The 60,948-nt window shown below is 34.0% G+C and overlaps 7 protein-coding genes, 2 long non-coding RNA genes and 1 other non-coding gene across 13 annotated transcripts; 4 read left to right on the top strand and 6 right to left on the bottom strand.

Annotated features, from left to right (window-relative positions):
* Positions 1-14,408: 14,408 nt before the first annotated feature.
* On the bottom strand, positions 14,409-15,050 carry LOC140173597 (uncharacterized). Its single transcript, XM_072198083.1, has one exon. The coding sequence runs from the start codon at positions 15,048-15,050 to the stop codon at positions 14,409-14,411; it is 642 nt and encodes a 213-aa protein (XP_072054184.1).
* A 395-nt stretch (positions 15,051-15,445) lies between these two features.
* Positions 15,446-15,880, bottom strand: LOC140173596 (uncharacterized). Its single transcript, XM_072198082.1, has one exon. It carries the CDS (start codon positions 15,878-15,880, stop codon positions 15,446-15,448), a length of 435 nt encoding a protein of 144 aa, XP_072054183.1.
* A 1,975-nt stretch (positions 15,881-17,855) lies between these two features.
* LOC114924169 (uncharacterized) lies at positions 17,856-20,176 on the top strand. Its single transcript, XR_003810958.2, has 3 exons — positions 17,856-18,176; positions 19,484-19,600; positions 19,795-20,176. It is a non-coding gene; the product is annotated as an uncharacterized lncRNA (long non-coding RNA).
* A 603-nt stretch (positions 20,177-20,779) lies between these two features.
* On the top strand, positions 20,780-26,840 carry LOC112696056 (uncharacterized). Of its 2 annotated transcripts, none has more exons than XR_003150652.3 (16): positions 20,780-20,997; positions 21,369-21,473; positions 21,695-21,763; positions 22,085-22,174; positions 22,290-22,373; positions 22,798-22,962; positions 23,427-23,614; positions 23,831-23,903; positions 24,188-24,241; positions 24,496-24,753; positions 24,940-25,146; positions 25,228-25,331; positions 25,690-25,834; positions 25,938-26,072; positions 26,172-26,454; positions 26,567-26,840. XR_003150652.3 is itself a non-coding variant. In XM_025748641.3 (16 exons), exons 1-15 carry the CDS (start codon positions 20,908-20,910, stop codon positions 26,346-26,348), a joined length of 1,944 nt encoding a protein of 647 aa, XP_025604426.1. In that variant the 5' UTR covers positions 20,799-20,907; the 3' UTR covers positions 26,349-26,362; positions 26,567-26,840. The 2 variants fall into 2 exon arrangements, 1 of the variants encoding a protein (XP_025604426.1); XM_025748641.3 differs by having other exon boundaries at positions 20,799-20,997; positions 26,172-26,362.
* Positions 26,841-27,006: 166 nt separating this feature from the next.
* Positions 27,007-28,508, bottom strand: LOC112696057 (dehydration-responsive element-binding protein 2F-like). Its single transcript, XM_025748642.3, has one exon. It carries the CDS (start codon positions 28,176-28,178, stop codon positions 27,327-27,329), a length of 852 nt encoding a protein of 283 aa, XP_025604427.1. The 5' UTR covers positions 28,179-28,508; the 3' UTR covers positions 27,007-27,326.
* Positions 28,509-31,390: 2,882 nt separating this feature from the next.
* Positions 31,391-34,607, bottom strand: LOC112696055 (uncharacterized). Its single transcript, XR_011862168.1, has 6 exons — positions 34,431-34,607; positions 33,227-33,429; positions 32,448-33,108; positions 32,253-32,331; positions 31,930-32,134; positions 31,391-31,735 (listed from the first exon to the last, which is right to left on the bottom strand). It is a non-coding gene; the product is annotated as an uncharacterized lncRNA (long non-coding RNA).
* TRNAF-GAA (transfer RNA phenylalanine (anticodon GAA)) lies at positions 34,093-34,165 on the top strand. Its single transcript has one exon. It is a non-coding gene; the product is annotated as a tRNA-Phe (tRNA).
* A 745-nt stretch (positions 34,608-35,352) lies between the features above and the next one.
* LOC112696053 (diphthamide biosynthesis protein 3-like) lies at positions 35,353-38,275 on the top strand. The gene is made up of 3 exons (XM_025748639.2): positions 35,353-35,769; positions 36,698-37,075; positions 38,006-38,275. Exon 2 carries the CDS (start codon positions 36,816-36,818, stop codon positions 37,065-37,067), a length of 252 nt encoding a protein of 83 aa, XP_025604424.1. The 5' UTR covers positions 35,353-35,769; positions 36,698-36,815; the 3' UTR covers positions 37,068-37,075; positions 38,006-38,275.
* A 1,617-nt stretch (positions 38,276-39,892) lies between these two features.
* On the bottom strand, positions 39,893-43,265 carry LOC112696052 (uncharacterized). Of its 3 annotated transcripts, XM_025748637.3 has the most exons (7): positions 43,072-43,265; positions 42,740-42,833; positions 42,215-42,417; positions 41,992-42,096; positions 40,738-41,869; positions 40,416-40,620; positions 39,893-40,221 (listed from the first exon to the last, which is right to left on the bottom strand). In XM_025748637.3, exons 2-5 carry the CDS (start codon positions 42,825-42,827, stop codon positions 40,739-40,741), a joined length of 1,527 nt encoding a protein of 508 aa, XP_025604422.1. In that variant the 5' UTR covers positions 42,828-42,833; positions 43,072-43,265; the 3' UTR covers positions 39,893-40,221; positions 40,416-40,620; position 40,738. The 3 variants fall into 3 exon arrangements, with proteins under 3 accessions (XP_025604422.1, XP_072052829.1, XP_025604423.1); XM_072196728.1 differs by lacking the exon at positions 41,992-42,096; XM_025748638.3 differs by lacking the exon at positions 41,992-42,096 and having other exon boundaries at positions 40,416-41,869.
* Positions 43,266-54,746: 11,481 nt separating this feature from the next.
* Positions 54,747-56,860, bottom strand: LOC112696051 (proliferating cell nuclear antigen). Its single transcript, XM_025748635.2, has 4 exons — positions 56,307-56,860; positions 55,779-55,931; positions 55,571-55,668; positions 54,747-55,448 (listed from the first exon to the last, which is right to left on the bottom strand). The coding sequence occupies exons 1-4, from the start codon at positions 56,623-56,625 to the stop codon at positions 55,218-55,220; spliced, it is 801 nt and encodes a 266-aa protein (XP_025604420.1). The 5' UTR covers positions 56,626-56,860; the 3' UTR covers positions 54,747-55,217.
* Between the last annotated feature and the right edge of the window lie 4,088 nt (positions 56,861-60,948).

Below are 60,948 nucleotides of genomic sequence, written 5' to 3'. Positions count from 1 at the left end.
AGATTTGGTCTATATTACATACGGATTTTTGGTTACCGACGGAATTACCGACGGATTTTGTCCCTTTGTAAAAGCCTCGTCGGAAATTATTTACCGACGGATTTTTACCAGTTACCGACAGATTTTTCCCTATAAATTCTCCATCCAGAACTTTTCGACGGATTTTCAGACGGATTTTCTGTCTGTAATTACAGACAGATTTTTCGATAGATTTTCCTTCGGTAATTACAGACGAATTTTTTGACGGATTTTTCGTCGGTAATCACAGACAGATTTTTCGACAGATTTTTCGTCTGTAATTTTTTTAGTTTACAGACAAAAAATCCGTCTGTAAATCTGCCGGTAAGATGAAATGGAATTTTTTTTAGATTTTTTCATTGTAAAATAAATATGTTTTATATAAAATAATATAAATTTAATAATTACAATTTTTTATCTACTTAGTATTCAAATATTTATAATATTACAAAAAATAAACAAATTCATCATATTATAAAGCTAAAAGAAAAGTATTATAAACAAGCAAGTCAATATAATTCAAGACATAAACAAAGTGTATTATCAACTATAATCCTCAATATATTGTTTAACCATACTAAATTTATCAACTATAGTCCTCAGTATCATCTTCATCCCCATCATCATCATAGTTTTCATCCGAAGAGATTGAAGGTGGCGGTGGCGGTGGAGCAGTAGTGGAACTACTTGACGCTCTAACCTTCTTGTAATAGCTAACATAAGCCTCATTCCATCTCTTCTGTTTCAGCTTTTCCTTCTTGGCCTTTCCAATTGCCCGTTCTAACTTTTCTAACTTCTTTTGAGTTTTTTCCAAAGGAGCCAAACATGTATCTAACAACTTACTAATACGTTCATCTGTCTGTTGAGTAACACGTTGAAAAAGCTCTTCATTGAGATTATGAATCTGTTCTCGCAAATTAGGAACAGAATTTTGATTTGTAGATGCTCTTCTAGATACAGAGTTGGCAGAAGTGGTTCTAGACTTAATAAATCTAGAAAAGAATGCTCCTTTTCCATAAACTCGATTCTTCTTTTGCCCACCACACACTTCCTCCCAAATCAAATCTTCATCAATTGGTGGTAGCTCCATTCCTTGTGCTTGAGCCTTGACATGTTGGGCCTGAACTTCTGCTAACTTTTTTATAAACTTCTCCTGTTGCACAATGATTACAAAATACTAACAAATTTTCATCCTTTCCCAATAATTCAAATAGAATAAGCTCTAAAATATTCATGATTCTCATTACAAAATACAAAATAATATTCTCACAAGAAGCAACAGGAACAATTGGCGAAAGGAACAATGAACTAAAGTAGAAGAATAAATGACATAAATCAAGACATCAAACAGAGAATATCCCAATTAAGTGGCATGCATTATTAACAGCATTTGTTTGCCACACAAAAAAAAGGTTTTTAATAGCATTTGTTTGCCACACAAAAACTCAATTCATTAACATATCAAATACTCATTGATTAGAATCTCTATACATATATATAATAATCTATAATTAGGTGAGTCAATTCAATATTCTTATATTCATGCATAGTTCCACATTCTTCAATTTCTAATATACTATTTTGTTCAAAATAAACAATTATTTGAAAAAAATGAATTAGTATAATTATTAATCAAAGTCAAGCCAAAATGGCATCAATGACACAAGATTTTGCTTCGCTGAACCAATAAAATAAAGGTCATGAATTACTCCAACATCTCACTGAAAATGCAGCAAAAGGAACAGTAAATCCATCTTTTTCAGATATGTAAATTAAAACACATGTTGCTTTAATTCTTTATTTATCTATGAAAAAAGCTAATGATATCATTTAGTTTGGAATTTTCCAATGAAAGAAAGCACTTCGGTTATGCACATTTTTTGGTAGATAGTGCTACTTCTATTAAGTATAAATAAGCAGTTAGCTGAGGCTAAAAACATGTTACAGTAGTGCAGAATTTAAAATATTCTGAGGGAAACAAATAAATGAATTCAATCTCTCACTAATAACTTCAGCTTCCACCAAATTTATTTTAATGTAGCAAACTAAATATTAAGCTTGTGAATAATCTATCAGGATTTGCTTTTTACAAAAATACCTCTTTGATTGTGGCTTTCACAGGGACACCAAGAACGACAGTCTCATTCAACCGTCTATCTTTAAGGATCTAAAAACACAGCACAAGTGAGTAGTCTAAGTTAAATTGTAAATAGACATAATACCAAACTCAGGAGATCATATAATACAAGCATTTTTAGTAGAATTCTGACATAACAGTTAATCATTTAATTAAACAATCTAGCAATAAATTAATTAAGTACTATAGCAGCAGTAAAGCAGAAGTAAAATATAATATCATTACAGAAAATTATAATTAAAAATATCTCAGATTATTATTGAAATTAAAATAAAATTAAAGCAATTACCCACGCACCACGTTTATTAGTAAACCAAATGCACTTTTCGAACACTATTGTACTTTAGTTTGTACATCGGGTTCACGGGTTGGTAGTTCACGGGACCGAGCTATTTTCAAATTGGACTTGGCACACTCAATTTGTCTCTAACCTAAAATGAAAAGAAATAAAATTGAATAATTATTTTTATTTATTTTAAAAATAATTTTTTTAATTCGTTTTAGAAAATTTTCTTTTAAATTATGCCAATAAATTCTATGTTTTGTTTTCCTTGACAGCGTGAGAATGAGACTGGTGACTTCATTAAGTCAATTCAATGTTTGATGAACGAAAATGAAGTTTCTGAAACAGATGCACGTGAGTGCATAAAATTCATGGCACTATGCATGTACCAACATGGAGATGGCCATAGCATTCAATATTCTCAAATCAAGAATCGCATATTATCATTACTTATTCAACCCATTCAGGATAATATATATGTATGAAGGACATGCTGCATAATGGAAAAAAATGGAAAAAAATTCAACCCATTCAGCTAATTAAAGCAAGCATAATTAGCAATATGCTGCATTCATTTGAAAAAAATGAAAAAAAATTCCTTTAAATAAATTAAATTTTAAAAATAAATAAAATTTGAGGTGCATCCTACCCTGTATATTTTCAGAGAATGATAAAAATCAAATACTCCAGTACCTGGTGATCCAATCCAATGTCCCAACAAAGACCTTTTTGTTATCAACAGTTACTGCTGCACCAGAACCAGGTTCTTCAAGGAATGTTCCATCTGTAACCTGCAAATTTGTAGTACGCTAACAGGTGTGTCCTCATGAAACTAATTTTTATGACAATATATTTAACATGAATTATAGATTTCAGCCATTCACAAATTACCACCAAAAGGTTCTATTTTACAAAAATACATTAGTCAGTAAGTCTTACAGCCAATAAACATTGTCTATTAATAAGTCAATCTCATATAGATGGCATATACTAACAGTAAAAGGGGGCACAAAATAAAGTTAAGTACCCAGTCGTTTCTCCTCTACAAGAGAATAGCAACTCAATAGCAATTAGCCAACTGTTATTAGAGGCAGATTAGCTCATGGAAAGCCAAAAATCCACCAGTATTATAAACTATGATATCATTCCCTTTCTGACACATACACACTTAGACGCATAGATAAACCAGGTAATATAGTAAAGAGTAGGGTTGGCAAATATAACAATGTTATTATCTTTTTATTTTAATTTTCAAATAATTTTGTTTATTTATTTCCATTATTTAAGTAAAATACATTTTATTAATATGATAAACTAATCAATAATTTAAATAAATAAATAAGTAAAGTTCGTCACAGAATAAAGCAATGAGAACACTTGATGTCAGGATGGGGAAGTTGAATAGAGAAAGAAGAACCTTAGCGTTAGTACAATTAACTTTTTGAGCAGCATCCACATTTATTATAGCTTTCCCAACTGGATGTACTGAGAAGCTTCCGTACCTTGGATTCAGCTCCAACCCAGCTCAGAAAAACTCCAGGTTCTGTTTGTTCAAGGGACCTTCACAGAAAACCACTGTGTAGTTAGGAGAGCAAGTATGTTTTCTTATGAGAAAGCACATAACAAGATAGAAGAATGTTTCGGAGGCTTTTCAACAAACAACTTACATGCATCATTCGAAATGCTTTGATTAAATAAAAAATTCATCACAGCAACCAAATAAATCACAAAATCAAAAGCAAACCCTAGCTTAATCCCAAATCGAAAATGAAATCAAGCAGCAATTAAACTAACTGGAAGAAAATATAGTCACCATCGATGTTGGGTTTGAAGAAAAGAATAAGTCACTGAAGGAGGATTAAAATTTATACTCATAAAAGTAGAGTTAGGTTTATCGAGAGTGATGATTGACAACAACGAGAGTGATGGAAGTCCCAAAGGTGTTGATGATGGAAGAATGCGGTGGATGACTGTGGTTATGGAACAGCGGTGATGGAAGAATGTGGCACTGAGGAGCAAGATTTGGAGTGTGAATGGAGTCTGAAGCTGCTTGTGAAACTCGTTTGGAGTGTAATTGTGGAGCTCGAGGGTATAGAAGCAACATTTAGGTTTAAGTCAATATTACCGACGGAAATTTTTAAATTACAGATGAATTTTTTCGTCTGTAATAATTTAACAAAACGCACCTTTTTGTCCATTTAATTACAGACGGAAAATCTGTCTATAACCATTTCCCACGAAAAAAATTAATTTTTTCGACAGAATTATCGACGAATTTTTTTTCCGTCTGTAATTTATGCTAATTCATTTTTTTTTATTTTCTGACAAAAAATTCCTCTAAAATTTCGTCTGTATTTCCGTGGGATAAAATCCGTTGAAAATATCCATCTGTAATAACTAGTTTTCTAGTAGTGATATGTATGGTGGAATAAAAATGATATTGCACTGCAAGTAAGATTCGGAACAAACACAATAAACTTATGAATAATAAGAAATAAGCAAACTTATGGATAAAATGCAATATTGCATTGCAGTAAAATAAAATGTAAACTTATAAATAATAAGAAATGGAAGCATCAACCTCAATAAAAAAAACATAAGTTTTTCGATCAAAATATACAAAGCATATATATATATATAAATTGACAAGCCACCAAATAGTAAATTCAGCTTATCATGCAAAATTTAAACTATACTCCAAATATAGGTTTCAAAGCATATTCAATGGCAGAGAGTGTGAATAAAAGCATATTCAACTTCATACACATACAATGGTAGAGAGAGTGAGTAACGAAGCTTACCTCAACAGTCAGTTCTTCCATCACGGCGCCGTCAAAACGCTGTCAATAGCTCCGTCGGAACCAAAGTGAAGCGTCATCAACGAATTTTTGGAGGGAAAGAATTAGGGTTTTCTGTAATTCCAGAGAGTGAAAGAGGGTTTTTGTGTCATCAGGGTTGAATCTTCTCTTTTCAGTACAATTGTTAGGGACCGGGTTGGATGACCCATTAATCTTTCCATTTACGTTAGCATTTAACTGACACATCATTAACTTAACGTATCACGTATTTATGGTCAATTAGATCTAAAGAGAAATTATTAATAGAGGGGCTAACTTATCTAACGGAGTTAAAAAGACAGGAATCGGAAAGAGGTTTTTTATTTTTCTCTAAGAGCTTCGTTGTCTTTTGATGTTATCGTCAAGGACCGTTTAGAGTTTTTTATAAAAAAAAAAAAAAACAAAATATGAACACAGTTTTTTAAATCTAAGTGGAAGATCTCTACCGCTACTCAACCCTTCGACGAGGACGAGGATCCCATTAATACTCTTGTTGATAACGTGCAACTTCAACGCGGAAAACCACCACCCATATTCCTCTCGACAAAGCCTAATGAAAAATTAGTTGTCGAAAGTACAAGGCTCAACCTTTTCATACATGAGTATGAGTCACACCTGGAACCTAGTTATTCATCCACTTTTTTTAGATCTACTATTTCACTCTTTTTAGATCCATTATCTCCATTAATCGTTTTGAGAGAATTTTTATTTTCTTGAACCTTTTTTACTAATCTTTCTATTTTTGTATTTTGGAGTCACCAAATTTCTTTCAATTGATTTACTCATGTCTTGAGATGTTTAATTATTATAGTTTAATGATTGAAATATTTTACCTTCCTTCGTTAGAGTTACTGTTATTACAAAATCAAAGACTACATCCACTTTCTTTAAATATAACAATATCAATCTGGAATTGGTTTATTGAATTAGGTCACCATAGTCACCAAAATAATACAGCCACCAGAGACCCACCTATACAAAATTAAAAAAAATAATAATAAATAAAGCTTGACTCATATTTTTATAAGGTGTAACCCTCAATTAGAATGAAACCAAACTCTTTTGGAGTTACCTGAAACTGAATAGTAAGTGGGCTTGTTTATGAGGTTCAAGCATATAAGAAAGATGGTCTCCGACTTGTCCTGCGTCAGGGAGTCGCTGTTCGAGTTGTGTGTTTGAAAAGATGGGGGTGGTACCTATAAGATAATCCGATACTTAAGTCAGCAAAGGGTTAAGCAGACTTTTACTGTATTAGAACTTGAATATACATGAAAGGTGTCAGTGTATTTATAGGTGATGAGCCAATAACCGCCGTTGAAGTAGTTCTACTATTAGTGGTGGATAACTGTCCCCTTTTTCTAAGGGTTGTTGTGATCTCTCTTCTAGAGGTGGGTGAAAGATATTAGGAGAAGTTATAACTCCTTCAGAAGGAGTTATCACTTTGTAGCATTTTGTCCGACCTTTTGGGAGGTCGGTTATTCGGTAAGTATCTTGTGGGCTTTCTCTGCTTTGGACCTGACTTATGTTTTGGGCCAGGATATGAACACAAACCAAATCCAATAATTCAATATAAGGTTAACTACTAAAAATGCCACCGAATTATTCAAATGCTGATCAAAATGTATTCAAATTTTACTATCGACAAACACGCCTTCAAATAATTTAAAAACATGACAAAAATGTCCAATAATAAATATGTATTTTCAAAAAATGCCTTAGAGATTGAATTTTGATGCGATTTTTTACAAACATGATTAAAAAAATGAGATATTATTATTTTTAAAATTTGGTGAAATTTTTGCTAAATATATATTTTTTATTTTTTAAAAGTATTATTGGTTGTTAACAAAAAATTTAAAAAATATATATACTTAGCGAAAAATCACCAAATTTTAAAGATAATAATATCTTATTTTTAAAATCATACTTGAAAAAAATCACATCAAAATTCAATCTCTATTGTATTTTTTGAGAAATGTATATTTAATATTATTTTTTGAGAAATATATATTTAATGTAATATTAAATATATATTTCTCAAAAAATACAATAGAGATGAAATTTTGATGCGATTTTTTTCAAGTATGATTATAAAAATAAGATATTATTATCTTTAAAATTTGGTGATTTTTCGCTAAGTATATTATTATCTTGCAAAAAATCTAACATTAAATAATGGATACACAAAATTAAGAAAAATAATAAATAAAGCTGTTACGTTGGGTAACCGGAGGCTAATGGGTTGGACTCGTTAGGTTGACCCAATCGTATGGGGGAGGAAGCCTTTGAGCGGGTTAGCGCCTTTAGAGACTCCTTCCGACTTGTGAGCGTGGGAGAATAGGGGGTGGTACCTGCAAAGACATTCCGATGCCTAAGTTAGCAAGGGTGTGAGCATGTCTAGAGAGTATTGGGACTTAGAGATACCTGAGGGATGTCAGTGTATTTATAGTGGTGAACCAATAACCACCATTGGAGTAGTTCCACCTTTTAGGGTGGTTAATCGTCCCTTTATCTTAGGGAGGTTATGATATGGCTCCTGGAAGTGGGTTGAGAGATTTTAGGGGCAGTTATTATCTGCCAGGTAACCTTTGATCCCGACTTCCTTAGAGCAAGTCGTAGGGAGCACCGACCTCTTGAGAGGAGGTCAGTATATTGAGGAGTCCAAGTAGTGGGTTGGATCTTGCTACATGGACTTGGGCCTTAGCGTTGGGCCAGGGTATGAACAGTGCCCCTACTCGAACCCAATTCCTTTTAGGGTTTGGGATCGAGTATTATAACTCGGGATCGTAGCCGACTTGATAAGGATCCGACGTGATTTTTCAGAACCGACGTGTTTTAAAAGTTTTCAACAGTCGCGTTAAATCAAACGTCGTGTCTCTTAGGGGTCTGAGCATTTATACGCGGGGGCGGTTACCTTGGTAACGGTGCAACTTTTGAATGGTCTGCGTTGTTTTTACCTTTGTGCCCCTAACGTGTGTATAAATATTTTTCCTTCTTCTTACTTGTTTCGTTTCTGAAAAATTTTTCCATCTGCACCCTTTGAAAGAAGAAAGATCCTTCCTTTTCGAGTGTTGTTACTTCTATTTTCTTGCAAGAGAAAAAGGTAAGTTTCTTTTCTCATCCTTTCTCTGTAGAATTGCATGTTTTTTACTTGAGAGGAGAGTTGGTCGTAGATTTTGTTTTGTCAGGGATCTGACTTCAGGCCCCCTTAGAGACCTTATTTTTTATCCCTTTTTCTTTTCTTTGTAGGTTTTCTCTAGAAAAATAAAAAAATGTCTTCTGTTGAAATTCTTGCTCAATGGGTGGATGTCACGGTTTTGGGGGAAGAGCCCCTTGTTGATACGGACTTCATCACCAACTTCCGTACTCATCATAGGCTTTGTACCTCTGATGAGGACGAGCCGAAATATGAACTGGTTGTCTCGGGTCCCAAAGACCGGATTTGCTTTGGGAGGGCCTCTGAGGCAGCCCCTCATTTTTTCTATATGTATGAGAGTATGATTACCCGCCTGGGCGTTTTTCTCCCTTTTTCCGACTTTGAGATGGATGTTTTAGGCCACTGCCGTGTTGCTCCTACACAGCTTCACCCCAACTCTTGGGGTTTTTTGAAAATTTATCAATTCATTAGCCATGCCCTAGATTTCCTGACTTCTTTGAGGATTTTCTTTTTTCTTTTTCACATGACTAAGCCCTTCAGTGGGCAAAATAACAAACAACAATGGGTTTCTTTCCGGGTGATACAAGGCCGGAGAGTCTTTACCCTTTTTGATGAATCCTTCCATGACTTTAAAAATTTCTTTTTCAAAGTGCAAGCTGTAGAGGGTCACCACCCTTTTTTCCTGGATGAAAATTCTTTCCCTCGCTTTCCTCTATATTGGTTAGAGGCCTCTCCTTGCGAGAAATATAGTTTAGATGATTTGGACGAGGTGAAGGCCGCCATCGTTGGGTTCCTCCGAGAAGTTTGGGGGAGAGCCCCTTATTTGGATACCAAGAAATTCCTCCAGGGTTCCCCGACCTTTGTGCAGGCCCAATTAGGTAGTGTCGTATTGGTTTATTGGGTTTTCCGACTTTCTGAGTTGTTTTCTCCGATTTGTTTTATTGAATTTTTACCTAATGGTTTTTTGCAGAGATGGCGAAGAGGAATTCAAGGGAGTCTTACCAGAGGGTTCATGAGGCCAAGGCTAGATCCCGCGCCAGGGTTGGTGGTGCCAGGGCGATCGGTCCTTCTCCTTCCCCTTCTTCTCACAGCTTGGGGACCCCTGTCCGACCTATCGTTATTTCTTCCTCGGCTTCTTCTCTGCCACCTCCTTATTCCTGACCTTCTCCTGAGCCAGAAAAGAAAAAACGCAAGGCTCTAGAGTCTGGCTTTCCTTTCGAAGGTGAGGCCAAGGTGGATGCGCATCAATTCATCCTGGAGCATATCTATCCTTATACACGTATAAGTATGGATGATGCTTCTCTTCGGAACCACCTTACTATTCTGGCTCAGGAAAGTGTTAGGGTAGCGGGGGTGTGCAACAAATTTCTTGATATTTTTTAGAAGACTCCCCTTAACTCTTTGGGCTCATCTCAAAGGGTTGAGGAGCTAGAGGGGAGGATTCTTTTGTATCAAGAATCTGAGAGGAGTCTGAAGGAGGAGGTTATCAAGTTGAGGGAAGAAAGGGATAATCTCCGGAAGGAGGGGGAGAAGTTGATGGGCCAATGCTCTATGGCAGAAGGCCTACGAGAGAAGGCGGAGCAAAGCTATTCAAGTTTGTTCCAGGACCTTGTGGAGATAAAAAAAAATCTACTGAGCGCTTGGGATGCTGATGCGGAGCTGGAGGACTCTATTGCCGAGGGGTCCGAAGAGGCGTGGAGAGTTTTTAAGGAACAGGTCGGGGTTCTTACTCCCGACCTGGATCTTTCACCCTTGGATCCGGATAAGGTCGTAATTGATGGGGCCAATGTGTCTCCTCCCCGACCTGTATCTGAATCCGAGTTGAAAACTCGAGGTCAGAGAATCATAGAGTCCCCTCCCCGATCAGATGATGCTCCAAGTTCTTCCAAGGCTCCTGAGACTTCCCCTCCAAATCCTATGGATGTCTCTCTCCCTGACTCTGGTGGTGCTCCGACTGCTCTTCCAGGTGGTGATGGTGATGTCCTTTGAAAAATTATCTTTGGCTATATGGGGGCCCGGCCTGTGGTATGCTGTTGACACTTTTTTGGCCTTTTATGGCCGTAAACAAAATATTTAAATATTTAAAAATACCCTTTTTTGGACAAGGGTTTAGGTTATTTTTGTTGGTTGTGTGCATGCTCTTTCTGTTTTAGGTTTTCAAAACCTTTTTTGATCTTTTTTGTTCTGAAAAGACCCTTTTTTTTTGCTGGCTGTCCTTTTTTCTAAGTTTTTCTTTGAACTTTACTTGAAGGTTTGGGACAGTCTTTATTGCCTTACATGGATTTTCTGATCTCTTTTCGGTATTCCTTATGCTCAATTTTTTTATATATTGAGTTTTCATAACTTAGGTTATTTTTGCGATGCATTTCTTCTCGAAATTTCTAATTTGTTAATCAGTTAATTTTCGAGTTTATTCACGATCGACTTTTATAACCTCTTTACACTGACTTGTACCTCGTCGTTTTATCTTGACGACCATCTAGGTCGGTTCAAGGGATTTTCATGCTTTGTCGAGCTTAAGTCGGCGCGTTTCGTAGAAAACGAGAAGGAATTTATAAGAGATATTTGAAAAAGATCTTTATTTATTTGCAAAGGTACTTTATCGCTACTAAGGGTTTCAGGGTATCTATTACCTCTTAGTCTCTACTGTGATGCCTCGTTACAAACCCTTCTTCAGAAAAAACCCTTTTTACTTTGGGAAAAAATCATGAAGTTTGGGAAAAGAGTACATCAGAGAGTAGAGTTTGCTTTTAGCTGTAGTACCTTTTCATATTATAAGCATGCCACGACCTGGGTAACTCGGTGCCGTTTAAGTCGGTCACCTTATAATAACTTTTTCCTAAGACCTCATTAATCTTGTATGGTCCTTTCCAATTAGCGGCGAGCTTTCCTTCCCCAGACTTGTTGACTCCTATGTCATTTCTAATTAATACCAAGTCGTTTGAGGCAAAGCTCCTTCGAATGACTTTCTGGTTGTATCTGTTCATCATCCTTTGCTTCAATGCTGCTTCTCTAATATGGGCTCGTTCGCGGACTTCAGGGAGAAGTTCAAGTTCTTCTTTGTGCCCCTTTATGTTTCCCACCTCGTCGTAGAAGTTCACCCTTAGGCTTTGCTCGTTGATTTCAACCGGTATCATGGCTTCTACGCCATAAGCAAGTCGGAAGGGTGTTTCTCCTGTGGCAAACTGAGGTGTGGTCCAATAAGCCCAAAGCACCTGTGGGAGTTCCTCGGCCCATGCTCCTTTTGCGTCCTGCAATCTTTTCTTCAACCCTGCCAATATGACTTTGTTTGCAGCTTCGGCTTGTCCATTTGCTTGTGGATGTTCCACCGATGTGAATTGATGTTTGATTTTTATACTGGCTACCAGGTTTTTGAAGGTAGAGTCGGTGAATTGAGTGCCATTATCAGTGGTGATGGAGTGGGGTACCCCATACCTGGTGATAATGTTCTTGTAGAGGAACTTTCGACTCCTCTGAGCGGTGATGGTGGCCAATGGTTCTGCTTCTATCTACTTTGTGAAGTAATCCACTCCCACTATTAGATATTTTACTTGCCCCGGTGCTTGTGGGAATGGTCCTAGTAAGTCCAATCCCCATTTTGCGAAGGGCCATGGGGAAGTTATGCTAATGAGTTCCTCGAGAGGGGCTACATGGAAGTTTGCGTGTATTTGGCACGGCAGGCACTTTTTCATAAATTCTATGGAGTCTTTTTGTAAGGTCGGCCAGTAGAATCCAGCTCGGATTACCTTCTTAGTTAACGACCTTGCTCCAAGGTGATTTCCGCAGATCCCATTGTGTACCTCCTCTAGCACCTCGGTTGTCTTTGAGGTCGGGACGCACTTTAGTAATGGTGTTGATATCCCCCTTTTATAGAGGATATTTTTCACCAGCATGTAGTTCTGTGCTTCCCTCCGGATTTTCTTGGCCTCTTTTTCCTCTTTGGGGAGGATGTCGAATTTCAGGTATTCAACAAAAGGCTTCATCCATCCAAGGTCTAATTCGGTGATTTCAAAGACATCTTGAGCAACCTCCATTTTGTCCACGGAGGGTTTAGGGAGAGTTTCTTGGACCAGGCTTCTGTTGTTTCCTCCTGGTTTGGTACTTGCTAGCTTGGAGAGGGCGTCTGTCCTACTGTTGAGATCCCGAGTTATATGCTTTACCTCGGTCTCTTTGAAGTGCCAAAGGTGCTCCAAGGTTTTGTCCAAGTATTTTTTTTATGATGGGAACTTTGGCCTGATACTCTCCGTTTATTTGGGAGGTCACTACCTGAGAGTCGCTGAATATTATTACTTTGGTCGCACCGACTTCTTCTGCCAGTTTTAACCCTGCGATCAAGGCTTCATATTCTGCCTGGTTGTTGGAAGTTGGGAACTCGAACTTGAGGGAAACTTCAATTTGCATTCCCCCTTCGCTGACCAATATTATGCCTGCTCCGCTTCCAGCTTTATTGGAGGACTCATCTACATATAACTCCTATGCAGTGGATTTCTCTTCTTGATTCCCTGCGTACTCCGCTAGGAAGTCGGTGAGGCATTGAGCTTTTATTGCCATTCGGGCTTCGTATTTCAAGTCGAACTTGGAGAGCTCGATTGCCCACTGAACCATTCTTCCCGCAATGTCCGTCTTCTGGAGGACTTGCTTTATGGGCTGGTTCGTTCGGACTTTTATCGTGTGCACTTGGAAATACGGCCGTAATCGGCGTGAGGCCACAACTAAGGAGTATGCAAACTTTTCAAGTTTTTGATACTTTAGTTCTGGGCCCTGTAGAACTCTGCTAGTGAAGTATACAGGATGCTGCCCGGCTTCATCTTCCCGTACTAGAGCTGATGCTATAGCTTTGTCTGCTATTGACAGGTATAGGACGAGTTATTCCCCGACTAGGGGTCGGGTAAGGATTGGAGGCTGGCTTAAGAACTTTTTGAACTCCCGGAAAGCTTCTTCGCACTCCGGAGTCCATTCGAACTGGCATCCTTTTCTTAGTAGAGAGAATAGTGGGAGGGATCTTAGTGCCGATCCCGCCAGGAACCTGGAAAGGGCGGCAAGCCTTCCATTTAATTGCTGGACCTCCTTCAGGCAAGTCGGGCTTTTCATTTCCAAGATAGCTTTACACTTATCGGGGTTTGCTTCGATTCCCCTTTGTGTAAGCATAAACCCTAGAAACTTTCCCGCCTCCACCGCGAAGGTGCATTTTGTGGGATTTAGTCTCATCCCATGCGACCTTACAGTGTCTAAAACTTGCGAGAGGTCTGTCAGGAGGTCGGTTTCCTCCTTAGTTTTTACCAGCATATCATCTACATAGACCTCCATTAAGTTCCTAAGGTAGGGGGCGAACACTTTATTTATCAACCTTTGATATGTTGCCTCGGCATTTTTTAACCTAAATGGCATCACCACATAGCAGTAGTTTGCTCTAGGTGTGATGAATAAAGTTTTTTCCTCATGCGGCTGGTACATCGGGATTTGGTTGTATCCCGAGTAAGCATCCATAAACGACAAGTATTGATACCCTGAGCTTGCATCTACTAGGGTGTCAATACTGGGAAGTGGATACGGGTCTTTGGGGCATGCTTTATTCAGGTCGGTATAGTCGACGCACATCCTCCACTTGCCATTTTGCTTTTAGACTAGCACTACATTTGCTAGCCATGCCGGGTATTTGATCTCTCGGATGAAGTTAGCTTTCAAGAGGGCTTGTACTTGCTTTTCCACCACCTGAGCTTGTTCTGCACTGAGCTTACACCTGCGCTGCTGTATGGGTCGTGATCCGGGGTGTATCGAAAGCTTGTGGGACATGAGTCGAGGGTCTATCCCTGGCATGTCGGAAGCTTTCCAAGCGAAGATGTCAGAATTTTACTGTAGGAGCTTTATTAGCCTTTGTTTCAGACCTTCGTCTAGGCTGGCCCCTATCTTGGTTCTTTTTTCTTCCTCTTTTCCAATTTGAACCTCTTCGGTTCTTCCACCCGGTTGTGGTTGCAGCTATTCCCTTGCTTTGATTCCCCCGAGTTCTATAGTGTGGACTTCCTTGCTCTTTCCTCGAAGGTTTAAGCTTTCATTGTAACATTTTATTGCCAATTTTTGGTCTCCTCGTACCGTCGCTATTCCCTTAGGTGTTGGGAATTTCATGCAAAGGTGAGGGGTTGACACCACCGCTCCGAACCGATTTAACGTAGTCCTGCCGATTAAGGCGTTATACGCCGATCCGACATCAATGACGATGAAGTCAATGCTCAGAGTTTTGGAATTTTCCCCCTTTTCGAAGGTCGTGTGAAGGGGGATGTATCCCAGTGGCTTAATTGGCATGTCTCCTAATCCATATAGGGTGTCCGGGTAAGCTTTTAGCTCCCTTTCATCCAACCCTAACTTGTCGAATGCAGGCTTAAAAAGTATATTTGCTGAACTCCCTTGGTCCACCAAGGTCCTGTGGAGGTTGGCATTTGCCAAGATCATGGTTATCACCACCGGATCGTCATGCCCGGGTACGATCCCCTGCCCGTCCTCTTTGGTGAACGAGATGGTTGGGAGATCGGGAGAATCGTTTCTTACTTGATAAACTCGCTTCAGGTGTATTTTGCGAGATGATTTGGTAAGTCCACCTCCCGCGAATCCTCCAGAGATCATATGTATGTGTCTCTCGGGAGTTTGTGGCGGCGGGTCTCTTCTGTCTTCATCATCTCGCTTTCTTTTTCCATGATTGTCCGACCTATTCGTGAGATATCTATTAAGTCGGCCTTCCCTGGCCAACCTTTCTATCACATTTTTGAGGTCGTAGCAATCATTTGTTGGGTGGCCATATATCTTATGGTATTCGCAGTAGTCATTGCGACTCCCCCCTTTTTTATTTTTAATGGGTCTGGGAGGTGGCAATCTTTCAGTGTTGCAGATTTCTCTGTACACATCTACTAGGGAGACTTTTAGAGGAGTGTAGGAGTGATATCTCCTAGGTCTGTCGGGGCCGACCTCCTCTTTTTTCTTTGGCTCCCTTTATTTTCTTTTGCTGAGTGAGGGGGCCCCAATCACCAGCTGGGTTCCCGTAGTTTGGCATTTTCCTCCATGTTGATGTACTTTTTCGCTCTCTCCTGTACATCGCTCAAAGAGGTCGGGTGCTTTTTTGATATGGACTGAGAGAAGAGGTCTTCTCTAAGTCCATTTACTAATCCCATGATAACTGCCTCTGTGGGCAGATCTTGAATTTCCAAACACGCTTTGTTGAACCTTTCCATGTAATCATGCAGAGGTTCCCTGACCTCCTGTTTAACTCCCAGGAGGCTCGGCGCGTGTTTTACTTTATCCTTCTGGATGGAGAATTGCATTAGAAATTTTCTTGAGAGGTCCTCAAAGCTGGTAACCGACCTTGGAGGGAGACTATCAAACCACTTCATCGCCGCTTTCGACAGGGTGGTCGGAAAAGCCTTGCAGCGTGTTGCATCAAAAGCATCAGCCAGATACATCCGACTTTTGAAATTGCTTAAATGATGCTTCGGGTCTGTGGTTCCGTCATAGAGGTTCATATCAGGGCTTTTGAAGTTTCTTGGAACTTTCGCCCTCATTATGTCCTCGCTGAACGGGTCCTTTCCTCCCAGGGACGACTATTCTCGGTCACCGCGGGAGTTCCGGCTTTTAAGGGAGGATTCAAGTTTTAAGAGTTTTTCTTCCAACTCATTTCGTCGTTCTATTTCCTCCCGGAGGTTTCATTCCGCCTCTCGCTGTCGTTCTAGTTCCTGTTCCAGTTGCTCCAAACGACCTTGGTGGCCGTGGACCAGCCCCATTAGTTCGGTCGCATGGGGTGGCCCCTCCTTTCTGGATTCTCGTCCTTCCGAGGAGTTTGCCTTTGGGTTTTTGAGCTCAGAGGTGCCTTCTATATGTTGGTCGCTGGTTCCTTGATGAAGGGTCAGGTCTGCGTCATTGTTTCCGATATTTGGATTTTCTTGCTCGGAATCAGACGCTGTATGACCATCTTCTGGTGAGTTGTCCGCTATTATGGGTTGATCCCTCGGGTCCCCGGCAACGGCGCCAATGTTACGTTGGGTAACCGGAGGTTAATGGGCTGGACTTGTTAGGTTGGCCCAATCGTATGAGGGAGGAAGCCTTTGAGCGGGTTAGCGCCTTTAGAGACTCCTTCCGACTTGTGAGCGTGGGAGAATGGGGGGTGGTACCTGCAATGACACTCCGATGCCTAAGTTAGCAAGGGTGTGAGCAGGTCTATAGAGTATTGGGACTTAGAGATACTTGAGAAATGTCAGTGTATTTATAGTGGTGAATCAATAACCACCGTTGGAGTAGTTCCATCTTTTAGGGTGGATAACCGTCCCTTTATCTTAGGGAGGTTACGATATGGCTCCTGGAAGTGGGTTGAGAGATTTTAGGGGCAGTTATTATCTGTCAGGTAACCTTTGATCCCGACTTCCTTAGAGCAAGCCGTAGGGAGCACCGACCTCTTGAGAGGAGATCGGTATATTGAGGAGTCCAAGTAGTGGGTTGGATCTCGTTACATGGACTTGGGTCTTAGCGTTGGGTCAGGGTATGAACAAAAGTTTAAATCATTTTTTTTATAAGGTGTAACCCTCACTTACATTGTGTTTGTTTCAAAAGAATACGGGGGGAAAGAAAATATAGAAAAGGAAAATGGGTGAAAAATCAAATTTTCCATTGTTTGGTTTACCGAAAAAAATGAAGAGGAAAAGAAAAAAGTGGGGTGGGGTCCACCAAAAACTTTTCTCGTCAAGTGTGAGATGAAAACCAACAAAAGAGGAGGAAATAATAATGTAATTACGAATTTACCCTCTCTTTAATAAAAAATCAAAATTTTTCGTTTCATTTCCTTTTAAATTTGAAAATTATTTCTTGTATTTTTCCTAGTTTTACTGTCCCATCAAACTTCATCTTTTTCTTATAATTAAAGAGATTAATTGTGTAACTTATGAATAATTTTCATTAGTCTTTTATAAAATTATTTATTTGTATATATTTAAAAAATAATGATAATTTTTTGTTTATCATATTTAAAAGATAATAGAAGAGAATAATCTAAAAAAATGTTGTTATTAACAAAAATCATATGTTAAAATTTTAAAATTTAATTTGAATGATTTTTTTCTATTAAAAAATAACTTGAATATATTAATAAAATATAATTTATATATAATATAAATAAGGGTATTAATGTAATTTTTTACTATTATGATTTTCTTTCTTCTTACTTTTTTTTCAATCCAAACAAAAAAAAAATTTCTTTCTATTTTTTTTTCATCCATTTTCTGTTAATCTAAACAATATACAAATAACTCTACTCTTCTTTCTATTTTTTTTTTCTCTCATTTTCTTTCCTCTTATTTTCAAAATAATGGATACACAAAATTAAGAAAAATAATAAATAAATCTTGAATAATTTTTTTATAAGGTGTAAGCCTCACTTAGAATGAAACCAAACCAAATCCAATAATTCAATATATAATATGAGCAGAGGTATGAAATTAAAGTAGTTTTCCCCCATCCATCCCCCGTAATATAGAGTCTTAGTGTTCTGATCAGCACAAGACAAAGGAAGAGAAGAGTGAGAAGCATGCTTCAAGTTGTGTTTGCTGTAGCATTCTCAGCTGTGCCCTTAACCTTGTATATTCCACCAATAAGGAGCTTCAACCTCTTTGTCAACGCAATTCAACACTTCCTCAGAGATTGCACCCTTTTCTCTCTTCATCTTTATCCACGCATCACTCTTGCTCTCTCTCGCATCTTCCATCTTACCTGGTAGATCATACTCATTCATCCATCTTTATCTATATTTTTCTTGTAGCTTTACCTTTTCTGGGTTATGTTGTAACAATTCTGGAAAATTATAGTTTTTTTTTTTTTCAAATAAGAAAGTGGATTAAACTTTTATTGGATTATTTTCCAAGCACCATTCCAATTGTAAATAGTGGATGAATGTTAGTTGAATGATCCTCGATCCCTCTTTCAACAAAGTGGGCACATATCTTAGGAACAACATACGTACACACTTTTTATACCTTTAAATTTGATTATTCATTTCTTAACTCTACTTTGAAAAGGAATGAAGAAGATTTAATTACATTAGAGTGCTCATAAATAAGAACTCAATCACCCCGCTTATTGCAGCGTTGTGATGGAAGAAAAATGGTACCAGAAATATCTAAATCAAAGTCAACCTTATCAAATAATAAATAGGAGAAAACTAGCATGATCTACTTTTTTATTGTCGATTTCATTTTCTAAAATAGCGTTACTCAACTAAATAAATAAATAAATAAATACGTCTATGACTATTGGATTGCACACTTGTGGACGTGGCAGCATGTCCTCTTTACCAAAGTATTAAAACAAAAAAGAAATGGCTATGAAAGTGACCAAATGAATGGGACTTTTTTATTTAGATAAATATAAAAAATATTTTAATTTCTTAGATACATACAATACGTGGTATACAAGAGTTAATCTGAAAGTGAGTCAAATTAACTGATATGAAGTTCTTGCGAAGTAGATTTTGTCACCATTCAGATGCAACGTCTGCGAAACAGAGCCAGAGCCATTTTTAATGCGTCATCCGTGAGATGAGAGGCATTATTTTTGTTTCGTTGTCCGCGAAATGAAAGAGTGTTGTTTCCGTTTCATCACCCACAAATGGGTGAAACAGGAGAGGGTAGAGCAAGAACATGAGAAAGGAATAGAGTCAAAATAGAAAGAAAAAATAGAGCAGAGGAAAATTTTTTTTATAACAAACATATATAATGTGAATTTTAGCTTGAAAAAAAAGAAGATGCATCTAAAAGAAGACAAAAAGAACAAAACGGGCGTTAGAGGATGAAAAAGCCAAAAAAAGAAAAAATTAGAGTAACACTTAATAGAATTTGGATCTTCTAAAGTTGTGAATTTCACTTTAAACAATAAAGTGTGATCTTATATTCTTGAATAGTTTTTCTTTTATATTTATTATTGGTCTCACCTATGAAATCAATGGTGAAATATCACACTTTACTCTCTAAATTGAAAGAAAATTCAAATCTCACGTAATATATTGGGTTGTCATATTTTGTCAGATACTGTGCATGTCATGAATGATGCTATAACACAAAAGAAGAAGATTTTGGTTGAAGGAGGTCAAGCAACCATGTTGGACATTCCCTTCAGATCTCCGTCTTCTTGAGCAATTGGAGGTAAACTTCATCTATCGTCGTTCCTCTATGGCTGCACATTCCTTTCTTCTTTCGTTTCATGTTATTACTTATTACTTATAAACTAACACAACACTTAATGTGAAGTTGCAAGGTTCAAGAACAATAAACGTCTTACATTATTGCCTTGGAATTTGAATTGTATTTTCTTGTAATTATTTATCTTAATGTTGCAGGTGGAATATGAAACACTTCCTGGACATCTCTAAGATCAGAAAGGATAGAAGAACTAGTGTTTCCATTCACTACATTGGTGTTGTCAGTTGCGCTTTCATGCTTCTAAAGGCAAACTCAGGATATTCATAGTGACTAGTGAGTAGTGAGGAATTGATGTGTTATTCTGTAATCTATAAGCAGTGATTTATTAGATTTCTGCAGTAATTTGATATGGGGGATTTACCCTATAATTTGCATTGAAGTAGTATATGAATTTAGCTATATGGGAATAACATTTGTCCTTGCCTATGATTCATCTAGTAGAAAACTAGAAATATATTGTACTTTTAACAACTCCAGAGACTTTTCATTCTCAATAGTTTCAGTGTTGTGATTTTGTTCTATCTGATCTGTGTTTTCACTTTTCAGTTATCAGTTATCACTTACCATTTCAGTTTTAGGAGTGAGGAATGAAAAATTTAAATTTTTTAAAAATATAAGATGCAGTGTTATCAAGCAATTGTCCACGCAAATTTCTACCGTCAATGAGCAGCAAATGATCAATAATAACAAAATAAGGAGATAAAGTGGTGTGATAAATGTGTTGCAAAAGGAAGTTATTTATATAATTGAGGGGAAAATGTAGAAAAATTTGGGCAATACGATTCAAGTGATTAACATATTTTATTTCATCACAACTATTCTCATGTTATGTTTCACAACACCATATACAAGTCTCAAAACTATTTGATATTGTTTTTTTTTCCCAACACATTTTAGTAATTAAAACATAACTTATTTAATAGTTAGGTCATTCATTCACTTAGATAGACATTGGAATTGGACAAAAAATAATTTAACTGAAATTGAAATATTATTTGTTTCCTTAATCCAGATATTAGTACACAAAAATTGGAAAATTGAAATATTTTCTTAATGATTAATATATATATTTATTTTCTCCCTATTAATCAGATAAAAAAACTTATAAACTTCAAATTGGAAAAAAAATAAAAATAAAATTGAGTGCAAAATAAGATACCAACACATACCAGTGTTTAGCTGCGTTTAGCTCTCTCTCTCTCTCTCTCTCTGGTCTGCAGTCCTTTGATAGCAACAGTGATAGAGAAGCAATGGAGAAAGGAGCGACTAAGAAGAAATCATCACCTCTCTCTCTGCAACAATTCATCACTATCACCACCCCTCTTCTTGACTTGGAAAAGGTACCTACTACGTAGCTACATAACACATTATTCAAAAGCTTTCGCTTTTCTCGTTTAATCCATTGCCCATCTTTGCATACTCGTTTTTTGTGTGTGTAAAAATGGAATTAGAACTGAATAGTCTAATATGACTCAAACCCTGCAACTAAAGTTTCCAGCTTTCGGAGGCCTCTCCGTATCAATTTACGAATTCAAGACCAATTTTTACTGTCCCATGTAATAGCAAGTGTTCATGGGGTGATTAGAAAAGTGGAAAAGATTATAATTTTGCAAAGAATGGTTTATGTTGGGTGGTGACTTCAGAATGGATGAATGATGGGGCTTCCTTTCCAAAATTTCTCCTCTGTTTTTTTTTTTTTTTGGGCGCTTAGGAAGCTGAGATATCAAGCTCAATCGCCACAGGCGCATCAAGGAATTTGGATACTGCTCAAAAGAGAGGTTCCACAATCCTTAACTTGAAGTGTGTGGATGTCCAGGTTACTTGTTTTTCAGTTCATCACTTGTGATAATTTTATGTATGATCTCATATTCCATTTTGTTTTCTTTCCTTTTTCATGAGAATAAATGAGTAATTTGAATTTTTATGTTATGCCTTATTTTATAGTGTGCTATTTGAGTAATAAGTAATAATTGATGAGTGGAGTTTCAGTTGGTATTCTTATATGGTGCTTCTCTTCCTTCTTTTTCATGAATATAGACAGGGCTTATGGGAAAATCTCTGATTGAGTTCCAGTCTACAAAAGGAGATGTTCTTCCTGCACACAAGGTGAATGATTGACTTTCTTTTATCAATTACTTTGCATTACATAAATCTATATCATTCAACTCATATTTGAAGAAGTTATCTTTAGTACTCAGTTTTATATGAACTTATTCGATTGTTCACATTTCTCGGTCTTTAAGTAATTTTCTATGTGTTACATTCTCTTCCGCCATTTGTTATTAACAGTAGAAATACTTTCTTCAATTATTTTGAGACTTGTATGTGGCAAAAAAGCTTGCCACAAATTACTGATAAGACAGTTTTCTTATGTATTTGATAAATATTGTTATACTCTCAGGAGTTAATGAAGTCTTATTTTTGCAGTTTAGTACTCATGACGTCGTCGTTTTAAAACTCAACAAGGCTGATCTAGGTTCTCCTGCTCTTGGACAAGGTGTTGTTTATAGATTAAAGGTAATTCTTAAGTCTCTGATTGATTCAATTTATGGAAAGAGAATTGCCCATGCTGTTAGCTACAGGTGATCCTAGCATTGGACACAACTTTGACTTGCTGGTTTGATACTAACAGGATTCGTCAATAACTGTTGCTTTTGATGACATACCTGAAGATGGTTTAAACAGTCCCCTAAGGCTGGAAAAAGTTGCAAATGAGGTATGCTAATAAGTTCACAGTTGCTTGTTATCTCTTCTTATATAGAATGCATTTGCAGATTGGTTATAAATAATAGCATTGCTAGACTGACGTTTTGTTTTCCATGATGTGTTGTAACACTCAATTGGTGTCACTAATGTCAATCAGAAAAAAATAGTTATTCATCTATGTTTGTTAGTTTCCATGTGAATTATTAATATATTTTAGTTAAGGTTTCCATAAAATATATGAATGGGACAATATATGAAAATTTTGCTCTTCTTTTTTAGTTAATCATTATCTGGTGTAAGCACACACTTCATCACTTTGCTTAAAACTTTTAATACTTTTTTCTATTGAAAAATATTTTATCTGTTTTCGTCTTATTTTCTTGCTTCTGAGTTCTATGTATGCTGTAAATATTCATTACTCATGCCTCATGCAGGTGACATATCGCAGGATGAAAGATGCATTAGTACAGTTGAGTAAAGGAGTGCATAAGGGTCCAGCTGCTGATCTAATTCCGGTCTTATTTGGGGAGAGGTCGCCAACAATGTCCAAGAAGGATGTTTCCTTCACTCCTTTTAATACCAAACTTGATCACTCTCAGGTACATAACCTATTTTCTTGTATGGCTTTTTTTTAAATAACTTATTCATGACTCTTCTGCACTTTCTGTAAATTATTTTCATTCAATGTATTATTTAATTTTTGTTGGTGCATGCCTATGTAGTTATAATAAAGCACGTGTATTTACTAGTTATAGCTATTTAATGCCTATTGCTATCGATAGATCGATCCTCTTCCTCTTGAATGCCCAATGGATTAGGGACTTAGTTGCAAAAATGTTTTCAACTTAAGAACACTAACACTCAGTATTATAGTAGTATGTGTAAAACAAATACAATCAAGAACGACGTAATTGGATTTATTTTTCTAATTAATCATTTGAGTGAAGAAGCCTTCCCATTTAATAATAGTGGTTTTTCTGTGGTATTTCATCATTTTAGCTTTGCATATCCGCCTTGTGATCACAAACTTATGTATTTTAATTTCTGGTTTTTATCTGCAAAGAAAGGTGCAATTTCAAAAGCCCTATCATCGAAGAATGTGTTTTTGCTACATGGACCTCCTGGAACTGGGAAAACTACAACAGTGGTGGAAATTATATTACAAGAAGTTAAACGTGGATCAAAGATTCTTGCTTGTGCTGCCTCAAACATTGCTGTTGATAACATCGTTGAGCGGCTAGTTCCACATAGGTATAGTTATTTATCCTTTTGGCACTACAATAGTCAGTATCAATCTAATTGGAGTCTAGCACTAACAGCTTTTACATGACAACATTGATTGACGAAATTATGTACAAAACAGAATACTATAAAACACTGTAAAATCATATATATATATATATATATATATATATATATATATATATATATATATTACTTGTTCATAAAGTCGAATTTTTTGTTTAGGGTTAAGCTGGTGAGAGTAGGTCATCCTGCACGCTTATTGCCTCAAGTACTGGACAGTGCACTGGATGCTCAGGTACATTATGATGACTTGTTATCCCTCTTTCTTCTATAATACCACTCTACAAAAAGAAGAATTGATTATAAACAAGAAGAATTCACGAAGAGGAGAGATATACATAAGAACAATAATGGGTTCTTGTAGGGCTACAAAAATAGAAGCAAATAATCATCTTAGAGTCACTCTTCAAATCCTCCTCCTAAAATATTAACTGATGAATTGGTATCATGGTATTCTTTTGGTATTTATGCTTCAGTATAGTCGACTTTTATATCCTTTGTTCTTGAATTTCTTGTTAGGTACTACGAGGAGATAATAGTGGCCTTGCAAATGACATTCGTAAAGAAATGAAGGTAAAGTCTTAGAGTAGAAGTTAAAGAACTGATTTATTATCATTTGCCAAGGTTGATGGTGATCATCTAGCTGACACTCAGAAGAACCTTTTTTTTTTTTTTTTTCGTTCAGATTTCATAATTGATGACACTATCAACTTCGTGTATCATAACTAGATATAATTACAACAACCAACCCTGAAGAGAAAGCTATGAATGGAAAAAATAATATATATGAAATATAATTTTGCACTAAATATGATGTGTTTCTTCAGGCATTGAATGGAAAGCTATTGAAAACCAAAGACAAAAGTACAAGGAGAGACATACAAAGGGAACTTAGGACTCTATCCAAAGAGGAGCGCAAAAGGCAGCAGCTTGCTGTAACAGACGTACTTAAAACTGCAGATGTAATATTGACTACTCTGATTGGGGCCTATTCTAAGAAACTCGACAGTATGTCATTTGATTTGGTGATCATTGATGAAGCTGCTCAAGCACTTGAAATAGCATGCTGGATTCCTCTGTTGAAGGTAATATTCATTGGCATTTGAACTATATTTTGATGTTGTTCTTAACACTAAGTATTTCTTTGAACTGCAAAAAACTAATGCTTGTCTCTAAACATAGACCTGATCAGCATTAAAATACAGTTTTATAATCATACAAGCCTAATGTCATCTTGACTATACTGAATTAAATGGAGTTCAATGTTTTAGGGCTCAAGATGTATCCTTGCAGGGGACCATCTTCAACTTCCTCCAACCATTCAAAGTGTTGAAGCTGAGAAGAAAGGTTTAGGAAGAACCCTCTTTGAACGACTTGCAGAAATATATGGAGACGAGGTCACATCTATGCTTACAGTCCAGTACCGTATGAATGAACTCATCATGGATTGGTCTTCTAAAGAACTTTACAACAGCAAGGTGCTCCTTATCGTCTTCATATCGGATCACTATTCTAAATAAAATATTAACTCTTCATGCAATGTTATTCTGTGATGACAGATCGAGGCTCATGCTAGTGTTGCTGCACACATGCTATATGATCTTGACAATGTGAAGAAGACATCGTCAACTGAACCAACTCTTCTTCTCATAGACATTGCTGGGTATGTGGGACTACTTCATATATTGAAAAATTTATGTCCTTAGAACTGCTTGATTAGTCGAAATATGTGGAACAAAGACATGACATTCTCTTGTTAATGAAACTTTGCATACCAACATTCTAATTTTTTTTTTTTTTATTATTTTGAATGATCTATACTAAGTGATTGGTAGAAACAGTTTTCCCTAGCCAGTCAAGAATTTCAATATTTGAAAAAATTGCATCACTAAAGCATGGAACGATCATTATATTTCATAATTTACATAGATTTTTTGATATCCTGGGAATTTACATAAGCCTGCAAAGTTGTTGCAAATTCAAACGGTGTGTAATCAGTTCCTTGTATTGATGAAATTCAGATGTGATATGGAAGAAAAGAAAGATGAAGAAGATAGCACCCTTAATGAAGGTGAAGCTGAGGTTGCTATCGTTCATGCCAAGAGACTTGTTCAAAGTGGTGTGCTTCCTTCTGATATTGGAATTATTACCCCATATGCTGCCCAGGTATGAGATTTTTTTTTTTTTTTGCGTGAAACATTGATACAAATGTTCAACAGCGTGTTTCATTTGCTAGTGTTTTTCTAACTCGTAGTAACCATTATGGCAGGTTGTTTTGCTCAAGATGTTGAGAAACAATGAGAATCAGCTGAAGGATGTCGAAATCTCAACAGTTGATGGCTTTCAGGGAAGGGAGAAGGAGGCCATTATTATATCAATGGTCCGATCCAACTCAAAAAAGGAGGTATTTGTAACAAGGCTGCTATTTCCTTCTATATAGTATTTGGTTGACAGATTTCTTGGCATAAAGTATAAGAGAAGAAACTTGGGGTTTATGTTTCAGGTGGGCTTTCTGAGTGATCGCCGGCGAATGAATGTGGCTGTGACACGGGCACGAAGGCAATGCTGTCTTGTCTGTGACACTGAGACAGTCAGTAGTGATGCATTTCTGATGCGATTGATAGAGTATTTTGAAGAGCATGGCGAGTATCAGAGTGCCTCTGAATACCAGAACGAGTAGGCTGAATTCTCAAGGTTAATGTTGCTATTGCTGCTGTCTTCAGAACTATTGGTTGTTTTGATGATGTTGCTAGTAGATCTATGAAGGTTTTCTCAATCCAAGTCATGTATGAACTTTCCCAGAAACTCATACTTCCAGAATATTAAGTTTTGTTACAATAATTATTATGCTAAGCAAGGTCAAGTTGCTGATTTTGACTCAATTGGTAAATTTGACAGGGAGTGCAAGGCAAAAGCAAGGGTTAACATGAATGTCAAAGAGCTGCTAATTAATGTGTCTGATGAATGGAAAATGGGAGAAGTAAAGGTGCAATTTTTGGAGAAATCTTTCATCTCTACTTTTCATACACATTACATTGTGTTAATGCTTATATAGGTTGGTCATTTCCCAAAGCTTGAGCAATTATAGGAGATAAAACACTAGAGACTTGTCAGAATTCTTGCATATTATTTATTTTCATAAATCATTCATACCACTGTTATGCTTGTCTTATTTTATGTGATTTTGTTTTTGTTTTGTTTTTTCTTCTAACTTATAACCTATCTAGTGAGTTGTTGAACTTGATATACCAATAATCGTCGTTTTCCTCTGTGAACTACTTTGCCAGAGCAAAACATAAGATTGAAAGAACAATGTTAGAACTTAACACTCCCAAAAATGCTAAAAGTAAGTCAACTCATAATATTACTACTTGTAGACTGATATTATTATTTAGTTATCTCTATTATCATAAGCTTCTTAGTTCTTTCACACACTGGTAGTCTTCTATTCTAAGCTACTTCCTACTCTTACATTGCTACCAACAGATTGAAACTCAGCAAGCATAAGACAAAACAGGAATAGACTGGAGAGTAGCAGTAGAACCAAAACCATCCTATCTATGCTTAGGCCGATATGCTAAGTACTCGCTTATCTAACTAGATCTCGACGCTATAAAGGATAGAGTAGTTCTCTTTTCCGAAAAACCAGGTAAGTTTCTTAGAAGTTCCAGATGGAAGAATAGAAATCGAGCTCATAATTTGTTTCATATGCTTCCAACTGGGTGGATTCAGATTCTGGAAAATCTGCAATTCCATGCATCCCAATCAGTTCCTCCCAGTTAACACTTGTGTCAGAAAACAGGCCTAGTTGAGCATAGTCATCGCACGATGCAGCTTCAGGCACTGTCGAACTCCCCGAGCTATCGGTTCTTTCTTCCTGTATTTCTGCTTTCAGTATTCCCATCTGCTGAAGAAACTCGTGAAGGTCTATCTGTGGCTTCTCGTGAAGATCTCCAAGCATCGCCTCCGATGATGCTCGAGTGTTTTTCTCCTCTGGAGGATCTTCTTCTGCATCAACTTTGCTTTCTTTTACACTCTTAGTTTCACCCTTTGGATCATTGGATGAACTAGGAGATTGATTCACAACCCCATTCTGCTTAAACTGCTGAAGCCTCTGATGGATTAGATGAACACTAGGTTGAGCATTCACATTGAGTAGTCCACAAGAAGGGAACATTGAAATGAAGTTCTTGGATGGCATCCATTTGAATTTCCCAGATTTGATGGGAAAGTTGGAGCTCGGTTTCAGGTGGGGAAGGTTAAGATACGCGTCCGGTCCATAGAGCCTCCGCGCAGCCTCGTCATAAGCCATGGCGGCTTCTTCGGCCGTGGCAAAAGAACCAAGCCAGAGCCTGGTTCTCTTCTTTGGCTCTCTGATCTCAGCAACCCATTTCCCCCAAGTCCTTTGGCGAACACCTCGATACTCACACGAAGCGTTCTGGGGGCCGCCTTTCCCTCTTGTTGGACCCTTCTTCCATGGCTTCAAGGGGGATTTCTTGGTAGTATCCATGGTTGATGTTGAGAGAGTGTGATGAGTGTTAGAGTGAGTGGTTGGTTATGCATGTTGGTGCATGCAAGGCGCGGAATATGTAGGAGCAAGAATGGAGTTCGGTATAAATGTTTTCACGTTTGCAAAAAAAAAGAAAGAAAAGGTAGCATGTGACCGTTACCTAGTGAATTCTCATTGTTTCAAATCTCATTTTTTTGTTAATCTAACGAAAAAAAATCTTCACTTATCACGTATAATTAAATCATAACAAGTTAAATGGTTGAGAATTCGGTCAACACTGGTTACTATATTGTATGAGATTTTCTTTTATACTTAAAAAGAATTTGGTGACATATATATTATGCAGCGTTGACTTGAGTTATGGATTTTTGTCTGTCTTCAAAACACGGGTTATATAATTTATACTTTTTGTTTACTACGCTCAAGACACTTTGAATCTATGACAAGCGAAATATCGAAATGATAAGGCAAGACAAAGGATATAACGTGTAATTATGTTAAATTATTTAACGATTTTTAGTTATTATTTTTATATAAAAATATTTTTATCTGAAGTAGCAAGTCACCTTAAAGTAATAAAAAAAAGTTAAATAACATTTTTTTTGGAGTGTTCATGGTATTTTTTAGTTTAATAGACCGAAGACTATTTTATTGCAGAGTTTTATTTAAGGGTTTGTTGTTGACTAATGAATTGCTACATGTACAAAATAAAATTTGAATACCAACATTTACTTAAGCAGATTAGTGAATTAATTATTAGATCAATCTAATTTAATTTAAATAGCATATTTTAAAAATTCAAAAGGTAAACAGCATGAGGTAAATTAATATAGTAATTTTTTTAATTCCATGTTTAACATATATAGGAGAACTCTAAAAATGGGTGTAATGAAACAATGCCACGTTAGAAAAGATTAAGAATAAGATAAATTTTGTCTTTTATGATATCAAATTATCAATTTTTGTTTTGGCAGTCACGGGTCCAGCATTATGTGGAGCTTGGATAGCATTGCCACTTTGCCACGATGGCCCGTTCAATAAATAAAAAAGAGAAAAAAATAAATACATTGATGAAAATATCCTAAAATATTTTCCCTATTTTAAGAGTATTTCAGCAATTTTTTTTCTTTAAACCAAAGTGTTAGTTAAACTAGTAACGTCTCTTAGCAATTATGAAAATGGTGATATTAGAGAGCACAATAAGCATGCATGTCAATGGGTAAGTGAAGGTGGTAGTGTGTGATACAAGATCCAAGAGGAAGAATTGAATGATGTTGAGGTGGGTGATTGATTACAATATTATATCCAAAGAGAGTGGTTTGAATGAAGTGTCTTGACACTTTCTTGGATTCTATTTCCATAAATAAGAGTTGAATTTGATCCTCAAACAACTCACGAGCTATATATATTCACATGTTGTGTTCTCATACACAGCCTGATTCTCGAGACTCAACTTCACCTTTATCCCATTCCCATGTTCTGCTCTTCTTCCTTTTCATACATATCATGCATTAACTATCAGAATGTTGATCAACTCAGTCTCACAATGCATCCTAATTAACGGAAGGTGGAAACTCATGTGCAGTCGACTTCATGCATTAGATGATTTGACTAATTTGACTAAATTTTTATCTAACAGCTCTCAAATATCAACTTCACGTGAAGTGGATTGCATTTGAGTTTCCACCTTAACGGAATACTTGAGTTTGTGATATGGAGCAAGATACTTATTCTGTGGAAAGTTAATAAATTGTAGAAGAATAGATATCTGAATTGGTTTTTAAAGGATTTTAAATCGAACATTTTAGTCTCCAACAAATTTTTATTCTCTAGAAATCTTTAAGACTTACTCTGAAGTCTCAATGAAAATATTGGTCTCTCATCGCTTTAAATCAAAATTTTAATGTGTTGGCCAAATTCTAAATACTAACAAATTTTATTATAAGGCAATTAGGTTTCAAAAGAAATCACTTTTAAATAAATTATTCTCTCATTAAAACAAATAAAAAATCGGTCTATCTGACGAAATTAATTTTAAGGGATTTTCAGAGAATGAAAATTTATTTGATCTAGAATTTTTTTAATGACTAATTGGGTGTTTGTTTATTATGAGTATAGAACTTGCTTATAGAGAGATATAGTCTCTATGAATTCTATTGTACTTTAACCGATTAGGTTGATTATGAGAGTGTAAGTATAATTTTCACCAACTAATCTTTTTACTTACAATACTCCAATTCTTAATATTGTTTAAGAAAAATAAATATTTAATTATTTTAATGAACTCAATGTTGATAAGTTGTGTTAGGGGTGTGCATGGTCCGACCCAACCCGAAGATTCGGTTCGGTTTCGAACACTTTAGGGGCTTATTTGGTGTGATTTCACCGGGTCTAGGGTTGGGTAAAAGTCTAAAAAATAGACCCGGTCATTATTTTGGGTCGGATTCAGGCCATGGCTCGGATCACCTAAAATCGGCCCGGTGATTCGGTCATCATACACAATTAATATTTTGTGTTATTAGTGATGAATGATGGCTATTCTTATATAGAATTTAAGTATTGTAATGTAAACTTAAATATTTTGTATTATTAGTTATTATAAGACTATAAGTTAATGTTTTATGTTTAAAATGCATAAGATTTTAGACTAATTAATGCATAATATTGTGTTATTTATATTGATTTAAATATTTGGTATTATTAGACAATATTAGTATTGATTATGATTATGCTTTAATTTTAGAAAAGATTTGATTCTTGTTATATTTTTCTAAGTAAATTTTACCATGTTAAATAATGGTTGAAATCTTGAAAATTTGGATATTTTCACATGCTATCTCATATATAAAAATGTATCAAGGTAATGTAATGTTAACGACTCAGTTTTCCCCCGGTATAATCGTGGCCCGAAAGTGTATAGGTTTCATCGGATCTAGGGTCGGGTTCGGGTCTAATAAATAGGCTCGGTATATATTTCAGGCCGGGTCTGGATAACATCAAATCCGGTTTCACCCGACCCATGCACACCCCTAAGTTGTGTTAAGCACATTACATTTGCATATTTAATTAAGGAATAGATCAATAAAATATACCATCAGCAATCTTACAATAAAATGTACAAAATTAGAAGAACATAACCAAATAAGCAATGGAAGAAGGATATATTGGTTTCAGTTGGATCTAAAACTCAAAAACAAAAAGGACTATCAAAATACTAAAAATAGTGCTTAGGCTTGGACGTTACAATATATATATATATATAGTATTTAACTTTCAACTACAGGAAGAGTGCTACAAAAAATGAAAGAATTATACTTACAAAGATGAACAACTATACTAATATTAAAAAGATTAAGCCAATTCCATCAAAAAAATAAAAGCAGCCTGATCATTTCAACTTTGGGTGAGTTCTGTGCAGGCTTTTCCCTTTATCCTTCAGCTTGTCTAGTGTGTATTTCTGATTTCTTAATGATCATCCACAAATACATTAGAACAGAATGTAGAAGGTTTCTTCCAAGGAATTATTGGGTCACAGAACTAAACTTAAGCAATCCCTCCTGCATAGAGAAAGCAAGCAACTTAATAAACAGATAAACATATGTAATATAGAAATATTACATGCAACTGCAGGGCTCATGATGGAAATAATACAAATGAGGAATCAATTCGTTTAACCATCCAAATCTAATAAAGTATTTGAATGCTCTAAACACAGAACAATGGAAGCAAGGGACCAATGAACAATGCTCACCAAAGACAAGTGATTGTTCTTCTTGTCGCCCATAATATTCACTTTTCTACTAGAGGAACATTTTTAGCTTGTCATTCATTTAAGCCTTTCTTTCAATTGCGTGATGATCTGCACATGATGCATAGGCTTGTTGCTGATTTCTTCCAATTTTAAAACTATTGATGTGATGCTCGCATAGATGAGCTCCGTAATTTGTTTACTGAACCTGGTAACACAATTTCTACTCTTTTGATCACAGATATGCTCATATGTATGTTTTTTTTCCTAGAAGGACTATATTCTTTTCTATTAACTTCATGAAGTTGTATTATGGATTATGATACCTTATATCCTTATAAAAGATGCAAGTTCTTTTCTTGCCAAGGAAGCCTTTTTCTTTGCTTCAACACATCTTGAAAAAGCCTGATAACATACACAAAATGGGCACAAAAAGTTTCCTTCTGCATCAATCTGACTAGTCAGGCAGCTTTCATGAACCATAATTGGACAAGTAGTTGTTCTACAAACAAGCAATTTACCGGCTTCTTTACACTTCATACAAACATTACTTTCTGTCAGCCTAGTGCTTGTTGAGATATCACGTCCAGAAGTGCAGCGAGAGCTCAATAATTCGTGCTTTTCTGCAGCAAGACCAATTTTTTCATTCTGATATTCGTCACCATCAGTTAATATCTCTGCCCCACCAGCTTTATCATCTGCAGCATTAGGTTCCTTCCCCTGAGCACCTGTTTTTCTTTTAGATTGCAATTCATGAATTACATTGAGTGCCTTATGTGCAGTATTTGTCCCCGTTTTCAGGAAGAACTCCGTTTGTGAGCAGAACTTTTGTTTTAACTCGTTCATCTTTTTGTTGCTGACAGTATTCAATGTCAGATGTATGCTTCATACTGATTGAAGCTTGTGGCTCACCATGAGAGACTTCATTCTGGTTACTGGATTTACACCGAATGGAAGCAAGGTGCTGATCATGACTACCCTCTTCAGACACTACTCCCAGATTTTCCTGGACATCCTTGTCGGTATGATTTTCTATTACCTGTTTTCCATAGGGAGGGACTGACTTCTCTTTGTCGGAATCAACATTTAAAAGTGAATTACATCTACTCTTCTTTGCATTTACTTCATCACATTCCATTTCAAAAGCTTAGCTCCATCCATTTCTAAATTGGGTAATGGTATCTGATTTTGTTTTCCCAACAGAAGTAGTCCATTAATTAGCATAATGATAAAGCTATCATCATAAAACATATCCCACAAAATAATTAACTAGTAAACAAATTGCTTTACACAATTTTACCTCATCCAGTATTTTTTGGAGGACATCTTCACAACTGCTAGAAAAATCAAACCGAACTCTTGAATCCAGGCTAGCTGATGTAGCTTCATCACAACCAACTCTATGAGCAGAATTGAAAATTTCCTCCAAACATCCAAGAGCAATCAATTCCCTTGTCTTTCCACAAAAATCAGCTCGCACAACAGGGGTCGCACGAATCAAAGCTGGCGAACAAAAAGAAAAGAAACACAATCATGAATCATCAATTTTCAGAATCCAAAACAAAAAGAAGCTCCTAAAATAAGGGATGGCTAGCCAGGTCAAGTGAGCTGTTTCAGTTTACATTTTGAATTTATATTCATATCATTTCATAATCAAAAGTAGATCATCATTATCTTGACAAAATTCAAAAGCGGTAAATAAGATGAAAAAAAAAAAAGAAATCAGTAAAACTATTATTATACTGAAGAAACAGTTCAAGTGGAAACATAAACAAGAAAAACAAAACAAAATCAAAACTTTAAGAGAATAATAGTGGCATTATACCCTGTAAAATAGAAATGTTACAAATCGAGAGGAATCGCGGATATTGTATAAAAAGACTAAAAAACTTTCAAGACGGAATCATCCACTTTGGTATCTTATTGAAAAAAGATGGTGATATTGTTCTTCCATTGATCAAGAATTTCGATTTTCGGACCTCTTGTGGGAATGATTTGGAAGATCCAAAACAAAAAATAGTGGTATTTGCTAGCAACAACTCAATCACTTGCTGCCGTTACTCTTCAGTTTTCTGTTGAGGTCTATCCTGTGGAAGTACTCAAATTGGATCAGTGATCGATTTCTAGGTTTCGCCGTAATAAGATTAATATGATGCCTCAAAAGAGGTCGGGATAGCTCAGCTGGTAGAGCAGAGGACTGAAAATCCTCGTGTCACCAGTTCAAATCTGGTTCCTGGCACATGATGGATTTGTTTGCAGCTTGCAACAGATTGAATGGCCCAAAGCCATGGAAAGCAAAAAAATGGTACCAAATTCGAATAGCAGAAAAAAAAGCTAGCAAACAACAGTGTTACAATTAGTTACATCTTTTTTTTATACCAATTGCAGTAACTGTATCAAGAAACCCAGTCCTCAACGAAATTTAGTAGCGCAAGCAAAAAAAAAAGTGAATAAAATCGAGTAATTTAAAAAAAAAAATCTAGTGAGAAAGGAAAAGAACGTACTTGAGAATCGATAGATGCGGAGGTTTAAGTGGTGCTGAAATCTTCAAGAGAAGGAGAAGGAGAAGGAGAAGAAGCCATCGATGATTCCATCAACTAGTTTAACCCAATGTTCTGAAAACTGGTTCGAACTTAATGTTCTGAAAATTGGTTAAACCTTCCGATCGAAAAGGGGGAACCGCGAACCATGAGAATTACAGTTCGGTTATATTTTAAAACCGCAAAAAGTGAAAACTAAAGTTGAACTGTTGAATTGGCCAATAATCGATCGGTCGAACCGAATCAAAACTCGGTTGGTTTTTTTATTTTTCCCAAAAAAAGCCAAAATGCAGTCGTTTAACATTATGATCTACTAACCATTAACTTTCCCAATCCTTACCAACCTCGTCCCTCTCATCATCCTTGAGTTGGTCATTCCTCTCAATGCTGGTGAGATCAGTCCCTCTTTTTTGTTCAGCCGCCGGACTGGTCCTGACGACATCGTAAGTTGGGGCTTCGAAACTCACTCAGTCCCTCACTCCTGTTCGTACAGTTAACGTCTCAGACTCTCAGCAGTAGAAGTACAGTCGCTGGGCTCGCCTCCTGTTTCCATCGCGAAGCTCTTTTCCACAGTTGCTGGCGCCATCTCTATTCTTCCGTCACAAACTCTGTTTTTACCTCCGTCGTCAGCTCTATTCTATGCTTCATTGTTTCTAGCTAAGGTTCTGGAAATCAGATTAGACCGGTCAATTTAATCAAAAACCGATTATCTAATCAGTCCGGTTGAGACTCAAAACCGTCCTATAAAAAACCAATAAAAAATCCGGTTGAATTAGTAGTTAATCGATGAACTGGACAAATTGGTCGAGTTTTTATTGGCACCGATTTTTTATTGTTGGTCTGAAACAACGTCTTTTGACACGTAGGAAAAAAAAAGTCTGAACCCACATAGCCGCAGCCCCATTTGTTCAGTCCCTCACCTCACCAACCCTAATTCCTCTTCCAATCTTCCCCGGTTCCCCCAACTCCAACGAAGAGCAGCCACCATCACGGTTATCCACTCCTCATCGTGGGTCGTCGGTGCTTCTCCCCTCCTCGCCCTGCTCCTCATCGTTTCTGGCTGTCACTTCTTCTCTGCTTCCCGTCAGTCTTCCCATTGCTTCCTCTTCGCTCCGCACCGTGTCCCGTCATCGTTTCAGACATTGCTTCTCCTTGCCGTCGTCGTCTCTCAAAGATCTTCTTGGAGCTGTTGGCGTCGCAGTCTCCATCATCGTCGTCTTCGAGCCCTCTCACTCCTTCTCTTTCTGTCCGAGCTGAATTTCCTTCCTCCCTCGCCGTCACTTCCCTTCCTCCCTCATTGCCAGTAAGCGCTGCTACTTCAATTTATGGTGTTGCTGATTTTCTGAAATAATGGTTGATGGTTAATTTGAATGATTCTGTTAAATTTTTTTTGTTGTGTTAATTTTGCTGATGGAATTCTGAGTTGGGGTTGATGGTTGATTTCAAAAGTGGTTGTTAATTTTGTGTTCTGAGTTGGGGGTTGGTGGTGATGTGATTCTGAATTTAATTTGGATGCTGAGTATGAATTCTTTGTTTAGTTTTTCTATTTTTGGATTTTCTGATTTTGAATGCTGAGTTCTGTGTGTTTGGATTCGAGTTTTTATTGTTGAATACTTGATTAGAAGTTTTTGTTAAAATCTTTTGTGATTCTTAATTCTTTGTTGCTGGTGGGTTGAGTTTCGATGTAAGTTTGTTATTCTGAATTCTTTTTTGTGATTGTTGAATATGATCTTTTGGGTTCTGGCCTCCAAAAGCAAGAAGTGTATGTTGTTGGAGGTAAAGGAATTGCTCTGAGATGATGAACCTGGATAGGAGAATTATGTAGCACCAGTTTATTGTTGTGCAAGAAGTCAGAGAGAGTGAAAGAGAATTTGAGAATGAAAAAAGAAATTGACTTAATTATGATCTATAGGTCTCTTTTACACTGAAATATACAAATATTTATATTAAGTTGCTTTAGTTTCTATAATATCTACATGTATATTAAATTTTAATGTTTATTATATATTTAATTAAAATGGTTCAACTACGGTTTGACATCAGTTGAACCATTGAATCAGTCACTTGACCGGTTCAATGATCGGCTCGGTTTTCGCAACCTTGCTTCTAGCTTCTAGGTATTTTTTTTTTAGCAATCATTGTTGAATAATCTGTGAACTTGTTATGGGGGTAAATAATTGTTAATTAATCTGTGAATTACTAGGTTGAATAATCGTTGAATAATTATAAAGGAGAAGAGAAGAGAAGGGAAGAGAAGAAAACCAGATTCTCGACGGTGCTCTCTTATTCATCTTCTTCTTGTTCGTTGTTCCGAAAGTCCAAAGAAAGAAGAAGCGGCGAAACGAAAGGATGTCGTACGACGATGTTGAGATCGAGGATATGGAGTGGAACGAGGAGCTTCAGGCATACACGTACCCTTGCCCCTGCGGCGACCTCTTTCAGATCACCAAGGACGATTTGAAACTCGGCGAGGAAATCGCACGCTGCCCTAGCTGCTCCCTCTACATCACCGTCATCTACAACATCGAAGATTTCTCCGATCACAATCGCAACAACAAACCTCTCCAACCTTCAAATCCCCAATCCCTCACCGTTGCTTGAATTTCCAGGTTACCATCCCTGTTTCCTCATATCGATTTTCCTTTCTGTTGCCGCTTAACTTAATTGCACTGTTTTTTGCACTAATCTGTGTGTTTTACTTTATGTATAAACTTTTCTTTCTTTTTTTTTTTCTTTGTAATAATTTGTTGAGTAGTATATTAGAGATAGAAAGAGAATCTTTTGGCCAAAGTTATGTAACTTAGAGATGAAATTTATCACCTTTGTCTTTGTATCGTGTTTACTTTTAATCCCTAACCCTAAATCAACATATAGTGTGTCTTATATATACGTTTGTTGGAGTATTATTGGTATGTGATATAGCTGATAGGTATATTCACTCACTTTGCAATTTGCATATCATACCTCCCCCACCATTGGTTTGGTGTTGCCGGCCATGCTCACATGTAGGACTGCATATAGAACTTAGAAGAACTGAAGAAGTATGGGGGTATATGTGAGCTTTTCACAAAATAAGGGGGTGTTGAATTAGTGAATTACCGTTTAAGTTTTACCCACATTGATTTGAGAATAAATTTGTGACAATCTATTCTCATTAGTACTAGTTTGTCATATGCTAAATGCTGATGCACTGATCACTAATTCTATGCATAGAATAGATTATCACTTGCTAACAAATCTATGGTTCCCCCCTTTCTTTTTGGGTCTAATAATGCCTGTTCCCTGTTGTTGACTATGAATTGTGTTCATTACTATGACACTTCACTTCTTTTTAGTTCCCTTCTGCCATGTTCATGCCTGTTTCATTTGGTCTCGAGTTTACATTGGAATATAGATTTCAAGGAAGTGAAAGTCAAAGGAATACGCTTGATTTGAATGTATTGTATTTATACTGAGAATGTTGCATATTAGTGCTCTTGTGAATGACGGATCTTCTTTTGTATAAATGACTAAAATTGTATAAAACCACTATATTGCAGGTGTCCTGGAATGGAGGCCGGAACAAGTTTTGTCACAGCTTTTGACTTATTGTAGCATGCACAGCACAGGTCTTGTTTTGCATATCGGAATTCTTGTTATTTGAAATGAGAAGGGAGAGATAAGCGTCACCAGAGATTATATAGTACAGAAAGAGCGCTATTATTTCTGTATCATTGTTATGTGGGAAACTAGCTTAAGCTTTAGTTATTGAACTTGGTTGAACTTTTGATAGGACATTGATTCTTATAAAATAAATCATCATTGGTATATTTATGAACCTTTTATTTTATTTTGGAGCTTATTCATTATTCTATGCTATAGCTGCTGAGTAGTATAAATGGGCGAAAACTTTGGTGCAGCAGTTATTTGACCATGTGATTAGTCAATGTGTTTGTCCTATCAACTTGGTACCTTTTGGCAATGTTAGTAGTTAACTAGATTTATAACTCAATTATTTGGTAAACATGATCTACCTATTGTTTGTCCCATACGAACTCATAATCTAAGCAAGTGAAATAATATTCTGAATAGAGTGACGATGGTAAGGGCCAAATTAATAGGCTTTAGTTATACCCACTTCAATATCATTCTGCGCTTATCAAATTCTTCGGGTAAAGTAGTCTCTATGGTAGCGTTTGTTTTGCAGTACTGGGACAGAGACTGAGAGATTGAGATACAGTATCATGTTTGTTGGCTCAGAGATTGGTACTAAAATTTCTATCTCTGTTTCCAAAATTTCAGTATTTCAGTGTCTCCAAAATGTAGGGACACAGGAGACTGATATTTTTAGAAACAGAGACTGAAATTTTAATAACATTTTATACCTAAAATACTCTCATTTTAATTAATTAATTCCAATTTTATCTTTGTGTAAATTAAATTAGAGTTTTATTCTTATTTCAATTTTTATCTCTCATTTGGCACCAAACAGAATACTAAAACTTATTTCAGTTTCTGTCTCTTAGTCTCTGTCTCTCAGTCTCAGTCTTTCAGTATCTGTCTCTTCACCAAGGCTCCGTTTGGTTGATGTATTTGATGAGACATAAACACAGAGACACAGACATTAAAGACATAGACATAAAATATTTGTGTCTATGTATCGTGTTTGGCAAAAATAAAAAACAAGACACATATATTTGAAAAAGACTGAATTATCCTTCATTCAACCACAAGTTTTACCACTATTACAATACACCTATTATTCCAAACAATGCATGCCATCACCATTAAATTTTTATTTCTTCTAATAATTTTTTATTTCTTCTAATGCCATCTTAAATTATCATTTAAATATTAAATATATATTTGTTCTTGAAAAAAAAAATAGAAAATTAAAGTTCAGAATTTATCAAAGATTAATCAAAAATTAAATAAATAAAAAAAATTAAATGTACAAATTTTTTTTTGAAAAAATAGAAAAGTAAACTTAGTTGTAGAATCTAAAAGAGAAAGAGAAAAAAAAAAGATTTGGGAAGATAAGAGGACAAATTTTAAAAACTCAATAAGGATAAAAGAGTAAAAAATTAGTGTCTCACAAGTTGTGTCTCAGTGTCTCACCAAATTGGAGGTACACAAATTTAGTGTCTCCTTGTCCATCCGTGTCCTCCCGTGTCCTTCGAAAATCTGTGTCTCACCAAACCAAACAGCAGACATGTGTCACCGTGTACCACTGTGTCTATGTCTCAGTAACCAAACGCTACCTATGATTCCTGGAACTGCCATGTTGATTACCGGAAATAAAATTCACTGTTTGGAAAGAAAAATCAAATTAGATTGCATTTTTCTGCCAGAGGAATCAAATAGGGAATTTTATTTCCGGTAATCAACATGGCAGTTCCAGGAATCGTAGACTACTTTTCTTATATCATGCTTTCCGAAGATAGTGCTTGGGCTTGGACCTTACAATATATATATATATATAGTATTTAACTTTCAACTTTTGGAAGAGTGCTACAAAAAATGAAAGAATTATACTTACAAAGATGAACAACTATACTAATATTAAAAAGATTTAAGCCTATTCCATCAAAAAATAAAAGCAGCCTGGTCATTTCAATTATGGGCGAGTTCTATGCAGGCTTTTCCCCTTTATCCTTCAGCATGTGTAGTGTGTGTTTCTGATTTCTTAATGATCATTCTCAAATACCTTGGAACAGAATGTAGAAGGTTTCTTCCAAGGAATTATTGGGTCACAACCAAACTTAAGCAATCCCTCCTGCACAGAGAAAGCACGCAACTTAATAAACAGATGAACATATGTAATGTAGAAATATTACATGCAACTGCAGGGCTCATGATGGAAAGAATACAAATGAGGAATCAACTCGTTTAACCATCCAAATCTAATAAAGTATTTGAATGCTCTAAACACAGAACAATGGAAGCAAGGGACCAATGTACAATGCTCACCAAAGACAAGTGAACGTTCTTCTTGTTGCCCATAATATTCACTTTTCTACAAGTGGAACATTTTTAGCTTGTCATTTATTTAAGCCTTTCTTTCAATTGCATGATGATCTGCAAATGATGCATTGGCTTGTTGCTGATCTCTTCCAATTTTAAAACTATTGATGTGATGCTTGCATAGATGAGCTCCGTAATTTGTCTACTGAACCTGGTAGCACAATTTCTACTCTTTTGATCACAGATATGCTCATATGTATGATTTTTTTCTACAAGGACTATGTTATTTTCTATTAACTTCATGAAGTTGTATTATGGATTATGATACCTTATATCCTTATAAAAGATGCTAGTTCTTTTCTTGCCAAGGAAGCCTTTTTCTTTGCTTCAACACATCTTGAAATAGCCTGATAATATACACAAAATGGGCACAAAAAGTTTCCTTCTGCATCAATCTGACAAGTAGTCAGACAGCTTTCATGAACCATAATTGGACAAGTAGTTGTTCTACAAACAAGCAATTTACCGCCTTCTTTACACTTCATACAAACATTATTTTCTGTCAGCCTAGTACTTGTTGAGATATCATGTCCAGAAGTGCAGCGAGAGCTCAATAATTCGCGCTTTTGTGCAGCAAGACCAAGTTTTTCATTCTGATATTCGTCACCATCACTTAATATCACTGCCCCACCAGCTTTATCATCTGCAGCATTAGGTTCCTTCCCTTGAGCACCTGTTTTTCTTTTAGATTGCAATTCATGAATTACATTGAGTGCCTTATGTGCAGTATTGTCTCCGTTTTCAGGAAGAACTTCGTTTCTGAGCAGAACTTTTGTTTTAACTGGTTCATCATTTTGTTGCTGACAGTATTCAACGTCAGATGTATGCTTCATACTGATTGAAGCTTGTGGCTCACCATGAGAGACTTCATTCTGGTTACTAGATTTACACCGAATGGAAGCAAGGTGCTGATCATGACTACCCTCTTCAGACACTACTCCCAGATTTTCCCGGACAACCTTGTCGGTATGATTTTCTATTACCTGTTTTCCATGGGGAGGGACTGACTTCTCTTTGTCGGAATCAACATTTAAAAGTGAACTACATCTACTCTTCTTTGCATTTACTTCATCACATTCACTAATATCAACTTGCTTTCCGAGTTGGTATCCCATCACATGCTCATCAGCCGACTCAGCCCTGTTCCTCTTGCAGGGTATAATCTTATCAAGTAAAGACTCTTTCGATGATTCATTCACCTTCTCTAAAATTGCAAACATTGGGTTCTCTTTTGCTCCCATGTTTTCACAATAATTGTGATTCCCATGATCTCTTTTCCTAAGATCATCGCGTACGTTGTCATTGACATGCACTGTATTCTCATTCTGATGTAGCAATCCACTAATGTCTCTTAAATGATTGGCATATGGATGAGTACCTTCAACGATTGATTCTTTTAGCTATTTGACAAGAAAGAAGCGACACCAACCAATAAGAATGGTAAAAAAAGAAAAAATGTATTAAACTCATAAGCGAAAACAACAGAAACACATTCTTATTTTCTTAAGTAACTTTGAATCACCTGCTGTAAGTCACATTTGATAGTGCCTCTTTTATGCATAATAAATGGGAAAACATTCCATTTCAAAAGCTTAGCTCCATCCATTTCTAAATTGGGTAATGGTATCTGATTTTATTTTCCCAAAAGAAGTAGTCCATTAATTAGCATAATGATAAAGCTATCATCATAAAACATATCCGACAAAATAATTAACTAGTAAACAAATTGCTTTACACAATTTTACCTCATTCAGTATTTTTTGGAGGACATCTTCACAACTGCTAGAAAAATCAAACCGAACTCTTGAATCCAGGCTAGCTGATGTAGCTTCATCACAACCAACTCTATGAGCAGAATCGAAAATTTCCTCCAAACATCTAAGAGCAATCAATTCCCTTGTCTTTCCACAAAAATCAGCTCGCGCAACAGGGGCCACACGTATCAAAGCTGGCGAACAAAAAGAAAAGAAACACAATCACGAATCATCAATTTTCAGAATCCAAAACAAAAAGAAGCTCCTAAAATAAGGGATGGCTAGCCAAGTCAACTGAGCTGTTTCAGTTTACAATTTGAATTTATATTCATATCATTTCTTAATCAAAAGTAAATCATCATTGTCTTGACAAAATTCAAAAGCAGTAAATAAGATGAAAAAAAAAAAGAAATCAGTAAAACTATCATTATACTGAAGAAACAGTTCAAGTGGAAACATAAACAAGAAAACCAAAACAAAATCAAAACTTTTAAGAGAATAATAGTGGCATTATACCCTGTAATATAGAAATGTGGATTTGTTTGCAGCTTGCAACAGATTGAATGGCCCAAAGCCATGGAAGTGATGACGCAGATTCCACCATTTCAAACTGCACGTAAATTTTTTTAAAAAAAATGGTAACCAAATTCGAATAGCAGAGAAAAAAAAAAGCTACCAAACAACAGTGTTACAATTAGTTACGTCTTTTTTTATTCCAATTGCAGTAACTCTATCAAGAAATCCAGTCCTCAACGAAATTTAGTAGCCAAGCAAAAAAAAAAAAAAAAAAAGTTAATAAAATCGAGTAATTTAAAAAAAAAATCTAGTGAGAAAGAAAAAGAACGTACTTGAGAATCGATAGATGCGGAGGATTAAGTGGTGCTGAAATCTTCAAGAGAAGGAGAAGGAGAAGGAGAAGAAGCCATCGATGATTCCATCAACTAGTTTAACCTTCACGTTCTTTTTGTCCCCCTTTTTTCTTTTTCTTTCTTTTTCTTTTTTAAATTGAGTGCGATTACAAAAATTAACCACTTTTATTTATAGAATATCATATGTTACTTTGTGAATTTAATTTATAATGGCATGTAGCAATATAACTTTTTCTTTTTAGGGCTGGAATGTTTGCTCGATTCAATTTTCACATATTTGACAGAGTCATGCTACCTATTCACATCATTTTTTAGTTAAGTTCATTTAAATAGGCCTAATACCCAAAAAAAATTTCTTTAAAATAAAATATGATTCCACGTGCTACGAAAGGTATGATAAAAACAAAAATAAGAACAGAGACTACGAAAAGTATGATAAAAATTATTGTTTATTTAAAATCTTGCAATTTCGCATTTCTCTTAGTTTTATTTTAGATTTACTAAATTGAGTTACTTCGTTTGGTAGATTGACTTAATTTGATTCCATTTTTTGGCATAAATAGGACATAGGAATAGAAATGTATTCTTATTTTCTTTCTGTTCAATAGAGTTGCTCATTTTCATTATTTGATTGTTAGTGTGTTTAGTTGAGTCCTTTTGCATGCATAAATGATTTTCTTGATAATTGAATGTTTATCATGTTTTATTCAGCACATGATTTGTGTTCAGTTCACTGGTGTTTATCATTTGATTCACCTGATTGTTAGTGCGTTCAGTTGAGTTCTTTTGCATGCAGAAATGATTTACTTGATGATTGAATGTTTATCACGTTATATTCAGCACATGATTGATGTTCGGTTCACAGGTGTTTGTCATTTGATTCACCTGATTGTTAGTGCGTTTAGTTGAGTTATTTTGCATGCAGAAATATTTTTCTTGCTGATTGAATGTTTATCAAGTTTTATTTAGAACATCAATGAAATTCAGTTCAATGGAGTTGGTTATTTTAATTCATTTGATTATTAATCTGTTTAGTTGAGTCTTTTTGTATGCGGAAATTATTTAATTGATGATTGAATGTTTATCACATTTTATTCAGCACATGATTGTTGTTCGGTTCACTGGTGTTTGTCATTTGATTCACTTGATTGTTATGTGTTCAGTTGAGCTTTTTTGCATGCAGAAAAATTTTTCTTGATGATTGAATATTTATCACGTTTTATTCAACACATGAATGGTGTTCGGTTTAATTGGGTTGGCCATTTTAATTCACTTGATTAAAATATGCATGATTGTGCTTGTCAGTGTATTGAGTGAAGTATTGACCAAATTTTTTTTGCTTCAGACTCGAATATGAACCAAATATTCTATTGCACAAATTGAACAAAATCAGAGACCAAGTAATTCGAGTATCTAAAGAAATAAGACTCTCAAAGCCATCTGCTGTCCTCTTCTGCTCTTATTATAAATTCACACTGGGGATATAGATAGTAAATAAGATATACTTTGTTTGATTGATTGTAATTAACACTATTTTGTTTAACTTGTTTAAAAAATCAAATAATATATATGTAAATATTAATGTAAATGTTATTAGAAATTTAATGTCAATATATACATCTGATTCAAGATGGATTAGTCCTTGTCTTGCTAAAACAGAGTCGTTGACAACAAACTGAAGCAGTGTGGTTCTAATATTTCTTATTTGACTAACGGTTGAGTATTGTTCATTTGTGAATCAGTCACCAAATATAAGAATGTTAAGCAACCCAATTACTATTTATATTAGAAAATAAAATCTACTCAAACCATTGTGATTTTTTTTTTGTAAATTTAACTTTGCACAATTTTGTAAGAAAGATATGGAATAATAAAATAAATTAGGATATTAAAGTTGAATGCAACTTTAAAATTATATTAATTAGAGCACTTTTGTCCTTTTTTTAGTGATTAATAGTTAATACTTATGCATAATAGTTTATTAGTATACGAACAGAAACACATTCAATAGTTAATTTCACATTTACATAATATTAAAAAAATAGTATTATAATATTATCAATTAATATTTTTTTATTAAAATTATAACAAAAATATTCACTAAAATATTTAAAAAATATTAGACCAATGTTTTTTTATGAATGTCTTGCAGTAATTAATTTAAATATAATATATGTACAAATTGATTCTTACACATAAATATTGTTTCATTAGTATTTTATCAATTATTTTTTTAAAAAAGTAACATAAACATCGAATATGTCAATGGATTAAGCCCATAGTAGATTCTTTATTTACTGTAGCTCAGATAAAATAATAAAAACCACAGTTAAAACTCCCATATAATAACAAAGTAGGTATGTGGTTATCCATGGAATCACCCTTGGATGGTCAAATTCATAATATCTCACACCTTTGCAACACTTACCCCATCTTGTGGGCGAGCAGAATAACTATATCTCCGTCCAATTTGATTTTTTTGGTGATTCGTCCAATTTGATTTTCATTTGTGTACACAAATTCTTGTTTTCATCTTCATTTATTGAGTCTGATCTAATATATTTTTTTAATATTATAACAAAAATAATAATGCAAATTTAATAAAATTTAATTTATAATTTATAATTTAAAATTTTATTTTTAACTTGTTATTCAAACATTAATTTAAAAATTTATTAATATCTTTTTGTTATTAGTATTTTTTAACTTTTAAAATTTAAATTCTTCAATTAATAGATACAGATTAATATTTTTTGCATAACTAACTAAATATTTTATTTAATTGTGTCTATTATTTAAAGAGTTAAAATTTAAAAAATTAAAAAATATTAACAACAAAAAATATTAATAAATTTTTAAATTAGTATTTAAATAATAAATCAAGATTAAAATGTTAAATTATAAATTATAAATTAAATATGTATTTTTTTGTAGTGTTAAAAAAAATATTAGATAATGTCCAACATAATTTAATATATGACAACTTCATATGTTATAGTTAAAATTCATGTTATACAAATTTGTCATGATACATTTCATTTTGTATGATAAACATATATAGCATGAATAGCATGAAATAATAATGCATATTTAATGAAAAAGTATTGCTAGGGAACTAAATGTGTCTGGGCTGGATCCCAATAGCCCAATGCACATCAGCCAAAACCCCGCTAAATGTGTTTAGACTGGATCTCAATAGTTCAATACACATTAGCAACATCCAAATTGAGATCTAGGGTAAACCATATTTACCCTCCCCCGAAAATCCTACCTCCTTTCACTGTTTTACCACACAAAATTTGAAAATCATCTACACCCGCGCCAAGCCTCCAGAACGATCGCGAAACTCTCTTCTCTCTCTTCTCCGAACATCGCGACGGCGCTCCTAGCGGTTCTGGCCATCGGGACTCCACTAAAGCCACCTGAGCGCAACCCTCTTCCCTCACTTCTCCAGACGCTTCGACGCCGCGCCTACCCTCCCCGACCATCGCGCCTCCAATATCGGAACCAGAGCGACGCCGCTCTGCTGTTGCATGTGGGTTTTACCGGCGCCGCCTAAGCCACACGGTGCAGCTTCGACGTCCGCCGGTGGACCTCCACCTCACCATCCTGAAAACCCCCCGCTCGTCTCATTAATTGGTAAGTATGGTAGATGTTGCCTCTGACTTCCTATGCATGTTTTGAAAAGAGAATTGGATTGTGTTTTGTTGTAGTGGTTTGTATGAGTTCTAATTCGATGGATGTTCCTTTCAAGGTTTTACAACTACGGTAACACAATTTTGGGGCATCACTAGTCCTTGGCAAATATAGCAGCTGCATGGTTTTCAAGTTTTTGGTGTGTTGTAAAATCTTGATCACAAGTATGTTTATGGACTCCTAATTGAATTTCAGTGGATTCTAATTAATCTCTCAAAAAAGGGAAGATAGAAAAATACAAAACTAAAGGGGCAAGAGTTAGGTGTTGCTTTCATCTAGGTTGGATATTGTAATTGTAGTGGTTAGAGGCTAGATGTTTCTGTTCTGCTATATGGTTTAGAGACTATGAATGGTGTTCATATGAGGTGTTCTTTAATATTGCTAATTTAGGGGACGTTTTTGTTGAATAATTTTGGATATTTGAATGTATGATTTTTTAATGTTTATTTGAGTGTATACTTTTAGATATTTGTGTGAATGATTTGTTACTAAAAGAATACACTGCTTCTTTGGAAGAAAGTAAAGAAAAAAGGAGAAGAAATAACATTAATTTGGTCTTTTTGACTCCTCACAAACTATCTATGTAATGTAATTTTCTGTACGAGTTTATTAGTAGCTAATATATTCAATCATCAGTGAAAAATTAGAATTAAATAAGGATACAAATAATTAATAATGCCACCAAAAAATTTTGGCTTTGATATTAGATTATACATTAGAGTACCGGTAAGAGATTAGGTAAGTTGTAATTGGCCCTATAATAAATTCACCTTGTTTAATTTAGATTATACAGTGTGACTTCCTTGCTGCAACTGGAACATTGATTTAAAAGGTTTGCATGCTTAAAATACAGTGTCAAATTAAATTTTGGGTTGGTTGTTGAAATAGAATAAAATGATCTTAAGTTTGACTTTACATTAGAGTTAATTAATGAGATGAGATCAAGTTCTTGAAAGTATAGAAATTATAAATAGAGTATTTTTTCTTTAATTCAGATTTTGACAAGTTCTTGAAAGTATGGAAATTTTTTTATGTTTTCTTCTAATTTATCATAAGATGGTCATGTTATGTTGCATCATATTTCGATTATCAAAGGTATGAAATAAAGAGTTCCTTTTCCAGCATCTATGTATGTTTATGCTTTAATTAGAGGTTGCAGATGGGTTTGGTTGCAGATGACTGTGAGATCACCTTTCACAGCACCGAGTACGAAGAGCATGCTGCAGCGTGTGGGATTACCCGCAAGAAAGTCGAGAAAGGGGAGAAGACAATGGAAGTAGAATTTTTTACTAGGTAGGAAAACTTTAATATAGATACCTGCGTTACTACATCTATGTTTTGCTTGTGGTAGAGTTGTATAGCTTAATATGGCATTTTCCGTCTTAAACTAGTTTCCTGTGAGCTTGATAATTCTTGTTTCGCTGCAGGTTTAACATTTCATGTCGGTGATTTTTTCAAGTTGATGGTGACAATGAATCGTAAACCTCTGAGTGGATGGTGCTTGAGCTAGGAATTAGGATGTTTCTTTTACTTTGTAAATTAGATGGTTCTGGATCTGTTTTATGTTTTGTCATGTTTAAAGCATTTCAACTTGTTAGTACTTCGTTGATGAGTGAGTGGCTCATGTTTAGTTAGATACTAGTCAGCAGGTTTCATATATTAGTTATTTTAGGATTCTCAAGCAATGTTTTTTCAACTTAGTGATGTCACTAGTTCATTAAGCAAGTCATTGCACATTGATAATATTGAGTGAACTCTGATCGGTGTATATAACCCTTTTGGTCATGTCTATGCTTAAGTGGCACTTCTGTCCATTAACTCTCATGGTGTTAACTAAATGGAGGTGTTTTTTATTTTTTTATCATTGTTTTCTAATGCTGGAATTCTGAAGTTGCTGAAAATTAACACATTGCACGGACTTCGGTCGTGATCAGGCTACAGTAGGTAGGATTTTAAGTGGATGGTATCTTTGGTAGGGACTCAGATGTTTCTTTTACTTTGTAAATTGGATGGTTCTGGATTTGTTTTGTGTTTTGTCATGTTTAAAGCATTTGAACTTGGTAGTACTTTGTTGATGAGTGAGTGGCTCATGATTTGTTAGATACTCGTCAGCAGATTTCATATATTAGTTATTTTAGGATTCTCAAGCAATGTTTTTTCAAGTTAGTGATGTCACTAGTTCATTAAGCAGGTCATTGCACATTGATAATATTAAGTGAACTTTGATCGGTGTATATAACCCTTTTAGTCATGTCTATGCTTAAGTGCCACTTCTGTCTATTAACTCGCGGAGTGTTAACTAAATGGAGGTGTTCTTTATTTTTTTTATCATTATTTTCTATTGCTGGAATTGTGAAGTGGCTGGAAATTAACGCATTGCACGGACTTCGGTCGTGATCAGGCTACAATAGGGAGGATTTTAAGTGGATGGTGTCTTTGTTAGGGAGTCAGATGTTTCTTCTCATTATAAATTGGATAATTTTGTATATGAGTTCGTTGTTTTGTGTGTTACGCATTAGCGACTGTGTGCACTTCATTGAAATATCAATGCGTTTTGTGCTTTTTTTGTTTTAAATTCTCTTGGTCCATTTTTACGGCAGATTTAAACCATTTAATTTTTTCGAACAACTGTGACAATTTGTTTATTTAAAACCTTAACAAAAGATAAACAGGAAAAAGATAACAACAATCCTGATTTCTCATCAATTCCTTGCCAAGGCATAAATACTACTAGAATGAGCACATGTTCTTTCTAAATCAATAATACAAAATTTACACAGTGAAAGGTCTAATGTGACTTAAAAAACATCTAATTAGCATGAATTAGAAACATTCACATAGCACAATCAAACCTTGTGTCCGTCGTCCAACTCATCCTTTCTAGTCACAACGACAACGGTAATTTTGTCGACCTTCAATTATAGAAACCGGAAAAAACCATTGTCAAGTTAAGAACATTCTTTACTATATCATGAATGAGTCCAATAAAAATCATAAAAAAACTTCAAAACAAATCTTGGAGTAAGCATACTCAAATGATGGCAATTCTAATGATTCAAACATGCTGGGTAAGTATTTATAAGCAAATTTTAAGCATTACTTTGCTCAGCTCAATATAAAAATTTTCCAAAATTTTTAAATAATTATACTTTTTGAAATAAAGAAACATCTACCTAGCATGAATAACAATGCTTCAAATAACACATAGCTACAAAAATTTCAAACAACCAAGGAGAAGCTTATTCAACATACCAACGACATTTCTTATTCTTGAATGTCTAATTCACCCACATTGAATTGCTCATCCCCTTATGTTGGATTGATCAATGTACTAATCGATCTGCCTTCCGGGGTTGAAAATGCCATGGAAGATTCTCTCCTCCGAAAGTGTTGCAATGCAGCCTTCTCTTTGAGTGTTTGACTGGATGAGGTTGATGTCGCTGACGTAACCAATACTGAACCATGCACCGTAGCCACCGTGATAGGATGAATTTTTGGGAGGCTATACTTCACTTAGAGGAAAGGAGTGGCGCTTGGATGGTCCGACGAAGGAGGTTGGCGCCTTTGGCTGATATTCAGGTAAAACAATGCATTGCGCCACCCAAAGGAGGAGAAAGTTTGAATCGGGCTTGACTAAAGGGAAGAGGAAGTTTGATTCTGGCTTGATTTCCTTGCTCCGTGATTCCAAGAGCCTTTTTTTAACCATAATAGTCAAAATGTGATTTTAATTCGTGTGCAATTAACAACAGACGTTGAAAATTAATAAAAATTAAATTAATTAAGATTTAAATTAAATTAATATGGTTTTGTTTAATTTTTGGCTAATTACCTTTTGGTTTCATATACTTTCTCTTAATTGACATTTTAACTCTTTAAATAATAGACATAATTGGATATAAAAATATCATGTAAAAATTTTCATTCTCTTGATAAGCAAGTGATATACACCTCCTTATCACTTATTCTCCTTATCACCTATTATTTTGTTGCATGTTTGGAGTCATTAATGTTATTTTCAAAATCAATTTCAGTTTCTTCCAAATTAAATTCCTAACATCTCTCAATCACATTATTATTTATTAAAATGCAATAATTCTTTGCAAAAATTATGGAAATTAAATTAAAAAATTTTAACAACTTCTAATATATAATTTATATTTTACATATAGACTATTAAAAAATAAAAAATAAAATATAAAATATAAATAAAAATTAAAAAATAAATTTTTAAAAATAATTATTAACTCATCATATTAAAATCAATAAATAAGCATACATACGAATATTAAATAAAAATATTAAAATAATTAAAATCATGATCTATTAGTACATATATGAGATAATTTAAAAAAAAATAATAAGACGTATAGTTTAAAATTTGATAATATTAATTATAAAAATTTATTAATTATAGACATCATACGTATAAAATTATGAATATTATAAGTACAAAATTATGGATGTTATTAATATGAAATTATGGATGTTATGTGTATAAATTTTTAGATGTTATGAGTAAATTTATCAATTGAATAAATTAATTCAAGAATTTGATATTTTTTTAAATTCAATTATGATAAAACTTAAAAACATCTGTGTTAATTTTATAGTTACTTATGCAATAACTAAAAAATGATATGTGTATGTATGTAATATCTAATAAACATGAATTTAATTTTTAGATGTTAGTTATATGTAATTATGGATGTTATGTATATAAACGTATGAATGTTATGTGTATGAACTTAGTTAGTACAGTATAATTATAAATGCACATAAAACACAAAAAATAAATAAAATAAATCAGTTTATTACCATACCTCATCAAAGCTAGTGTAGTTTTTCATTCTCAAAAATTGATTGACTGACAACAACCTCGTTGGGTGAGTTCATCTGATCTGTTGTTCAAATTCTTCAGCACTTTCTACCATAGGTATTATATTAAGGTTGAATTTAAATGTCATACTATTTATAATGATAAAAATAATTTCTTGTAAAGTTCCTTGACCTATTCTAATTGTGCTTGTAATGGTATTAGAGTTGTGAATTTTGAATGAAGATAATTGAATTAATGGAAACAAAATCATATTAGGTAGCTTTCAGGTTTTGTATCTCTCCATTGAATGATGATAAATGATTTAATAAAAATAGAAAATTAATTACAACAAAAAACAGTAATGATAATAATAATAAAACAAAAAAGCGTTTATGATAATAATCAATTACAATTATTGAATTTATGTGATATAATCGTATTTCTATTAGGCGAATTAAAGGAGCAGAGAAAGAATCAATTACAATGATAAATTATAACCGTTATTAATTATTATTAATTTTTATTATATTCTTAAATATAAAAATCAAATTATAAAAGAAAATATTAAGTATTGATTATAAGAATGCCTAATAATAAGGGATATGATATTATAATTAATATCATTAATAAGTAGAGTTGATAAAAATATGATAAATAGAATTATAAGAGAGTGGACTAAAAAATAAAACTGTTATTAAATGATGTAAATGAAGTATATTATGAAAAGTTTTGGCTAACTAGGGCTGAAACTTTTTGGTTACCAAACTTTTTCCGACACAATTAAATAAAGTATTTGGTTAGTTAGGCAAAAGATATTAATATGTATCTATTAATTGAAGAAATGGAATTTAAAAAATTAAAAAATACTAATCACAAAAATATATTAATAAATTTTTAAATTAGTATTTGAATAACAAGTCAAAATTAACATTTTAAATTATAAATTAAAAGTTGAAGTTCGTTAAATATGCATTATTATTCTTGTTATAGTGTTGAAAAAAAAACATTAGATAAGGTCCAATATAATTTGGGTGGAGTTAATTTCATGTAAAGTTGATAGTTAAGAGTTGTTAAATAATTTAACAAATTTAACTAAATTCTCATCTAACGACTCTGCACTATCAACTTCACGTAAACTGCACTGGAGTTTTCACCTATAATTTAATATATAACAACACAATACATTATGTGTTTTCCTAGTTTCTTCTTTCTTCTCCTTCTTCATCCTCTAACACCATTTTAGTGTTGGTTTGAATTGGTTTTTTTTTAGTTAAAAAAAATACTTTTTTTTATTAAAATAAAATACTTTTATTCAATTTAAACCTAGGTGATTGCTAGAGTACTTAAAAATATTTGTCTAACTTATTAAAAAGATTAAAAATTAATATTTAATTTTAAAAATATAAAAATAAATAATTATTAAATATTCAAAATTTGCATAAAATGTAAGTTAAGCAAAAGTTAAACATCAAGTTATAGGCACCATAAAATTACTTTAAACCTATTTGGATACATCTTAAAAAAAAAAAGTACTTTTATTAAAAATTAACAATACCTTGAAAACTCACCTTAAAAATTAACAATACCTTACTTTTAAAAAAATAGAAGCAAAAAATATTTTTAATACCTTCTTCCTTTTCAAGCTAAAATTTAAGTTATACGTATTTGTCATAAAAAAAATCTCCTCTACTCTATTTTTCCTTCTTTATTTTCTCTCTATTTCTACTTTATCCTTCCTCATGCTCTTGTTCTACTCTCTTGTACTTCACCCATTTCATGGGTGATGAAGCAGAAATCAATCTTTTATTTTGCGAGCGACGAAGCAAAAATGATGTCCTCCCATTTTGCGGATGATGCATCAGAAATGGCTGACATGCTTGGCTCTATTTTGCAGGCATCTGAAATGGTGACAAAATCCATTTCACAAGTGAATTAGCCATGCATACTTTGGCAACACTTTTAAGCATACAATATATACAATAGGCTAAATCTTTAGTCCATGAATAAAATGAACATCATCCATATTATTAAACTTATTTTTAATACTTCCTAAACCTCCATTGTACACATTATACGCTTAGGCCATTAGCTCTCTATAATTTCTCTTTCTTTTAATGAGTCAAGCTCTATTTATTATTTTTTTTTACTTTGTGTACCCATTATTTTAAAAATATCAATACAATCTCTCTCTCTTATATTAGGATTTATTATTATAAAAGTTATACAATTAGCCAAAAATCGTCAACTGAAAAAATGTTAGGTTGTATAAAAGCCCTTTTATCTACTCTTTTATATTAGGATTTATTATAAAAGTTATAGAAAGTATTGTCCCAGGAAAAAAAAAAAGAGCAAAAGCTAAAGGAGCTGTAATTTGGAAAAGGAAGAAAAATTCATGCCAAATATAATTTTCAAACATAAAATTGTTTCCTTTTTAAAAGATTCGTTTGAGGGAAAAGAAGAAAGCATATTAATCTTTCAAAAGATAAACATTAGCCATTGTAAATGTTTGCTTACATCATTCTTTTAGAATTTAATCAATTTATCCGTGATTCATTAAGCTGTAAAGAACTGTACACTATAGTAAACATCGATCCGCCCATATAATGTTGACCAAATATCCTAGAGCATGATTGGAAATTTAGTAGAACTTTGCTTTTACCTGTTAAGAATTTGGACCTTTACTATGTAACAGTTGCCTTGATTCCTTAGATTGTAGAGTATTTTGATTTTGCTATTAATGGCAGCTGATGAATTTTTGCATAGATTAAATAACCAAAGCGCCTCAATTTTAATGTAAAGAGTAGCAGATTTCAAACACCAATGCCTGTTTTTGCTCTGCTTTTTTAGAAACTTAAAAAAATCACCAGAAAGACAATGTAGTCCAGGATATTGTTTATCGTGTTGATTTTAAGTTTCTTGCTTGTGACAATTCATAAACTTCTAATCAAAACAACAGCAGCATGAAACATACACATCCATTTGTTGATCATTGTTCTAAGTAACAGAAAAGGGATTTAGGGGGACTAATATCTAATAAAATTTTACAATTGAACGGTAAAAATAGATCCTTGTTGAATTGAATTTTATAACTATTAACTAGCTCAACTACTTTCCAATAAAACGTGATAAAACTCCAACTAGCTTAGGGGAATTAATAATGCATTAATACTATTGCAACTTGATGCTTTGAGGGAGCATCAGAAAATTCAACGACGCAACTTAGCATATGATATTTGATATAGCCATTAAATGTCTCAACAAGCCTAATTAAAAAGCATGCATGCATGCAGTTTATGAAAATTTAGGCATATCATCACCATAAAACTAATTTAACTACCTAGAATAATTCCTATAAATAGCACTCTCCTTTCCCATTCTGCATACTCAACATATTAATTAACGAAACACACAGTGATACAAAAGAGAAAGAGAGAGATGGAGAACTTCCCAGTGATTAGCTTAGAGAATGCCAATGGTAACGAGAGGAAGGCTATTCTTGATCAAATTGAAGATGCTTGTAAGAATATCTTCAACAAGGGTAAAAATATCTTCAACAAGATGTATCAAGGCATACTACAACCGAATTAAAGACCCAATAGAGTCAATCCAACACCTAAACTTCAGGTTTTGTCTCCTCTTCTTCCTCTTCTATCTTGGGAGCCAAATAGAAGCGGACGTAACCCATCTCAGCAATCTTGTATTCAACCACAACTGGAAGCTCATTTGAAAGACTGATGGTAACTTGGTTAGACAATGGAGTTGCCTTTGTGAAAGAGTTCATGTACCGCAATGCAAATGTCAAGGATACAGGCTCATTCATCTCTACAGTAGTGGCTTCTTCAGGCTGCAATATCAACCAAATACCATGTAAAACCATCAATCAGTATGTATTTTCAAATTATAAGAGGACTAAATTGTACACAACAGTAAAGTTATGATTACAAAAAATAAATAAATCTCCACTACCTTGTCCACAGAAGAGTTCTGCCTGCAGACTATGTTTGCAGTTCCAATATCACCCTTTGTGGAAAACTTTACACCTTCCTTAGTAACAGAAATGACAACTACAACATTCATCACAAAATGAATGAATTGTATCAGCTAAACTATTAACTTCCAAAAGAAAACAGATAGCACCATAAAATCCCTGAAAATTCAGAGCAAAGCAAATTACCAGTGTCACCAATACTGCTAAGATCTTTGCAAATCCTAGCAAACTCAGCAGACGGCATTCTAACAATGGCATGGTACTCTGCCTCAGGAATTCCAAGGTGCTCACTGTCGATATCCATCAACTTCATCTCAAAATCAGAAATTTTATCTTGTGCTTCAAGACATAAACAAAAAAGAGAATAGTCAGATTACAAATCTTTTCAATATCCAAAACTTCATAATTCAGATCTTGAACCAAAATGGAACATAACAGCTGCACTACAAGAAACAGACTCCAACACATGAACAATACACAGTTGAACACTATCTTGATTAAAATTAAACACTAAAGCCAAATTCCTGCATATGAATTTTTACAATCCTAGAAATCCAAACACCAAACACTAAATTTTGTACAATTATTAACAACTGAACTCATATCAACTACAGAATCAAAATCATGCCTCTTATCCTCTAAAACCCTAGAAATAATCAAACAAAATTAAAATGAGAAATTGAAATCAAGATTTCTTGGGCAAATGAATAGTACTTGGGCTCTCGAACATGAAAGTGACGGTGTCGCTGCCGTCATCGCCCTTGACGGTGATGATGTCATCATTTCCGGCGCACCGTAGCATCTTGGCCATGTTGTTGAGATTCATCCCCATCGAGATGTTACGGTCGCACCGGTAGTGCTCGAACCCTTCGGACCGCAGTAGGAGGGCCACGAGAGCAACGTGGCTCGAGTCCATGGCCTGGAGTGAGAACCCAGTCGCGGAGCAATCGAAGTTCGCATCGTTCACGAGCTCCCTGATTGCTTCTAGAACCTTCTTCAGAAGAGAACCTTGCACTAAACGGAGTTCCAGCATCTTGAAAATGGGGGTTTGGAGGTTTTCTTGCTTTGTCTTGGTAGGGTTAGGGTTTTGAGTTTCTAGGGAAAATTGGTGGGATAAATAGAACGAGAGAGGGAATGAGAGAGAGGGGGGGAAAGGGGTTTATATAGCGGAAGGTTCTGTGAAGGGATGGGCGGGATCTGATTTTAATGAAATAAATTTAAGTTCCCGCCATCACTATTTTGGGCAACGCGTGGAGGGAACTCTTCCTAACCCCAGTGGAGGGTAATTTGGGTATATGATGTGACGCACACAGTTGTATATCAGCTAGGGTGTTTGCGATGCGGTTTGGATCAGTTTTAAATTAAAAACTCATCCGAATCGAACACTAATTTTATTTGCGATACGGTTTGAATTAGATGATTTTAAAAAAAATCATATCCGATCCGATCCAATTTCAAGTAGTTTGAATTGGATTAAATTTGCGGTTTTGTAAATTAAAAAAATTAAATACATATAACAAGTCTTAACATCAAATTTTAAATAATCAACAATAACATAACAAGTCTCAATAATATCTTTAAAAAGTGAACGATAACATAACGATAGAAATAAAATTATAAATTTGTTAAAATAAATAAATAAATAACATTTTGAACATAAAGAATTTATTAAATAATAATAATACTGAATAATATAAAAATGTATAATAAATTGCACATGTTATAACTATAATTATAAATATAATAATAAAATAATAATATTATAATACATTGTGCGGCTTGGATTGGATTTGATCGGTTATGAAAAGTATATCCGAAATTCGATCCGATCCAGCGATTTGTAAAAAATAGAATCCAATCAAATTCGAATTAATGCAGTTTTAATCAATTTTCGATTTAAATTAGATTGGATGAACGGTTTAATTTAAATCGATTTGAATTTGAACACCCTAATATCAGCTAAACATATCTTGATCAGAATTAAAGTTACACACTAAAACCCCAATTCCAAATTCCTCCCTATTCCAATTTTAACGCCTGCATTATTTTCATTTTCGGTCTCTCCACCACCTTTATAGATATTCTTACAAAAGTATTTCGTAAACAAAAAATATTAGTTAAAAATTATTATTTTTAATTTTATTTAATTTTATAATAAATATTAAATAAAATAAATTTAAATTATTTGAATTAATTGTTTTTTATTTTTAAATTTTGTAAAAAATCGTAAAATAATAAAAGAAAATCATTAAAATTGAACTTAACTCTTATTTTTGTTAGAGGAGGAACAAAATAGCATTAAAAAACGAAGAAAAAATAATTAAGACAACACATAATATATTAAGTTGGCATATATTAAATTATATTGGATTTGATGATATATATTCTTTTTAACATTATAACAAGAATAATAATACATGCATATTAATTTAAAAATTTATTAATATCTTTTTGTTATTAGTATTTTTTAAATTTTAAATTTTAAAATTCAAATTCTTCAATTAATAGATATAGAATAATATCTTCTACATAACTAACTAAATATTTTATTTAATTGTGCCTTTATTTAAAGAGTTACAATTTAGAAAATTAAAAAATACCAGTAACAAAAAAATTAATACATTAAAATTACAATGTTAAATTATAAATTTAAAAAATTATTAAATATGCATTATTATTTCTTTTGTAGTGTTAAAAAAAATATTGGATGAAACACGATATAATTTAGGTTTAATTACTCTGTTGGTCGCTATAGTTTTGCAAAATTTTTCTATACTTTTTTTCCTTTTAATTGAGTTTTTGCACCAAATTTTTTTAATTGAATTTCTACACTTTTTTTTCTTTTATTTAGGTTCTTATACCAATTCTTTTTTTTAGTTGGGTTCTTATAAGTCAATTATTACTAAGAAAAACTTAATTGAAAAAAAAATTAGTACAGAAATTCAATTAAAAAAAATATAAAAATTTAATTAAAAATTTTATAAAACTATAAAGACTAACAGAATAATTAAATTTATAATTTAATATATGATAACCTAATATATTATATAAGAAAATTATCACATGTACTCTGACAGAAAATGGAACTTGAAATTCATGTGTCCGAAAAGTTATTCAATAAAACTTTATTCTTTATTGAATAGGAAATTACTAAATTTACCTTATTTAAAGAGGAAAAATGTCAAGAAAGGATAGATTGATGTAAAGCAAATGACAACTTTAAAGATATTGAGCCATTAGAATTTTTTTAAAGTCCAATGCTACTACTGCTTACATGATTATTGAAAATGTTAATGCTACTACTTATTATGCAAACTCGACTAGATTAACTTCATTTCGTTTTTTTGTGGTGAAAGATTAACTTTATTTTAATTATATTTAAAAGTTATAATATTTATATTTAATAAATTAAATTAAAAATATTTTTTAATTTTTTTTGGTGACTTTTTTTTTGGTGACTAAAAATAATTTTTAATAAATACAAATAATAATAAATATATTTGGTGAAATAATTTTTAAATTTTAAAAATATTATAATAAATATTAATATAAGAATTAAATTTAAATATTATTTAATAGACAAAATTATATTAAATTTTTTTATTTTGATAAGTATAAATTAATTTTTAAAAAAATTTTAAAATACTTTCAAAAACACCTATAATTTTTAAAAATACAAGCATATAAATTTTTAATTTATCAAACACAAATCTTAAATACATTATACTTCTTAAGTATATTATTCGTTAAAAATATTTCAATATGTAAAATATTACCAAAAAATTATTAAATTAGCAAACGCAAAAGAAAATCAATGTAAAAACATTAGCAGCCACTAAATTATCCTCGGTTTTTTATTACGTTTTCTTTGCAGATAAAATTAACATGTAAAATATTTAATTTTAAATATTTTGCTAACCGACCTTTTTATCAAAGTTATTCTTCTCAATTTCAAATTTTTAATGTAAAACTAACTGATTTTTTCTAATAAAAAGGGTTTCAAATTTTGAATCTCATTTTTACTTTAAACATAACTTCCATATCATTTAAGAATATGCTTGGTCTCAAATTATTTTTGTTTTATTCAAATCTTCATTTCTTCAAAATTTTATTTATACCATTTTTAAAACTAAATTAATATAAACTACTTCTATGTTATTTAGTCATTTTAATGATTTATTAATGTGATAAGGGAAAATTAATTTTCAATGTGTTTCATAATACTTAATAATTCAATATTTCATTCATTTATTCATTTAATTTAAGTTTTAAATATCTTAAAATATTTTAACTTTACCCATTTAAATATTACATTCATAATGTACAATAGAAAAGTTAACACAAGTATTCAACTATACTCATTTCATTTCATTATGACCCATTCCAATTCATTCTATCATTATCCAAAAAAGCTTTCTTCCATAATTACTAAAAACATACCTAAACCCAACAAACACACTTGGACAAAAGAGCAAAGAGATATGTTATACCCAGGAGTTTTCACCTTCTCATCCGATTAAACACAAAAATCGACTAAATAGGTACTTGATAGATAGATTGGACGATTAAAGAAAAAGAAAAAAAAGATGAAGAGACGAATTCACATTACAAATTACAAATATGCCACGCGATAGTTTTGGCATGCGATCATCACAGGTTTCAAACTAAATGGATATAATTAGCCATTATAGGCAACTCTGATGAAAAAAGCAATTGGTAGAAGAAAAAGAAGAAACACACACAAAAAACTGCTTTAAGATTGTGGGTTACCCAAATTGGTGGAAAAACAATCCCAAGTCATCAAGAGCTGTGAGCATCCCAGAAGTCACCAGTAGCGGTGGCGAGGCCAGAAGAGAGGAAACAAGTCATGCTAGCAAGGTAGCAGCGGCGGTAATAAGGGCAAGGACTACTGAACTTCTTGGTTGCTTAGTATAAAGGGGAGACCCAAAATCAGAATCCAATTAAAAAGATAAATGAATGGATTTTCGAATGTTGGGCTACCGATACTATAACTCATAACCTTCATAATTTTAACAGCTTGACTATTCCCTCAAAAACCCATTGAAACAGCTAGTGGAGAATTAATTGATGTTAGAGGCGGATGCTCCATTACTTTTTCAAAAAAATTGAAATAAAAAAATTGCTTCTATGTCCCTGCACTATCATCAAAATTATTATCTGTTAACCAAGTAACAAAGGAACTAAATTGTGTGGTACTCATGTACTCTACCTTTTGTCTTTTACAGGACATTCTTACGAAGGAGATCATTAGGCGTGGTACTGAGCGAGAAGACCTTTACTACGTTGATGAAGTAGCACACCAGGGTCCATACCATGCTTGCTCACGGAACGGTTA

Source organism: Arachis hypogaea, chromosome 6 (assembly GCF_003086295.3).
Source record: "Arachis hypogaea cultivar Tifrunner chromosome 6, arahy.Tifrunner.gnm2.J5K5, whole genome shotgun sequence".
Lineage (NCBI taxonomy): Eukaryota > Viridiplantae > Streptophyta > Magnoliopsida > Fabales > Fabaceae > Arachis > Arachis hypogaea.
The sequence above is the reverse complement of the archived record's forward strand: the minus strand, read 5'-3'. Positions and strand labels throughout refer to the sequence as shown.

Coding starts and splice junctions, on each gene's coding strand:
- LOC112696053 (XM_025748639.2), top strand. CDS start 36,816: ATGTCGTACGACGATGTTGAGATCGAGGATATGGAGTGGAACGAGGAG.
- LOC112696056 (XM_025748641.3), top strand. CDS start 20,908: ATGGAGAAAGGAGCGACTAAGAAGAAATCATCACCTCTCTCTCTGCAA. Junction 20,998..21,368: donor CTCTTCTTGACTTGGAAAAG/GTACCTACTACG, acceptor TTGGGCGCTTAG/GAAGCTGAGATATCAAGCTC. Junction 22,175..22,289: donor GTGTTGTTTATAGATTAAAG/GTAATTCTTAAG, acceptor TGATACTAACAG/GATTCGTCAATAACTGTTGC.
- LOC112696052 (XM_025748637.3), bottom strand. CDS start 42,827: ATGGTGGAATCTGCGTCATCACTTCCATGGCTTTGGGCCATTCAATCT. Junction 42,418..42,739: donor CCACATTTCTATATTACAGG/GTATAATGCCAC, acceptor TTTGTTCGCCAG/CTTTGATACGTGTGGCCCCT. Junction 42,097..42,214: donor TCCAAAAAATACTGAATGAG/GTAAAATTGTGT, acceptor AAATAAAATCAG/ATACCATTACCCAATTTAGA.
- LOC112696057 (XM_025748642.3), bottom strand. CDS start 28,178: ATGGATACTACCAAGAAATCCCCCTTGAAGCCATGGAAGAAGGGTCCA.
- LOC140173596 (XM_072198082.1), bottom strand. CDS start 15,880: ATGTATCTGGCTGATGCTTTTGATGCAACACGCTGCAAGGCTTTTCCG.
- LOC140173597 (XM_072198083.1), bottom strand. CDS start 15,050: ATGATCTCTGGAGGATTCGCGGGAGGTGGACTTACCAAATCATCTCGC.
- LOC112696051 (XM_025748635.2), bottom strand. CDS start 56,625: ATGCTGGAACTCCGTTTAGTGCAAGGTTCTCTTCTGAAGAAGGTTCTA. Junction 55,669..55,778: donor TAGCAGTATTGGTGACACTG/GTAATTTGCTTT, acceptor TGAATGTTGTAG/TTGTCATTTCTGTTACTAAG. Junction 55,449..55,570: donor AGAACTCTTCTGTGGACAAG/GTAGTGGAGATT, acceptor TTGATATTGCAG/CCTGAAGAAGCCACTACTGT.